This window comes from Diadema antillarum, unplaced genomic scaffold, assembly GCF_040938485.1.
Source record: "Diadema antillarum isolate AM-2024a unplaced genomic scaffold, OU_Dant_1.0 seq00000063_RagTag, whole genome shotgun sequence".
NCBI classification, from domain to species: domain Eukaryota; kingdom Metazoa; phylum Echinodermata; class Echinoidea; order Diadematoida; family Diadematidae; genus Diadema; species Diadema antillarum.
This window is the reverse complement of record NW_027271166.1, coordinates 511,136-583,224: the sequence shown is the minus strand read 5'-3', so window position 1 is coordinate 583,224 and position 72,089 is coordinate 511,136. Positions and strand designations below refer to the sequence as shown.

At 38.0% G+C, this 72,089-nt stretch overlaps 2 protein-coding genes across 2 annotated transcripts; one reads left to right on the top strand and one right to left on the bottom strand.

Annotated features, from left to right (window-relative positions):
* Positions 1-29,361: 29,361 nt before the first annotated feature.
* Positions 29,362-54,646, top strand: LOC139725853 (NLR family CARD domain-containing protein 4-like). The gene is made up of 4 exons (XM_071636931.1): positions 29,362-30,861; positions 31,352-31,513; positions 53,551-53,692; positions 54,345-54,646. The coding sequence occupies exons 1-4, from the start codon at positions 29,362-29,364 to the stop codon at positions 54,644-54,646; spliced, it is 2,106 nt and encodes a 701-aa protein (XP_071493032.1).
* Positions 54,647-63,574: 8,928 nt separating this feature from the next.
* LOC139725851 (uncharacterized) lies at positions 63,575-64,979 on the bottom strand. Its single transcript, XM_071636930.1, has one exon. It carries the CDS (start codon positions 64,977-64,979, stop codon positions 63,675-63,677), a length of 1,305 nt encoding a protein of 434 aa, XP_071493031.1. The 3' UTR covers positions 63,575-63,674.
* Between the last annotated feature and the right edge of the window lie 7,110 nt (positions 64,980-72,089).

Here is a 72,089-nt window from a genome sequence, read left to right as displayed (position 1 = left end):
CCCCACAAACACACACTTTTTGTGCACCATAAAAAGGAATACATAAAGTGTCATCACTTTGCCCCCCCCCCCCCCGCTCTTTTTTAACCCGGAAGTGCGTAAGTGGCACTAAAAAGAAATAGATAGAGATTGCTGATGACTCTAATTTATTTCTTTCTCATTCAGATCCTCATATTTTGGTGGATTTGTTAAATTCTGAATTAAAGAAATTGTTATGTTGGATAAGGTCAAATAAGTTGTCTATAAATCTTCTTAAAACTTAATGTATATTATTTAGTAATACTTTAAATAATCTTCCTAATAATATAAAAATAGATGATATAGTTATAGATGAAGTTGCATCAATGAAGTTCTTAGGTTTGGTCATTGACAATAAACTTTCATGGAAGTCACATATTGATAGTATTTGCCACACAATATCTCGAAATATTGGTGTTATTAATAGAGTTAAATATTATTTTCCTATTCCCATCCTTTTAATGTTATATTCAGCTTTGATTTTACCTTATTTGAATTATGGCATCATAGCTTGGGGGAACACACATCCAACATATCTCGACAGACTGTCCCGTCTCCAGAAAAAAGCTCTTCGAATAATTTGTCATGTTTCTTGGAGAGCCCACACCGATGTTTTATTTTCTGAAAACAAAATTTTAAAGATGACTGATATTTATTATTATTGTCTTGGCCAATTTATGTATAAACTTTCTAATAATTTGTTGCCGTCTGTCTTCACAAGCATGTCTGGACCTAAATATTGGAACAACCTTTCTAACAGTTTAAGGACATCTCCAAGTTTAAGTCCTTTAAGAGTAATCTGAAGAAAAATATATTGAATAGTTATAAGAATTGTTGATTCTTTATTGGTTGCAAAGAAGTGTAAAATCCAACCTTACATTCTGTTGAAATTACCGCTAAAGCCCCTTTTACACTTTCACGGATCGCATCACGGATGACCACGGATCGTCGGTCCGGGATCATCCGTACTATTTCCGGCATGACCGTGTTGAATCCGTGAAGTCATCCGGCATTATCCTTGATCATCCGGCATGTCCGCGGAAAAAAATTAAGCTTGCTTAATTTTTCATCCCGGACATCACGGATGAAAATCAGTCCGTACTCTTCCTTGTAGGCACCGTCTACTCCGTGTTGCCTCCGTATTCATTCCGCGATATTCCGTATTGACATCGGGAGGTCCGTACTGGCATCGGCTATATCCGGGGTAAGAATTATACATGTTTTGTCAATGCGAAGGAATATTTGGTCATTCATTGGCGTGTGACGGGTGCAGATAATATCATTTCGAAAATAGCAACAGACGTGTCAAGATGTCCGCAACCAGAAGTGGCAAGATTCGACGGCCACCGAGTCCATCTCCTCCCGTGAGTGAACATGAAGGAACGGAGGAGGAGGAACCTACTAAAGAGGTAACAGTGGAACAGCCACCTACAAACATGGCAAGTTCCCCTTGTAACCGGCGGAAAAAGACACCACCCCTCCACCTTTCCGAGGTGCAGGAGCAGGACATCGCTGACTGGTTCAGATCTAATGAGATGTTGTACAACAGGCGGATGAAGGAGTACAAACAGGTGGACGTGAAAAATAGATTGTATGAGGAGAAGGCTGCCTCCCTGGATCCTCCATGCACCTCAAAACAACTAAAAGTGTGGCTTAACTCAATGCGGACGCACCTGGGCAAATTGACAAAGAAAAAGTCTGGGCAAGGAACCAAAGACTACAAAGACAGAGAGAAATGGATTTTGGAGAACTTTGGTTTCCTCACAGATCACATCAAACGTATTGGAGCTGACAAACGGAAACAAGGCGGCCAGGTACGTACGGCATCAAGACCTTTCATCTATTGCATTGAATTTTGGGTGCTTTAAAAAGAAGACAAAAGACAGTCGGGGTTTTTTTTCATATGTCAATTTTTATTTCCAAAAATGTTTTTCTGCTATTTGATAACAAACTCACCATTTTTTCCCCTTTGTAATGTTAGATATTCTGAGAATGACTTTCAAACATTTTCCTCTAGAATAAATCTTTCTTTGGTAACATTTTACGAACCTGAAGCGATAAAAAAAAAAAAAGCTTGACTGGTCAATCTACTTTGTGTCACTTCTTTAAGTTTATGACGAATAAGGAAACAGAGCATATCTTTTTGAGAGATTGAAAAAAAAAAACCCGGAAGGAGATTAAGTAATATATGGGTAATATCACCATATACCAGCAGTTGCAATGCTTTCAGGCTACAATGTATTGGATGCATTCTAAACACTGTTTTACCTGTTCAAATTTCTTACAGTATATATAGCCCTACATGTTATCGTATTTGTGCCAACGTCTTCCATTTTCTATTTGTATTCTTTTTTAATCAAAGCTTGACGTTAATCTGCCTGGGCCAGGTACAGCACTCGAGGATTCTGATGACGAAATGGGGGATGACGTTGAGGATGAGTACGTAGAGGAGGACGAGTCCACTAAGTCCAGCAGGAGCACTGGAGCACTCGACAAAAATGCTACCAAGGGTGGGCCTTTGAAAAAGTCCAGAAAGACCATTGAAAGGGTATGGAGATTTTCGCTTGTAAAACCAAGAATACTTTGATATTTAAATACAAGCACACATTTCACCTCAAAATGCGAAAGAATCCAAGGGAATTATTTATTAAACTTCATGAAAGTATTCTTAACTGTATCTGCACGGTGGTTGACTTTTGCCAAATGGAAATACTGCATGGTGGAGTACAAGTAGATAGACTCACTAGATTTATGTCGATGCTATTTAATATAGCCATATCGTCCTCACTAACAAGTCATTATAATCAATATTCGATCAGTAATTTTTTGAGACTTTACATTCAAAAGTCAATCCATCTCGATATATGATCTCTGGCCGATATTCATCATACTGTAACAGGAAATGTGGGCATATTCCAGAGGGGAAAAGAAAAGAAATAAAAGGATCGTTGGTAAAACTGATAATAATAATAATCTTGTTTTGACCTGATATCTTTTTTTTAGATGTCGATTTTCCAGTTTCATTTCAAGGGAATATCTTGCCCAAAGTTGACAATAATACTTTTTAAGAAATCAGGATATCAAAACAACATTTATGACATTGTTTGTTGATAAGAAACCACGATGTAGCAGCTCCGATTTTCTATTTCTATTTCTGCTGGCCGCCAAAAGTCATAATAGTACACTGTACTAACATTCTTTGTTTATTTCAGATACTGGGAGAGGTTGACCAGATGTCCAAGGAAATCCAATCCAAAATTCAGCCCACGATGGACTCCGCTAGTCAGGGGAACCGTCACTTTGCGGAAATGATTTTCTACGAGACCATGCAAATGGATGAACAGACGTGGAGTGACTTCCAGATGCAAGTATTCCAGCTGATCACGCAGTGTAAGAAGAAGCGTCTGCGACCATGTCAGCCGCGGATCTATCCTGGAAATTCGACCTCGACTCAAGTCCCTGGAAGTCCTCACTTGTATACACTTCCTCCAGGTTCGCCTGCTTTGCAGTCCTACACGCCGATGGTGCCTATCCAGTCGTTCCCCACCCATACAGCTGCGAAGTGGTACTCTCCTACAACGACACAGTCAATTACACCTCCACACAGTCAGCCAACAGTAGAACCAGGTTGCCCTAGCACATTCAAGACCACGCCGTCGGAATTTTCCTTCCTGCAGACAATGATGTCTGAGGAAAGTCCCTGTCGTGCCCCCGCAACAGCAGATCAGTAGCCTGTAATAGACCACAGGATGGACATAAACATCATGCCAAAATATGTTGGACTGAGTTCGTTACTTTTGAAGTAGTTTTGAGGCTGTTTTAAGACAAAGGTTGTCGGATGTATCATTTTGTGTCTCGAAAAGTTTGAAATAGAATATTGATTTAGACTGCAAGTTGGCATCGCATTTTCTTCGTAATTTTTAGAACCGAATTAGATTCATAAACCATAAAAGAAAACAAGTTCTTCTAAGTTATTAGCTTATCAGTAACGTTTGCACACATATTGTCTTTATTGAATGACAACGCTTGCTTTAATAGGTATAAGAAAAATATCATTTAATCATGTTCTTCAATTGATGAACAACATTGTTCATGAAAAACTTGGCTAGCGAAACCAGTTTTATGTCAAACAAAGATAAATTTTGTGGGAGATCAGTGCTGCTTATTGCTATGAAATTGCTCTATGTTATAACTTTTTGTTTCCTACCGTCTCATTTTCACATTTTGGGATCAACGTAACTTCTATGAGGTATGCTTCTCTAGTAAAAGAGACGATTCTGTGTTTGAATTAAGTTTCAACATATGGTAAATCATACTTACCGTGTCATAACTTCTCCTATTCAGAGGACAATGGATTTGTCGATACTGTTTGCGTAAGAGTGCGTTTACTTCACCAAAAAAAAAACGTGATTGTGTGTTAAGTTAAACACACGGTATAAAACTATTCTAAAATAAAAAAAAGATAATGCTGCATCAAGTCAAATGATATAGCACCTATTCTGATAATTTTGTTTATGCGACGATGGAGTTATCGTATGTGAAAGTACTTGGTTTGTATAATATCATTTTCAAATATTCTATGAGACAGGTTTGTCTATCAAAATCGAAGATTGCTTGAAATCAAGTTTAAAACTTGAGGCAAATTATATCTTTATTTTGAGATCATTTCATTTTTGAACAATGGTTCTGCCGATTCTGTTTGTGACAAAGAGTGACTTCATGTATTTTTGTTTTCATATATATAGATTATTTATTCAAAAATAAAGCATCCGTTCTGGAACATGCAGTACACTCATATTTGTGACAGTGTACAACTGCTACGCTTTGCCAAAACACAGCACCATTTCTGTTTATTTTGTCTCTATGACATATCCTGATGACTATGTTGGAGTACTTTCCATGTTTGAATAAAGTTTCCATACTTACTGAATACTACATTTCTTGACCTTATATTTTTTCATTTTGCCATGGGACGCTTCCCGCCTCTGAGTTGACATACTGGACCAAATACTGCCGTTGTTCTTTAGCAGCTCTGTTGGTGTTTCCCCTGTAGACTTCTTCGATGTGAGGTAGGTGAGCATGATCCCTCCATGCACCGGGGATAATGCCAGGGGTTTCAGGGTTGTCCTGATCTACAAGATTGCATTCAATAGTGGGGTTCTTAATCAGTAAGTAATTGTGCAACACACAGCAAGCCATTGTGATGGTACAAACTCTCTCTGGGGTTTGGGGCATTGTGGTAAGAAGGCACCTGAACCTCGACGCTAGTAGTCCAAAGGTATTCTCGACAACCCTTCGAGCGCGAGACAGTCTGTAATTGAACACTCTCTCTTCAACCGACATGTTTCTCTGCGGCAAAGGTTTCATCAACCACGTCTTAAGGGCAAAAGCGTCATCTGCAACGATGAAATATGGCATTGGCCGATCGTCATGCGGTAGAGGATCAGGGTCTGGTAGCCCAATCGTCCCAGCTTCTAGAGCTTCCTTCAAGGTAGTCTCACTAAAAACTCCTGCGTCTGAGCCTGCACCACTGGCACCGATGTCAACATACAGAAATTTATACTCTGCATCCACTAATGCTAGCAACACGATCGAGTGAAACCCTTTGTAGTTAAAATATACCGAACCTGCTTTCCTGGGACATCTGATTGCCACATGCTTTCCGTCAATTGCCCCGACGCAATGAGGGAAGTTCCATTTTGTCTTGAAACCTTCAGACACCTTCTTCCAGGCTTCCGCGGTGACAGGGCAAACCATTACATCTGCTGAGAATGTGTCGACAATGGCTTGACAGACTTCAGTGATAAAAATGGAGATGGTACTGTGAGATACCCTGAAGCCAAACTGGAGAGACTTGTAGCTGTTACCAGTTGCCAGGTAACGCAGGGTTATTGCAAGTTTTAACCCTGGTTCAAGGGCCTTCCTGAAAAACGTATCCATCTTCTCAATCTTTGGCCCAACTCTAGAGAGGATTTCATGAAATGTATCAGGGTCAACTCTCATGAAGTTCTTGAAATTACGCGCATCTTCCCCCAACAATTCAGCCATTAGTTTCTCATATTGTCCGTAATGTGGCCGTCTGAGAAGCCAAGGCTTGACCCACTCACGACGTCTCCTTGAAGTTTTCTGTTTTTTGTGTGTATCCCCACCATCTTCTTCCTGCAAAACAAGAGCTTCAGCAACAAGCGATTTCATCTTAATGGTGTCCAAAAGCAAAAGCATGTCCTGCCGTTGTTCAGACGTGCTTGCCATTGCTCTGAAAGACACGTTGTCTCCCCAGAAAGTCAAATGATCAAATGAACGTCTGCGAGCACAATTCGTCCCTGCAGACTCCGTATACGTCCGTGTAGGGACCGTGTAGAGATCGTATAGGGACCTAGTTGTGTCCGTGCTCTTCCGTGATATCCGTATTAGCTCCGTATGCGAATCCGCCGTTGTCCGCGTTGCTTCCTTGTGTGACCGTGTAGATACCGTATGTGTCCGGGTAGACTCCGTAATTGTCCGTGTAGACACCCAGTTGGGATCGTATTCACACCGGCATTGAGAGAAAAATCGTGATGTTGCTTGCCGGATCACCACGGATGACGATCCGTGGTCATCCGTGAAGCAATCCGTGAAAGTGTAAAAGGGGCTTTAAGCGGCTCCATCCATCCACTACCTCTCGTGTCCTCCTATATTTTTTTTTTTGGTCTTTTATCTTCAATCCACGCATTAAGCTGCTTTCTCCCCCCCCCCCCTCTCTCTCTCTCTCTCTCATACACACACACACACACACACACACACACACACACTCATCCATTTTCAATGTTTATCAGTCAATCGATCATATAATTTCTTGTATTACGTGTGGGGGGAATGCAGCCTACAAGCTCAGCTTATTAGCATTCCTCCCCATTTCCAACATTTTCCTATACCTACAAATTTTCTGTAAATTTATCCTTTACTTTGTATGATGAAATTTATGCACTGTATTCAATTTTTGTAATATATTTATATGTTTTTGTTGGAAATGAAAAATAAATGAATGAATGAATGAATGAAGTGTGAGCGAGGTAGGGTTATGTTTTGCTCTGAAGAACCTTGTCAGTTGAAGAAACCCGGAAGTGAAAGGGAAGTGATGAGCTGAAGACCCCTTTTTGTCTCACCCACCGGAGGTGAAGGCGAGACTAAGGGATGCAAATGGCGTCCGTCCGTCGTCCGTCCGTCGTCCGTCGTCCGTCGTCCGTCGTCCGTCACAAATGTTAAAGTTTACCTGCAAGACTCTCTTATGATGCATAACTTGGCAACTGTTACAGCAATGGCAGCCACACTTGGGTGATAGAAGCACTAGGGGTATCTTCATGTTATGGTGTTGTCAGAGGTCATGTGATGATGTCAAAGGTCATTTGAGGTCATATATTAAAGAGTATGTGCAAGACTCTCTTTAATATGTTAAAGTTTACCTACAAGACTCTCTTTTGACAAATAACTTCACATGAATTGCTTGGATTACAACCTAACTTGGGTCATAGATGCACTGGGGGTACCTTCATGTTATGGTGCCGTTGGAGGTCACAGGATAAGGTCAAAGGTCATTTGAGGTCATACGTTAAAGTTTACTTGCAAGACTCTCTTATCACATGTAACTCGACACATGTTGCTACAATGGCAATCAAACTTGGGTGATGGATGCACTGGGGGTACCTTCATGTTATAGTGCCGTAAGAGGTCACATGATAAGGTCAAAGGTCATTTGAGGTCATACGTTAAAGTTTACTTGCAAGACTCTCTTATCACACGTAACTCAGCACATGTTGCTACAGTGGCAATCAAACTTGTGTGATGGTAGATGTCTCTTGGGAAGTTGAAGGTAACCACAAGGTCAAAGGTTACAGACAGGGGTCAACGAACTTTTAGGGCCCAATGTTATGTTTTTAGGGCGCATTTTGATTGTGGCTCATAACTTTTGATCCCTATGTCCGTTTGTGACCAAACTTGGACGGTAGATGTCCCTTGGGGATTTAAAGGTCATCACAAGGTCAAAGGTCACAGAAAGGGGTCAACAAATTTTTAGGGCCCAATATTAAGTTTTTATGGCGCGTTTCGATTATGGCTCATTACTTTTGATCCCTTTGTCCGTTTCTGACCAAACTTGAATGGAAGATGTCCCTTGGGGAGGTGAAGGTCGTCACAAGGTCAAAGGTCACAGACAGGGGTCAACAAACTTTTAGGGCCCAATGTTATGTTTTTAGGGCGCATTTTGATTGTGGCTCATAACTTTTGATCCCTATGTCCGTTTGTGACCAAACTTGGACGGTAGATGTCCCTTGGGGATTTAAAGGTCATCACAAGGTCAAAGGTCACAGAAAGGGGTCAACAAATTTTTAGGGCCCAATGTTAAGTTTTTATGGCGCATTTCGATTATGGCTCATTACTTTTGATCCCTTTGTCCGTTTGTGACCAAACTTGGATGGTAAATGTCCCTTAGGGTGTTGAAGGTCACCACAAGGTCAAAGGTCATAAGCAGGTCAATTAACTTCTGGGAGTTATAAAAAATATTAATTCCTTGTACGCGAATGGGCGAGACACAATTTGGCGTATTGCCTTGTTTATGCTTATTAGCTCATGAAACCCGGAAGTACCCCCCCCCTACACACACACACACACACACACACTTTTGAAAACGCTCCGCCGGCCCTAGAATACAAATATGGTAAAAGAAAGAGAAAACGCACACACATACACATGCGTATACAGAATAGTAACAATGCGAAGGATAGCAAAGTGCTCGGGAAGGAAACCAAGATACCACATCAGCAAACTAGCTATGAGTGACAGCAATATCCCGATTAAAGTATGTTCATGTTTATGTATCCGGATGTACGTACATAATCCTGAGCAAAAATTGATACCAAGAACTCTCCTGTGATATTGTGATTTGCTTGTCAATACTTTTCTGACGTTGTAGGAATCAGGGTTATTTCATTATGGACTCATCATTCTTTGTACTATATTGTGTATTCATATTTAAAAGAGATATTAGAATTAGTTTTGATTAGACAAATACGTTACGTCAAAAACGAAAAAAATTATTATGTCACAAAACCTCGCAGGAGATGTTGAAGAAAGAAAGCGTGACACAAGGATCTGTTATGCCCACTTCACACGGGAGCTTCGGCCCAGCGGTCGTTTGGGACATTGAAAGAAATGAGAATACACATGTCTCATCTTCTTACAGCAAATCAAACCTGACCCAAGTCCCTCATTCCTATACGGATTCACGTAGTTTGATAACTAGGATACATCATTCTTCATTCTCCTTGATCCCAGGCAGATATCTTGATCACTGTTGATAATGTGATGTGTTATAATATGATAATGCAAATATCACTCTGCGTCTTGTATAATTATATACCCTGAGAGGAATACAAAAAAGTTCTTTCAGCAAACTCCTGTATTTTCTCTTTATCTTGTCTTCAATGAAGAACTTTCACCGCAGTTTGATGTCCATGTATTAATCTCGATCTTGTTGTTGGTATAATATTGTACCTGTTGTATGAGGTTTTGTAATCAATAAGTCTTTTCGTTTCCTATATCTTGTCTGTACCAAAGGGTTGTCTGTGGAAGGCATGACTACGCACTAAACACATCTGTAATTCAGTGTTCGAACTGGTATATCAAAGTGGCCGTTAGAGGTAGTGATAGGTAACTGCAATGATGAGTAATCTCTATTTGCAACCGTCTTCCGGAAAAAAAAAAGTGATACGTATCTGTTATCATTAACAGAAGTGTTCCAAGGTTCAATGTGTTAATTTGATGTCATGTTTTAAGGTGAAAGTGTAAATAAATCAAATGAATCAATTAAATCTATGTGAATTGTTGCAGTTTATCTGACGATTATTACGTGACACTGCTGATCTCGAATGTGATAACCTGCCTACATAAGGATATGATCAACAACCATTGCTTCACATGCAGCAGAAAGTATCATCAGGTATTTATATATCATTATATATACAATATATATGCATATATATATATATATATATATATATGAATATATATATTTACTTCTATATATATATATATATATATATATATATATGAATAAATACAGACACGTGTATATATATATATATATATATGCCTACGTGTGTGTGTGTGTGTGTGTGTGTGTGCAACTATGCACATGGGTATACATGAGAGTAATGTAATCAGTTAAAAGCGGCAAGTTTCACAAAGTTCAACTGAAATAATTGCACGATCTCATGCTTATGGAATAATGCAATAAATTCACTCAAACTTCATTGCGTATTTACAATCTGTTTATAATACATGTATAATTTCTCCAGTAACGACTGATTGATAAGATATAAATGCAGGGATTTTATTAGCTATGCGGGAATCTAACGTAAGGTCACTACAAAATGTTATCTAGCTTTCTACACATTCTCGTATATGGGTTGACTATAGTACTGGTATATACACTATACAATCATTGAAAAGCAAGAACGTCAGGCCGTTAAGCAGTATCTTAAAGGGGAAGGCTAGTAACTGATCAGTGGGAATCAGTGGAAATGCTGGGAGATGATTGTTCCAATCCTTATGGGATTCATTCACGAGTTCATTGTATATCTATTGTTGTGTGAAAATGATTTGCTTCAGAACGGTCTCATATTTAAGTAATGTGCAGATTAATGCTCCGTCACTGACCAGGGACGCCAACCTGGAAGCATTAAACTGCACATTACTTGAATATGAGACCATTCTGAAGCAAATCATTTTCACACAACAATAGATATACAATGAACTCTTGAATGAATCCCATAAGGATTGGAACAATCATCTCCCAGCATTTCCATTGATTCCCACTGATCAGTTACTATAAGCCTTCCCCTTTAATTCCCAGTGCACTCGTCAACTCAAATTATGCCAAAATTATTTAATACACCAATATTCTTTTCAGGTCCGGTGTACCGTTATAATTATGATAATAGTAATAATTACAATAGTAAACACATTTAGAATGATAATAAAATCATAAAGTGTAATAATGATAATGATATAATAACAAAATAAATAAGACTACCACATTAAGGTACACGTGTATGAGACGAACAGAATTTGACATATTCATCCTTTATAATCGCTTGCACAATTTGTTTACGCTGAGTAAAATCAAAGATTTTTTTTTTTGAAGAAAAAAAAAACATGACTTGAAGAATACCGGTAATCTTGCGTTCCATTTCATGATCACCGGATTAAATAATTTGTGGGGAGTCATTGAAGCACACATTCTCGACAGGCAACTGACTACACTGTAAATATAGATATTTCGCTTGAAGTTACTTGTCTAAGAAACAAGCACCACCTTGACCTCACTTTATCAAGTATGACTTGCAGCATCATGTGATGAACGCTTGTAAAGTTTTAAGATAGAACAACTGCAGGACAAAAACTATCCGAGAATCCTTTTCTACGGAGCGACTGAGCTTTTCCCTAAAACATTTGTTGTTTTGTGTACAACAACATAAGGAACCACGTGTACGTACGTCGAATGCAAACTATTCTTTGTTTTCGGATTAGCAAAACATAAGCGACCATCGCTTTGTTCTCGTACGTCTTTCGATTACTTTATTATATTACGGTCAAGTGCAGTGAGGTTACTTTCAATTAAAAAGTAGAATTTGACAAATACACAAATGGATGCCCAAACGAAATGAAAAATATCTAAACATGACTGATTCTAGACATTACAGAAATCATGTAGAGCATACCCACTCGAAGGTGCCAGCAGTTATTTCTTCCTACACAAGCAATGAATATTGTGACTACTTTGCGCTAAAATTGCTGGCTGTTAGAAGCAGAGATGTATAAAACGAATACGGTCACATCGTAGGCAGCAACAGTTTTTATATGAACAAATAAGCGGTTGTCGTAAGTGATTTCAGGAGGCCATCTTAACATCCTTTTCCAAAATATAATCATCTTACCTCGATAGCTCGAACATTCATTGTATGGTAAACAAAGAGTTGTAAAGATTATTATGCAAGATGTTTCTGCAAATCGAGTGATTGTTCATGTCGCACTCTTTGACCGAAACACCTGCATTATTGAATTCGAAGCACACGTAAATGGATATCTCACTGTGATGGGAGACTCGGTGGCGACCTGGTTGTGACTCGAGTCTCGCTGGTCGCGGAGACATCTCAAAGACGTCTCCACAACGCCTCCTGCAGATTAGCAGGGTCTCCGGAGAGTTGCAGGAGAATGGAATATGTTCGATTTTTTTTTCGGAGACCTTTTTTCCAGTGTTTGTATTGTCTCAAAGACATCTCCGCGACGCCACCTACACGTTATTCGGAGACAGAGCTTTTCCGTGACGTCTCCAAGACGTCTCTACGACCTTGCGGAGACCCATCCCTTGTGTAGATATATCTCTGTGGATGTCGCCGTGAAGTCTCCTTTTTGGTGAGAGTGCAAGTGAGGTCTTTAGGAGTCTCACAAGCAGCCTGAACTGATCAGTCGTTACAATGTCTCCTCCAGTGAGATAGCCTCTTGGCTGATAAGACGATGCAGAGAGGTCTCCTTTCGATAAAGACATTTTCCGATTCACAGGGGGTCTCGAGAATAACTGAACGGCCTTAAACCAAACAGTGCTATGGTGTCCCGTGAAAAGGTCACTCTGAATATCATCACTGCTATGAGAAAAGGTGGCTGTAAAGTCTGTACAGGGGGGCAATAAAAGTGTTCAGAACTGCTGAACTGCGCATAAGGTGCTGGCTGCCCATTGCTTCAGTGGCTATTCTCTCGCTACCACTATCACAGTTGCTAAAAAAAAAAACAACAACAACAACAACACTTCTTACTGTGAACCCTGGCGGTGATATCGGAACATTTTCTTGTTGTTGTTGTTGTTGAAGCAAAACACTCCTTCAATCCTTTGTGTATTACATTCGACAGAACTCCAGTTTAGGTGAAAGTATAAGCCAATCTTTATTTTAGGACCACCAATAACTGCGGAGTGTGTAATACTACAGAGACTCAAGCTCACACCGTACACGCTCCTTGTACAGTAGCTAAAATTGAAAATGAAACATGTTCACCACAAAAGCATTAACAAGACCAAGATGATTTCAAACACTTTCCACAGAGTTTCCAAACTGTCTATACATTCATGACATTGAAGGAGATTGTGCCGCCCTTAATATGAACTCGGCTTTTCTAACAAGAATTTTTTTCGGTCTGAAAATGCTCGTCCGCGAGACCTTGGTCCAAATGACAAGGCAGAGTATAGCTGGGGCTCGCGGCGTCAAACGTATAGTCGCGTGTAGGAATAAGTTGTCACGTGGTGACTATGGGCGTGGTCGCGTTTAATAGGGAGCTTTAGATTTTAGATGCGCGGACGTTCAGAGGGAAAAAAAAAACATGTTCCGAGCGTGCGCAAAACGCCCGTCAAGTCGATCTGTTTTTAGCTTGCGTCGCGTGAGTGTTTTCATTACGCGCACTGGGCTATTTTTACGTTCGCCCAGTTTGTAACGTAGAGAACACTTAATGCACCGATCATATGGGGGGCGCGATTTTATTTTTTTTATACGTTGCGTTCCAGCTAACGTAGGCCCTAATCTAAAGCTACTTTTCAGCAGGACGCAGGGGAGAGGAGAACGTCAAGCGCACTCGTCGTCTCAAACGTCCGCGCGTCAAAATCTAAAGCTAAGAGGAACGCGCGAGGAAACTCAGTGTAGCAGCAGAAGCCTTGGAATTCCACACACATTGAGAGAAGAGCAAAGACAGATTCGAGGTAGCTTAGAATGCCGATAAGGGCGTCCATCACTTTTCTCGGCGACATGGAATCGGAAGTAAAAGCAAGATTACCACTGCACTGCAATTTTTTTTCTTAGTTTCTTAACACCTAGCTATACACTTTTCTGTGACAGTTTTAAAACAATGCGACGCCTTTATATATTACACGGGTTTAGAAGCTAAACACGTGCCGTGCTTATTTTCATCACGCCGAAGGTGTTTATCACACACACATGTTTATTTTGTAAACGGTTCTGATGTTTAAAACTAAACACCTGCTCTATGTTATAGGGGCGGATGCTGTTCGTTATTCCTATTCGCTATTCATGAGGTTCATTATTCCGAAGGTTCGTTAATCCGAAACACACAAATTCCCTATACCTAGAGGTTCGTTAATCCGAATCATTTTGTCACGTTATTCCCAAGGTTCATTATTCCGAGGATTTCTTAATCCCAAAATGGAATTCGGAATAACGAACCTTCGGAATATCGAATCTTCGGACTGAAGAGCATGCGGAAAAGCGAACCTTCGGAATAACGAGCTGTATAGGCTAAACACCAAACGTTTACACCATAATCACACACAGTGTTGAAATGATTAAATACAGTACAGTGTATTTGAAACCTCGTCTATAGAAATGCTACAAAATCCCATTTTGTGCTTGACTTTCGGCAGCATCTGAAACAGTTTCATTCTAAGATTAACTTGAATGGCACACATTAAGAAATTTACTACTGGGGCAACATGTACAAGTAATTTGTACTTAATGGATGTAGCTTGACATGCTATGGGAGTAGGAGTTGATTATCTTGTACAGCCATTGTTTCATCAGTCAACTGCATTGAAGTGGACCCTCCATTTGAGGCATATCATAGATTTTATATTAATACATTGAATAAATAAAAATAGTATTTGTGCCCGACAGCAATATGACACATAAATGATTAGCGTAGGCTGCAACGTCGCAATCGGGCTGTTTGTATACGACTATTGCTGGCAAGAACATCATGTAAAAACAGAATACCGTAGGTGATATGGTACAATCACCGTAGAAAACTTGAATGAAAGATGTCATCAAAATAGTGGTGTGGATATGTGGTATTACATTTTATTTCATCAATTGCCATGTCAAGTCTGTATTTCAGGGATACGACGAGTTTTTTTAGTGAATTTTGAGCCTCTTCTGATTAGTATGCATTTGTGTTATACAGAATAAGGAGAATAAGTAACATCGTCCAAGAATTTGAGGTAATAGTGCACAAAATGTGCAATATACATTTTACATGGCACGATATGGCGATCACAATGAATTCCAACAATCCAAGTATAACACCAATTCAGCTTATCAGAAATCCTATCATATTTTTCAATTCAATTCAGATTTTCCTTTTTTTTTTTCTTTCAGCAGAATATACAACGTATTGAGTGAAAGTAGACATGCATTGAATGGTACACAACACGCAAAAGTAACAGTCGCGTCTATTAACCTTTTCCGTGTCAACGAGTCAAATGTGCACAATTTTCACACACATACAAACGAACAAGAAATTAGTGTGGCATGCAGAGGGTTTGATAAACACACACATGAGATGAGTTCTCCCAATACGATAGTACTCTCTAGCTTGGATAAATTTACCATTATAAATAATTTTCGGGATCGGTAATAGGGTCCATACTATCAATTTTAGCAGAACTAAAATTATCAATGTAGATCATTATCAGGTTACTAATCCACAATGCTTTATCTACACTGAAGAGATTCAGAAAGTGAGGCAAATCTGATAGCAAACATATTGGTTATGTCAAGCAAGTAGTCGAATGAGAGCACTTTAAAGTGATTGCACCATATTGCCACAACGGAGCTTTATTTCAAACCCTTCGATCTAACTACAAGGTCGATGACTGAATAACACTTCACCTTGATTTGACGATCTGATAAGATTTGATTTGGCTTAATTTGATTCATACACAAAACGCATAAAAATGAATCATAATCTACATTAATAGTTATTAGGTATTCAACTTCAATATTGTTTTCTATTTCAACTGTTTTCACTGCACTCGTTGCCTATCGGTAGGCATAAGGTAAGTCCATATCTGGACGACACCACGTAACGTTAATCTTTGCTAATAGGGCTAGGGACTATGGATATTACAGGAACCTGTTGAAACTTAGATTATTTTTCTTGTATCTAAAAAAAATAATTGGTTTTCTTCTTAAATGTCATTACAATATTATCCGAAACTTAATGATCATTCTTATTATATCTCACAATAAGATACACTGTATTAGGTTTCTTCTTAAACGACACTACAATGTCATCAGAATTTTATTAATTCAGATCATGATGTTCATATCAATGTGGTATTCATCCTTCACTAGGGTATTATTATTTTCCGTTACGAATATTACTACCTAAACAGACACTTTCAAGTGAATTTGAATTACTGGTAACGTGTCAGTAGGAGCGTATAAGAATAATTATTTCCTTAGAAAATAGTCAAAAAGTACCCACAGACAAGGTTGACATATCTTATGTGGTATGCATGGGTGTATCATTTGAAGTTGAATAATGGTATTTATAAGCTAAAATGGTATGGAACTGAGGCTAAATGAGTGTGAGTATGATTGTGTTGAAGATATTGTTATTGCAAGCGGTTGATCTGGCGCGACATTATTGAAAAGAGAAATGCTCTCTTATGCAGCATTGTTATACACTACAGCACGCACGCTGAACTTGAATAGCACTCGTGCAATTACATTTCAGCACAGCTTTTGGCCGCGGCGGAAAATAGCAGCTTTTGGGTCAATAAAAATCGTAGTTCTGCACTTGATTCAAGATTGTTTTCCATGCATTATAACAAGCAAACGGTCAAATATATTGCTATAGTGAACCTTCAACTATGTCTACAGTGAAAAGACATTGTCAACGATACTGATGTTCCACTTTACATCATCAGCGACATTATAAGGAGACTTCGACAAACTAACCAGCAGACGGGTGCTTCGCGGGATATGGGTGCTTATTCTATACCTGTTCCTCTTTACAAATGGATCTCGTAACTCTCAAAAGGGTGCTTTGCATGGGGTGTGTCAGACTATAAAGCCCCCTTTGGAGAGCTAATACAATATGGCAACTTTGACCCGCTGACATGTTTGTCGGATCGAGCAAAACGTATACTCACGTTGTTTCATATACATCTCAGTCGTTGGGTACCTGTGATCATGATGATGGTAAGGGGATACGACCTCGTTCTGCTACCAATATTGATTGTTTCTGCGCTCCATGGACCCGCTACAGGAGGTAAGTGGAGTTCGGTATTATATACCCGCACTCATTTAACTTCAGCGTTTTCAGGTCTTTATCACTGAAAGTTGGATGTAAAACAACAATGCAATGAGAACATCATCAGATATCATCAATAACTACACATGTTATAATTATGCTTTGAGCTTTGAAGTGATCATTCCGACATTTCATTTAGGTTTTGATTAATATCACACACACACACGCACACACACACACACACACACACATACACACAAAATCAACGAACGCCAGCGTGCACTTGATGTGGGAAGCATAAATGAATGTTAATTGTGTGGTATACATTATATCAGTGCTAATTGTTCTCAATGTAATGGTATTTGAAATTTGTTTTCCACTGAAACGTATCAGCATAGGAAAATATGTAATATCAATTATAATTTAGAACACAATGGTTATTGTTTAAAAGATGAAATATGGGTCAATGTAATAAACAATGATAACAAAAACTATCAATAAAATGTTGGAAAACCAAATTGCTCAGTATGCATATACAGATGTGTATAAAGATTGATAAAAAACATGATTGTCTACATCATTCGTCATTCAAAACAAATACTATAACAAGAACTAATTTCTTTTCCTGAAAGATATTATGTAAACAAACGAATACCACACTCGGTAAACTTGGATAGAAGTACGTTTCCAAACACACGTATTTGGAAAAGAAAACATTTACATTACAAAAGACGACACTACCAAGCTGCGGTTTCACAACTATCTTGCAAAATGTAGACCACAAATTTCAAAATCAATATCAGAAACACCATGCTTATTTAACGATTCTTTCGCATCCGGAATTGTGCTCTCCTTTTTTTATACCAACTTCGGTTCACGAAATCATTTAAATAACTTATTTGTTACACATATCTAAAGCATTTGGACCAGATTATTATATTTCATTTTTAGCTAAACCTTGGTGTACTGAAATTGTATCATCCAGTTCTAGCTGTGAAAACAAAGAATCATAATAATCATTCCATTGTTTGAAAAAGATAATACTCAGTAGGTATATGTTTCATATCAAAGATCTATTGCAATCGTCTTTCTGTATTCACTAAGCACGTAGAGAAAAAAAAACACAACTAATATACCACAGCCATTATACCTTTCTGATAATTAAAACTGTATTGATTCCTGAACAGTGCGGATTCCAAACACACACACACACACACACACACACACACATACAAACAAATATGTATTTATTCTCTTTGAGTGCTCTTCCTTTTTTTCACGTCACATTTTGCACCGATTTCAAAAAGGGAACCTTTGTTATTCAGTCTCTATGGATCTCTCATAGGCGTTTCACACCATGTATCATCACATTTTATATTTGTGAAAATAATTATATATGATTATATAGGTATATGACTTATTGGGAAAGCAATTGCAATCATTAATAGCCCGTTAATAGCATGAGGTGGTCGATGGTGTTGAATCCAAATGTCTGAGTGCGAATAATGGTAAGCCATAAGGTGCATTTCTTGGGTCTCTTTTGTTTTGTGTTTTTTTTTTATTTGTGAATTACATCGTCATCTTTTCAAAGATCGTGCATTCATGATACAGTTGCATTTTACTCGCATTACTCGCATAAAGATATGTCTACACTTATTATCACAACGAATAATGAACTGCGAATGGTAGGACCTACAAGTGTAACAAAAACAAAAATAATATTTCATCCAAGATGTAGAAAACTATTGTTTCGTATGCATAAAAAATGATGATAATCATAATAAATTATATGATGGTTAATGTTCTTTTGATAGAACTGATGAGTCAATATCTATTTTAGGGTTTCAAATTCATGTCGATTTCCTTCACTTGAAGTGTTATTTCGAACACAGTTATTCTAAATAATTGTCAAGAAATGTTGGTGTTTTATCCAAACTCAAATACATTGTACCTTCTAGTAATATTCTTTTTGTACTGTTAAATGTCTATCATGCAACAATTTTACCCCATCTCAATTACTGTAATGAAATTGTGAGGAAAGCATACAGAGTAACAGATCATACACGCTCCAGAAACGAGCTTTTCGTGAAGTAAGTAATAATTACTTTACTTTTGCGGGTTCATCGCTATTGTTTTTGTTTACCTTTTATCCTGTTAAACTGTAAAACTGATTTAGTTAAAGCTCAATAATAATGTGTTGCCTGAAGTATTCAACAATATGTTCCAGACTAATTTCTGATTGCATTCACAATATCACCGGTGAGTGTTATAATCTTAGGAAAACTGCTGACACAGTCAACTTTGAGCTGGCAATTTATTCGTTTCACTGGCGCCATGGAATGAAATTATATGGTGGTCTCCACTTTAGTTCACACCACTCTTTCAAGATCCCAAGCTCTATAAACAGAGTGTATACAAACAAATAGCATCGACGAGTAACTAGTATGCGCAAGACTCTCCTTCTTTTTGCCTACTTCTAGTTTCTCCTTCCCTATATCCTTTTATATCACATTCGATGTGTGTGTGAGTTGTGTGCGTGTGTGTGTGTGCAAATAGGTTTATGTGCATTTTTTAACAAATGTATTATACATAATGGCAATTTGTCTGTTTCTCTGTGTTTCGATTACTGTTGTAAACGTAATCTTTAATCCGATCTAGAATAAGGGCTCCAATTATACTTTTTTAAATGTTATTTGCTCCTCTGTCAGAATTTAAGTATTGCTTTATATTTCCCAAATAAACGAGTCTAGGAGAAACGTAGCGGGTATGAAGTAACTTTCAGTCGGATCCTCGCTTTCGATTTAGTAGCGAAATGCGTGGAGAGCGTCCTTTATCTACAAACACACATGGAGATCGAGCTAGAGGAAAGCGAAAACCACTCAATATTTCATTTTTTGTAAGGTGGGGTTATGTCAATTCTCTTGCGATACGCGGGAGTTTACAAAGGGTATAATAAAGTGTAAAAGAATGTTAGCAGCCCCGACAGACGAATCAATTGTGTTATTCATATCACATGCTATTGCAATTGCCTCAATGTGTGCGTTTACCTCTGAGAGAAATCAGTCTGCGCTCTATACTGAGGCATTGACGGCTAGGTGTATTGAGCATTGTCGTGTCGTGTTCTCACATACTACTTATTAATGCATACAACAGTGGAACTGCATTCTCCTTACAAAGAATTGAACTTAGACTGTAGACAGTGGGAAATCCCGGGCGAACTCCGGGGACGAACTTTGAATCTTGCATGTCTTATACAGAGCATGCATTAACAATAGGTGGGTGCAGTATAACAATAACATTTTTTTTTTTTGGGGGGGGGGGGGAGTGATCATGCATGAAATACAATGTGGCTGTACAAACTCAAGCACAAACGGGAACATGCTGGAGATAAATGGTTTTCAGTCGTTAGCTAGGAAACTGTAATGTGTATAGACTTACTTTGATATTCATATGGCGAACATTTTACATAATAGTGGCTCAATGCGTCAACAAAGTAGTCATATATAATCTGATTAATTTGTAGGTTCAAATTTCTTTTACGTGGATACGAGTCATAACAAAATCATTGGCAAGTGTTTTGTTGAAGAGGAGGGAGATGAAAGTGAGGAGCAGTGGCTAGATAGTTTGTTTAACTTGTAAAGCCCTTGGTTATTTTGAATGTACCCCCCCCCCCACCATAATTGCTTTATCATTGTGATGTATTACTGTCATGTTTGGCATATGCTTAGAGCTCAGAGCGAATCAGTTAGCATGCAAACTAAAAGGATGATAACTATTTATATAATATTGGATGGCCTTGAGATTAATACAAGGAAATATTGGACGAGCTATGCACAAATATTGGACGAGTCGAAGACGAGTCCAATATTTTGCTTAGCGAGTCCTATATTTCCTTGTATTAATCGAAAATAGGACATCTAATATTATCATTATTATCCTACAGAGGATTTTAGCAAAGAATATTTTCACTTACCCTTTCTGTTTCAGAGTGCTGTATGGTCTCCTACTTAGCTACTTTACTTGATCCTGACATGGGGTATGGTACACTCTTCAGTGTTAGTTAATCTACTTCATTCCCTGATAAAACAGTGATCTATGTATCCATGGTAGCAGTCATGTTACTGTTAGGCCGAGATCTAGCTAATTTACACCAGAATTAGATGTTCTTGTATCCGAGATGTGAGACACAATTCACGCCACATCTTCCGTAGATCGTGAAAGATCGAATTACTCGTACACTGTACTGTAGTCCTATGGCCTACTGTACTTAGTATACACATAACGTAACATGCATGCAAATGCAAGCGGCGGTGGCCGGCTACATGTATTTGTATATCGCGCGCGGGCTATCTAGCAGTAGCGCTGAGCTGATCAATCGTCGCCTTTGTTTTCATCAAACCTAAATTTAATTTCCTGGTATGAAAGTGAAATTTTTGAAAAATTGTATTCAAAACAATTTCAACTAATTGATCTATGAAATTTGTTTGTATAAACACAGAATTTTAGAAAAAAAACGATGTTTTAGTTAACTCGTGATTGACCAATCACAGACGTTTTTACTTCATATTTCGTGTCATCTCGTATATATTATCTCAGCCAATCACGGTGCAGTTTTTAAAAAACTGTGGGGAATCCCCCTCTTGCCGTCCAATATTTTAAATATTGGTCGCCTCGGCAAAAAAAAAAAAAAATATTGGTCGAGTTCAACCAACTTTCTAAGTGGGTCGGAAGTTATGATGTTCGTCGACAAAATAACACTTGTATTTGGGCTCTAAAAATCCTCTGTATGGATAATAATCTATGATAGCTGTAGGCCTATATTTATGCATGCATTAATGACACAACCGTAGAAGATACTTTGCTCAAATTTCCATCATGTAGCCTCAGTGGTAGACACTGCCCCCAACGTTCGGGGATGGAAAGGAGAAGACATCCGGCTGCGGTGTGACGTTCAAGAGGAACCTATTACTGTTTTATGGGTCATGGAGAGCATGTCGCGGGAGCAACAGAAGACGACGAAGGCTGGGTTCTTCGATGGAAACTTTGAAAGCGTGGACGAACGGTTCAACATCGACAAAAACTTCAGTCTACTCATCACCGACCTAATGGTAGTCGATGAGGGTCGCTACTACTGCCAGGTGGTGCTTCAGAGTCATGAGAACTTTGAAAATTCCACCTCCTTAACGATTAGCTGTAAGTAATATTTTTCCTCGATTTTATAGTTTCAATATCCCATCCGGTTTTGTAATCACAACATCGTATCCTTTACACTAAAACCAGTCTACTAGTCAGCATTCATCATGAGGTGTATTTGCAATTATGCTGGTACATAATATTATGTTATGTAGTATAATATATATGAATTATATCAGAAGATACTCGTATCGTAGCTGTAGCAGAAATAAAAAACGTTCAAGTATGCCGAAGACAAACTGAGTACCTTTGGTAATCATGGCAAGAGACATAGAATTGTAAGTGTGCCATACATATTATGCTTTACATTTTGTTAACACTAGTCAGTTTATCATTGTCTGAGCATATTTCACGCCTAAGTCTCATTACTTTGTAATAAAACAAACTACATCGTAAAAGCCTAACCGTCTTAATTTTTGCGAAAGGGATTAGAATAATTCTTGAAAACTGGTTTATTCATTCGCTGGGTAGAGATTCGAATTCGGATACAAAGTAATTATCATTTTGTGCATAATTTTCCACTTTCCCAGCGATGGCATCAAAACATGTCATTGAGGAATGCGTTGGTCAGAGTCAGCCAAGTCAAAGCCGGTGTACATACCAAACTCCCTCCAACACCATTTCTTTAAATCTCACGTGCGTCGTCAGTGGATTCAGACCTAACGTTTCCATGGTGTGGACCGAGGAGTCGGGAAAGAGACTGAATTCTGTGATTTCGCAACAGACAACACTTTCTGACGACACATATGAGAGAGTCGAGACAATCACTGTTTCAGTCACACACAGGACGGAGCAAACTTTCAGATGCATCGCTACCGGAGAAGCGTTGAATGGAACGTCAACGGCAGAAATTACCATGATGCCCGTAACACGAGGTTTCTTGAAATATTGCAATTTTGGCCCGAATTCACGAAGATGGTACAAATGAAACCATGGTTTAAACCATGGACAAAAACCATGGAGAGTCAAGTGTCGCATGTGATATTTCGTTAAGAAATCAGTCATTCGTCGATGAAATGATTATTTTGTAACGAAGTGACAATATTTTGTAACTTAATGAACATATCGTCCACGAAATGATGATACGTTAACGAAACGGTCATTTTGCTTCAAACCATGGTTTCATTTGTGCCGTAAATTTGGGCCTTTGTGTTTCTGAGTATATAAAAAACAGTGACCCAAAAGTAAAACAAAAAGAAATAAATCTTTAGCGAATGAATGTTAACTGATATTTGTCACAGGGAACTTTGATTTAAATAGGTACTTTAAGGTTAACAATTTTCCACATAATTGCAGACAAATATACCTTTAAAGCATATGCATGTATACAGAAAAAAAAAGTATACACCTTTAATTTCGCCACGAGAAGAGAAGACATAAAATTTTTAACCATTTACAGTGCTTACCTGAATAATGTTATTTTGTCAACATACTCTCTAAAAAAATCGAGTGAAAATATTCACTCTTAAAAGAGTGAATACAAAAAAGAGTGAATTTAGAGTGAAATTGGAGTGAATTTTGAGTGAAAATGTTCATTTTCACTCATTTTGGAGTGACCTCAGGGATCACTCGAAGATTTTGGAGTGATCCCTGAGGTCACTCTAAAACGAGTGAAAATGAACGTTTTCACTCAAAGTTCACTCCAATTTCACTCTAAATTCACTCTTTTTTTGTATTCACTCTTTTAGGAGTGAATATTTTCACTCGATTTTTTTTTAGAGAGTATGCATACAAATTAATCATCCATTTTGTGGGCACTTATACAAAATGTATGAACGTTGAAAAGATAGCAAGGTATCTATTTACATAATATATACTCAAGTAACTGTCTTTTAAATCTAGAAATGAAAGGAAAACCTGTTTCGATTGTCTTAATCTTAAATTCCAGGAAGCCGTGGTAGTTTGGGTCTCATCATTGGACTAGTCATCGGTGTACTAGCCCTTATAGCCATCATATTTCTCCTCGTTGGAAAGTTTCTGCAAAGATACCACCCGGAATACCTACCGCAGAAAGGTTTCATTTTTTCCTCATTGTCTATCAAACTCATTTTTTTTTTTGTCTCTCTGCGTTGAGGAGGCGAGTCATTTGCGTCACTAATCCGTGGTCGGCGTTGTCGTTGTCGGCAGCGGCGGCTGCGTCGCAAAACTATTTGGTGTACTTCCCGTAGCTTTGAGCTATAACCGGTAAACCCACTCCACAGGTGTATCATCTAAAGTGCTGGTCAAGTTTAAATCTTGGAGAAGTCCGCCAAGGTCAAAGTTTAAAAGTTAATAAAATTTACCTGATAAGCACTGTACTCCTAGCATCGGGGTTAACTATATATAACCTTCCACAGCTTTGACCTATAACCACCAATGATATACACGTGAGGTAGCCCTACATCACCCAAGGGTATAACGACAAGGTAAAAGGTCAAAGTCAAAGGTCAATGAACTTTTAGCTTCTTCAGATCTTTAGGACATTTCTTTGAAGCTGTGCCAGGTTACCAAACCATAGACAAATTGCGATATGCAGGCACAAGCAAGACATTGCTTGGCGTTTGCCAGGTTTGCTCGTTTGTTTATTTATTTATTTGTTTGTTTGTTCGTTTTGTTTTGTTTTAATGTGATTGCTGACCGTATCGATCTACATTACAATAAAACCAATGAAAAGGAATGGGCTTGGATGACTGTGAAATAGCACTTCGAACATATCGAGCGGTCGTAATGATACTATTGATATTGTGCGCATTGACCAGTTCTGCATATTTTTTTTTCATAATTTGATATTTTACTTTAAATATGTCGTAATGATAGATGAGCGCTTATCTATATATATATATATATATATATATATATATATATATATCATATACATCATGCTAATTATAGAAGTGTACCTTGGGGAAAAAATCATTCGCATGATTTGTATCGCAATGATGTTATTTTTTTTACAGGATGTGACTGGAATCCCTGCTGGCGGAGACCACATCAACCAAGGCGATTAGATGAGGAGTTCATTCTAGGTATGAGAAACATTAAAATCATCATGATTAAAAGTGACTCAATATTCTGAACATTTTCTATTTCATAAGAATTACGGGAATTTGTTTTTGTGGAGAAGTGTAGTTGTAAAGGTATTCTCTTTTTTTATTTCTTCTGCTGTTACTCTCCGCGAATGTGATCACATGCTCTATTTGTATTATTATGAAACACAAAGTATAAAGAAAAGGAACTAGCTTGGGATTTTACCCTTGTTACGTAGGGGAACCCGGGTGAAGTGGACCAAAAATATTGGACCAGCCAAAACGGGATTTCAAGGCAGAGTAAAGCAAGATTTTTATTTATTTTGTTACCTTAGGACTACCGCTAACAAATGAGAGTAAAAATTTGTTGTCAAATTATCAGTAATATCAATTACTGTGAACGTGAAAAAAGTACGGAAATTCAATTTTGCCCCTGACTATTTGGATAAAGTGGAATACGAAACGGGGGAAAGTGAAACACATCTCCTAGAGGTTGTCTTCTATTTGAAAAACCCATATACCTCCTGTTAAATTGTTCTACTATGGCCTGTTATACATTCTTGTATAGTTGTGAATGTCCCTTACCAGTTGCTTACCTAAAGACCTACTTACACAGCTTTGAATTTATAGAGTATCTAGGCCCTGTATAAAAGACTTTTTGTATTCGTGGTAATTTTCCACCAAAGAATGTTAGGCGTTTTTTAACACATTTTGTAATATATTTCGAGGAATTGTGTGGAATTTTCTTGAACTGTTCTGTCACGTGACCAACCTCAGAATAGTGATTAATGACATGTAAGCATGAAGTCGAGATCAGATTATTATTGCGATTCAATCTAGCAACGATAGGAGAGCATAGCTGCAGCAAGGCATGCGGGCCGTGACTCTGCTGCGTGACATCGAGCGTGGAAACGTACTAAATCTCATTTTACCCACAAGCCCATTATTATATACTTATGTATTCCACCCTACTCCATCCGCTTTGCCCCAACTATGTATATTTTTTTCCCGACATGCCGACATGCATCACTGTGACGTCGGGCAATATTTCCTAGCTCTGATATCATGATTTATTGAAGCTTACACCCATTCATTTTTACCAGTTATTTCAGTTCATTTTTTTCTTCAGTTTCAATAAGCTTTATTTCTCCGCTTTTACGTAACAGAAGATAAGTATGACAATATCGAACATATTATTCACAAGTCATGAAAATATAAACAAAATGTCGCATTACAAATATATAATCATGTGAAATTATACATAGATATCATTTCAGATCTGTAAGTGTACTGGCGGGGGAGACCGTTATCAATAAGCAAAACGCTTGACTTGGACAACGGCCTCTGAACATAACATGCCTTATAACAATCTTTATTTCACCAACGGAAGGAACGGAACAATTGTACACACGTAGAACAAATAATGTAAATCTATAAAGTATTTTAAATGTTATTTAACGAAAAAGGACAACACAAGGCGGAATGCATAAAGACGAAAGAAGGACAAAACAAAACAAAACTAAACAAAACAAAGCCAGAGAATAACGTACCCGAGTAGGAAGAGTATAGAGGAAAGAGAGAAGAGAAGAAAAGCGATGAGATACAGTGTTCAGGAGTAACAGTATAACAAAAGCGTAATTTCTAATTCGAGTACATTGCGAGAAGAACATTTTTATAAGATGAATTAAAACATTGTGAAGAAGAACTGCGTTTAAGATCATCATTCAATGAGTTCCATACATCTGGACCATGATGTCTTATGGAATTTTGAGCTGCAATGAGTTAAAGGTTTCCCAAATGATAATCTCTTGCATGACGGGTAGGATATGAATGAATACTTTAATTTGATATATATCTTTAAACAAATCAGGGAGCTGATTGTTAGTATACGTATACATAAATATTTCTGTTTGCCATGTACGTTTATCAGAAATTCTACGAGTCTTTACATCATAAAACAAAGATTCAGTGTGTGCTAAGTAGTGTGAACCGGTAATAAGTCTACAGCACGTTTTATCGACTTTATTTTGTTAACACCGCAATTCCCCCACACAATATTACAGTAGATGATATGGGGTTATGTGAATGCATTATTAAGAATATGAAGGGTTTGGTAAGATATTATCTTACTTTCCTGAGGATCCCGATATTTTTTGATATTGTTGAATAAATTCGGTAAATATGATCGGACCATGTTAGGTGTGAATCAATAGATACCCCCAAGAATTTTATACAAGACTTTTGATCCAATTGCTTGCTATCAATACAACATCGTCCATTGGTGTATGGCTATTTCTAAAGAAAACATAATTCGTTTTTGTCAATATTCAATGAATATTTATTGCACTTAAACCACGTTGAAACCTTTAATAATTCTAATTTGAACTAATCTCCAGGTTGAAACCTTTAATAATTCTATTTGAGATGAGCATGATAATTTCACGTAAATATATATAATCATCAATTATTGGTTTTGAGGTATGAAAAACACACATACAATGACTAATTTGCCTTGCTCTGATATATAAAAAAAAAAATGCATCCTCCCTAAAGGTTCCTTGGTGCATGAGATTTAGAAATAAGACTGAATATACATAGGTTTGAATTGGGGTGTTTCACTTTGCCCGGTGTTCCTCTTTGCCCCGGGTTCCCCTGCGGCACTATCATCTATAACTAAGGCCAGATCACGGCAGGAAGATGTTGTTTGAACAAATCTCCAACATAAAAGTAACAGTGCAAAAAGAAAATTTCTACAACTTCTATCTCTTTTTTAAGGAATTGCTTGACTTTTTTGAAAGTGTAAGAATCGTTTGGATTTTTAAATCACGTTGACTATAGAAACTCATCAACAGCTGTAATTCTATATCGTGAAGTTTTACTTTTTCTACAAACTTTTGATGTTATTTGGATCGATCTATCTATCAATCTCTCTATCTATTTTCCTTCCCTTCTCTTCCTTTCTCTTTCTCTGTATATATATATATATATATATATATATATACTCAGCAAAAGAGAAAGAAAGTAAACAGTCTTTAAAATTCATAATTCTCATAGAATATATGGCGACATGTTAATGTATTATATACCATATGAAATGTAATTTAATTGGCTATCAACTTGGTAAAGAAGAAAACTTTACGCATGAGTGAACACCTTTTTTCTCTTTCAAGGCACAAAATCAAAAATTTCAACAAAATAAGAAACATGAATACAGTTGCAAAAATATACCTGTGATGTTTATAATATCTGTGAAGCCCAAAAGATCAATAAAGGCTAAAAATAATGGAGGAATATGAAGAATTTTCTGTCAAATGCAAATTCAAGTGAAGTGAAAGAAGAAGCAATATTAACGAAAATGGTATGATGTGGAATTGATTTATCAAATTAGGAAAATTGTAAATTATATTTGGTACTTAAATTTGTCTGATAAATTACTAAATTAAATAAATCAAATAACGATTATGTGTTCATTCAATAATGTCTCCTTCCTTACTCCCTATGCCTATGAATATTCCCATTTCCTCCTTAAATATTCCATTTGATTTTGTTTGTGAGGTTGTAAAGAGATAACGAGAACGAAAACTTATATTCGCTATTTCATTCATTTTCCTCATTGTGTTAAACTGGTCTTTTGTTATCATTGTTATCTTAAATGGCACTTGCAATAATGACAGACAATACATTTTGTCAATTTTTACCATTTTTACTTCTGTGCCGTGGAGGAAAAAAAATGTGTTAACTCATGCGTAAAATTTCGCTTTATTTTGACCTCCTAGGGTGATAGCCAATTATATTACCTTTAATATGACATATAATACATCGATTTTCATCACAATCTTCTATGAAACTCGAAAAAGTGTTAATTTCTTTTTTTTCTGAGTGTTTATACAATTATGCATATATACATATATATATATATATATATATATATATATATATATATTTGTTACACATTGATAATTTCCTCTCTTTCTTCAAAGAACAATCATCCAGCTCGCTATCGCTTACAAAGAAACAAGTACAGCAATGCAAAGAAGAGCTTAAAGCGTACTACCGTTTGTCAAGACGCAAGGTCATGGTGGATCCACTCAACCTTATGGAACGTGTTGAATTAGATGAAATCTATACCAATTTGAGTCTATTAGACAAAAGCAGCATGCGTAGCACGCCACTAACATACGACGATCTTTTGTGCAGCGATGAGAATGGAAAACTTTCCAAGCGCCTTCTAGTCCAGGGTGAAGGGGGTGCCGGCAAAACAACACTGTGCGCTAAGATCGCCTGGGACTGGTGCCAGGGCCGGATTCTCCAGGGTCTGGACATGGTGCTGGTAATTCCTCTTCGAGATGTCACAGACGTCAAAAGCATCGGTGACGTTGTAAAGGAATATCTCTCTGATTCAAATACAGCGATGACGAACCAGATAGACGACTACATTTCAAAAAATCTAAATAAGACTCTTCTTATATTTGATGGGTTTGACGAGTTCAACGGGAAATTAAGTAAAAAGAACAGCAGTGAGATCATTCGGATACTGGGATGCGAGCAATACAAATCATGCAAAGTTATAGTTACCACACGACCGTGGAGAACAAATGAATTCAAAATGAAAAAGAGTCTTAACGATGCTTACACTTTTATTACCGTTGAAGGTTTCAACAAGGAGAATCTATCAACTTATATTAGAAGGTACTTTCGGACAAGAGAAAATGACGCTCTTGGAGAAAGCTTGATCAGTTTTATGGAGGAAAATGATGTCATCCGGTCGAACATGGCCCCTTTCCCCATTTACTGTGCAATGCTTTGTCTCATGTGGAATGACCTAAGTGAAGAGAGACGAGAAGAAATGCAAAAACTTAAAACTTTCTCAAAAATATTTGGAGAAATGATCAGTTTTCTAAAAGAACATTACGCATCGAAAATATGCGAAAATTCAAATATTTCTAATGCTGATGCCCATGTGAAAGAAGCTAACAGGGCAATTCAAGACATAAGTGAGATAGCGCTGAACGGTTTATTTGATAGGAATCTATCATTTCCTGAAGAACAATTCAGCGAGTGTCGGGATGCCATGGAAACGTGCTGCAGAGTCGGAATTTTGACAATTGAGCAAGATGTGATGAGTAGGAAGCGTCGGCGAGATGTCAACGTTCCATCCTTCGTAGTGTCTACGGTTTCGTTTCCTCACAAATTGTTCCAAGAATATGTTGCAGGATTATGTATGGCAGATTTACACGCCAATGATATTGCCAAGTACGACCGGCTGAAAGACAAACTTCTTCCTCGTTTTGAGGAGTTCCGCTACCTTTTCTACTTCTCCTCAGCTTCAGGGAATGAGCTTGGTCTTGATATCATCAAAGGCTTGATAAACTGTGCTACCAAAAACTTTACATCTCTTTCCGTCCGTAACGGAGAGCATAATAAACGTGATTTCTGCGTTGATGTTGCGTTTGAATGTCACACTGAGGAGGCCATCAGAACAGTTGGAAAACAGTGGGGAGAATACGAACTGTCATTAAGTATGTCAGAACATACGAGGGCAGGGGTTGTGTTTATGATGTACTGTAACCAAGTGGTGAGTGATACAGCTTGGATGTCGATTTGTCCAGACGCAGAAATATTATATTTTGTGTGTGTGTGTGTGTGCGTGTGTGTGTGTGTGTGTGTGTGTGTGTGTGTGTGTGTAGAATATCTTGTAGTGAAGGCGTCTCTCTTTCTCTGTGTGAGTTGAGTGCAAACTCGTCAATCTTCTTCGTTATACGGATTATATTTCGAGTCGTTTTAAAGCTTCACGCCAATTCTGGTAAATTGTTTTGAGATGCGAAATAGGGTAAAAGTTTAACAGACTTTTACAAATAATTTTTGTTATGGTCTGAATGTATTCCTCCCTTCAAAAACCTTTATTAATGAAATATGATATGAATTAAATACATAAAATTCATTAATTTGCTTTAATTGATCAGCTGTAAAACAACTGTTTGTACACTTTGCAACCGTCACTACGCAGTGGATTATCAAATATCAGATAATCAGGATAATCATTTGATAATTTTCGTTCCCATTAGCTATCGTTATCTACATCCGATGTGAACTGCGGGAGAACTATGTCACGTGACTTGGCGGAGGGTATGTGTTCCAGCAGTGTGCTGCGCGAGGTATCAATAACGTCCTCACGATTTCACACAGACTTCTTCAAGATCCTCGGTGAAAAAGCTTCGAATTGTCAGGTAATTCCTTCCATACATAGAATACAAACTTGACAATAATTCTTGTACTATGTGTGTTTGTGAAAAGTAACGAATTCATGAAGCTGTTTCAAGCCATGTTCGCGGATTTTACATTTGCATACACTCTTAAAATATTGGGTATATTTAGTTAGGTAATTGTTGATAAGTAAAAAAAAATCATCATTCTGGGCAATTATCACCCAATTGAGCTTTTAGGTGATTAAACCAACATTAAGCAATTATTTTACTTAAATATCGGGTGAATATTTACCAACAGAATTGGTAATGGAGAGTTGGGTACTTTTTGCCCCGCTGTTGTGTAAGTGACGCATTCCCTTTGCGAGTTGGGTAATTTTTGTTGGTTAACTGATCCCAACACAATGCACACCGCACTGCACCGCACGTCCTTCGCACAATTACTTCCCACTCAGTGAGAGGCAAGATTTTCTTTATGTATCTCTTTATTGTGCCCTTCGCACAATTACCCCCCACTCAGTGAGTGGCGAGATTTTCTTTATGTATCTCTTTACCTGGGGCCATCTTCCTCGTCAAGCTTAGCTTATGATGATGGTCCCCTGCATTTCATTTTTATCATTTCCTGTTGCTTCCTTTCATATATGATATTCGTTCTTGAAAAAAAAAGAAAATGTATGTAAGATCCAAACGTTACGAATATTAGCTGTGTAAATGACTATGTAAGTATTTTGTTGATTTGTATTGATTTTGAAATGCAGAAATAAAAACTGAACTGAACTGAGCTGATGCTTGGGTAGAAATTCGACTTATAAAAATTAACAACATTATTTTGCACTTTAAGCCTGGATATTTTTTACCAGTCAAATGAGTAATTTTGTTTCGCTCCTTTTTAAAGTTGGTATTCTTTTATGGACAAGTAAAGAAGTCTGTGCGTGTACTACGTATGGAAGGATGGCCGAACTTTACGATTTTGTAGGGGGTACCAAGAATTACTATAGGGTGTTCTGCGTTTTAGGAATGGGAGGGGGGACAACACACACACACATACACACACAGAGAGACACGATATTGTCTACATATACAGTATATAGCTAATAAGAAAGAGCTACATTGTGGGCGTATTTTGACATAATTTCCTTACGATTCCCTTTATTCCGTCAACACCGGAGGGGGTAAATAATCAACATTGTGGGAGTATCTGTCTGTGGGAGCAAACTACAGGATACTCGTACAATATTGCTAGTTTGTGGTTTGTGTGTGTTTGTGTGTGTGTGTGCGTACGTGCGTGTGTGTGTCGGTTTGTGTGCAAATAGTTAGATGACACAATTTGAAACCCATATACCTAACTGGACTTGCTTACCACTTCATTCCAGATTAAAACCCAGTAACTAAAACATTGACATATTGAAACCAATTGATACCAGTTGGTTTCTATTGGTTTCTACTGTATTTTTTTGGGGTTTTTTTTGCTCATGTAAGCTATTCAAATTTTCTTCCTGAAAAAAAGACAAAATATTGTTAAATTTAATGTTTTTATGATTTCAATAAACTCTGAAATGTCTGAAATGTATTATTATTGCCGTGATATACATAATTTCAACTTGTACATTTGATGAGGTATTTTCATGTTTTTATAATAAAAGTGTAATCTACATGTTAACCATGTCTTAAAGCATTACAACTAAATGGCCCTATATATGTTAATGAAATACCCCTGGTACTAACTAGGTCTAGGATGTAAGCCTAGGTATACTTGCAGGTATAGGCTTTACAACTAGCTGTAGGATTATGATAGGTTAGATATGAACAATGTCTTGACCTACACATGTTCTGGTAAACAACCATACATGAAATATTTCAACACAAAATTTTTGTTTAACCAAAATTCAATTTAAGAAACGGTTTGACAAATGGAAGTTTGGCAATAGCTAATTGGGTAAAATTGGTTTGGCAAATGATTACATAATTCAAAATATAACCAACGGTTGGGAAATTGCAAAGTAGGGTAAAGTCTGATTGGTCAACAGGTGATGGGCAATTTAATTTGCCCAACCACATAGCAAACTCATTACCCTATATCAGCTGGGTAGATTTTAACCAATAGTTGTGTGGACAGTATGTTGCCCAGTGTTGGTTAAAAGTTGGACATTTTTTTGCCCAACTATTTTAAGAGTGTGATAATTGGTATTTTATATATTGATGGCAAACACGTATTCTTTTCAAATGCTGACTGATTGACTGATTGAGACCAGTATAAAGCCATTTATTCCGCAAAATTAAACACACAAACATTGTGGCTTTTACAATAACATCCAGGCATCCTTGAAAGCAACTTGTGCTTGCATTAGGATGCCTATGCACATGAAGATACTATATTAGACTTTGCAATGGAGACATATATTACAAATCATTCTCTGTGAAGTCAAGCAAATATTAAAGCAAAACACCATCACATTGATGCGTACATGTATATACACTCATACATACATCACACCAACGGCGTAAATCCGTGCTGAGGAGTGGGGGGGGGGGGGGGGTGATCGCCAGTAGTCACCATCACCACGATTACATAAGCCCATAACCGGACGTGGGTCAAGACATGGGGGGGGGCACCTCGTGGAAAAGTAATTTTGAGGGTGTGTATGCTTGTGCGTGCGTGCGTGTGTATATGTGTGTGTGCGTAAGTGCGTGTGCTGTCAATCTGCAAACTTATAGCGGGGCCTCAATACATTACGGAATGTGATACATTACACAGCGCAGTCACTGAGCAACATTGTAGACTTTCCTTATGGATTATGGAATGACGGTGTAAAACGACAAATTCCTAGCAGGTAGAATATGCAAATGCAGTGACCCCGAATGAGAATAGCGCTGGCTCAATGGGTCAGCGAACAAAACGCTAGGCTACAAGAGAGCTCTCTGTGATAATCTCCTAACCCAAAACGGCTGTCCAAGCGAGCCACGAGAGCTTCCGAATGGACGCACACTCTCAGTACGCATGCGCATAAAGAGAGGCCAAAAGAGCCACGCGTCTTCTGGCCACGCACACACACACACACACACACACACACACGTCTTCTGGCCTCCTCCAATCACCGCAGCTCGCGGTGACAATGTTTGTGTATGATGCATACACACACACACGCACACACACACACGTGTCTCAGTGGCAGCATTGTTCCACACGTTTATGGATATAGCACCGAGTCTGGCATTGCGGAATTGCATGCACAAAATTCGGTCGTTCGGAGTTTACGTACCATTAGGGATGACGATCGGCTGCCTTTAAATGCGAGTGAGCGAAGCGAGAGAGCTTGAAAGTTTTGACATTTGAGAGTCCCAAAACTGTAGCTACGCGTTGTTTTTTCGCTTTGGAAATTAAGGGGGCGCACCGGGCGCAACTGCTGGCAATACTGGCAGCAAGATCAGGAGAATGGCATCACGATTAAATGCGAGCGAGCTTGATAATTTTGACATTTGACAGTCCAAAAACTGCCGTTTGTAGCTATATCTTTTCACTTTGAAAAATTAAGGGGGGAGGTGGATCCGCCACTGGTAGTCAAGGGTGTCGGTTTATATTCATGATTTGGGGAGGTGTATGACCAGCGAGGGGGCGTCGAAGTGACCAAGTTGGGGAAGGATATCCAAAATCTGCACTTAAGAACATCCCCTAATATTATTGTGTGTGTGTGTCTGTGTGTGTGTGTGTGTGTGTGTGTTATGATAAACATAAAAAAGGTAGGAAATAGCCCAGGTCAAGTCTTATTATTGGCAATGCAAGGCATTTTAATAAACTAGTATGTAAAGCAACACTGTAAAATCATTAATGATCTAGCTTATATATAACAAAGGTGTACATTCTACATCACATTGCGCAACATTGCAGCGACTCTTTTTGCCTTTCGGATGTTCTGAGTACACTGCGGACATCCTGCTTATATTCAGAATACCAACAAGGAAGCACGCTGAATCACAATATCTTTTGAACGATGTTTCGCAGTATATACCTCTTTCACTATGGTTTAAAGATATCTTAGAAAAATATCTTATTTCTTGATCACCCTTTTATGTCGATTTCAAAAGCAGTTTACGAACCCTTGAATTACCATTTTGGTAAGTTTTTTTCTCTTTTTTTTAACCAGTGGATTGGGGGAGGGGATTCATCCCCCATCCCCCGGGATTTACGCCCTTGTTGGGTATGCCCATAGATGAATCAGAGTAATCACCGTTTCAGGAATAATTCCTAAATTATACAAGTAATAAAGTAATAATGAAATATAAGTCGAAAATGTTAGCATTTCCCAGGTGTTTAAGGCAGTGAAGACACATAATGAAATTCAAAGTAGGTAAAAATTCCAAGCAGTCCCAGTTGGCTATAAATACCTGTGTCAGTGAGCAGCAAGCATCTTTTCAAAGAGAAAGCGGCTTTAGACAGACCAGCAACACCAGTATTGGGTGGAATGCAGACAATTAGCTCACTGGTCTTTCTGATCATACAAACAAGCAATAAATAAAGCACAATCATTGCTGTTCCAATGGTAGGATCATTCTTATACATATGGACATCATGTCAAGTAGGGCCCAGCAGTTTTGACTTCTGTACAGTGTTGGAAAGGGAGGGTTCAGAACTGAATTCTGTGTGGGAACCTCTTCGACTTATACTTCATTATTATTAATAGAATTCTAATTATACTTCTTATTACTTGTATAATTTAGGCATTCTATTACGTAACACTCGTATAAGTCTTCAGAGGTTAGCATGTTCAAATTTCAGTACAGAAGTCAGTCTAGTGAGGACAAGAGGACAAGAAAGGATGATGGACAGTTGTTTTCACAACAAGGTTGAAACTTTAATCATGACACCTCATGCATAGAGAGTGTGTAACGATGGTGACACACATCGTCGCAAACATGGAGAAGAACTCGAGCAAAGTTTGCTTGAGAACCTATAAGGTGCAAGGCATAGGTTTTGAGTATGATATCATTTTGATACCTTGCGTGCTTTAACTGGAGCAGGATTAAGCATGATAACGCACAGACAAATCAAATACAATGGACCTCTTGTACCGATTTCCCAATCAAGACATAATCATTGTTCCTTATTCATGTATACGTACATTTAATGGAAGAATTAGATATTAACCAGTTCATAGTTGGCAGAGTAATATTGCAGCAAGCATAATTAGAGGCAACTCTGTTGCCATTTTGGGTTGATATTGGAGTTTAAATTCATCAGTTTGGTGAACCGAATCTCCCCTACGATTGCCCAAGTTATGTGTCGCCAATTTCCGATGCACAACGTAATATAATGGTCTTGTGTCTTATCTGACTCGTATTAGGACATTGTTCTTAATTTAGAAACTGATATACAGGTATACACATACCATCACAATTTACATGTCCCTTTCTAACTCAGCAGAACTGAGAATTGTTGAGCTAATGTGGAATCAATTGTTAGAAGGTAGAAGGTTCAAAATGTACCAGCGTTCGTCCAGTCAGTTGTGGACAAGATTTTAAGACTTTTATACTCCATGCGCGACGCTTTAATTAGAAGTTGCGGCACTTCCGTAGCTATGAGCTGAGAATGTAATACCCCTTTCATAATGGCATCCTTGGATGTCTTACCAGACCAGAGTCTGGGATGAACACGGGGTGATAAAGACTGTGCTCCCAAATCCTTATGTATGTGAACACGAGGTACGTCCCGTGGTACCCTTTCATACTGATCTTGAAGACAGTACAAACTCGGTACACCATAGCAGCAACACATACATACGTATTTGTATGCAGCAGTCAGTACAGTGTACAGGGATGTATACGTATAGCCATTGACAGTATATTAATCATATTAGTAAGAGTGTTTACTGTATACCGATGCAGCTGCGAGGTACTGGCTTTCAGCCTCCGCTCCAAGATGCTTGTCGTCACCGATTAGTTGGGATGTTTCGAAGAAATCATGAGATTGCTTTCTGAACTTGCTCGTTGAAGATGTTCTGTGCATTATATACTCGTGAAGAGTTGATAGAACACAGAGTTTAGGATTGGAGGTGAAAGAAGGCACTTTATTACCTGGTTAGAAATACCTTTCATATCTCTAATGTGAAACGTGGCCTCATCTTCCGGTAATGTCGTAAGAACTAAATGCCTCAGCATTTGTTCACGTTGGGCCAAAACGAGTGCAAGCAAGGAAAACAGTTTTGGCTCAAGGCAGGAAGGAATCTATAGTTCATAGTTATTTTGGAAACGATAAAAAGTGATTCAAAACAACTGAAACATCCCAAGTCTTGTTGTATTTAGGCTTGCGAGGGTCAGAGTTAAATACGCTCTTCATATGTTTGAAAAGATTTTATTTTCTGCATTTCATATTTTCTTTCAGAATACAAAAATAACAAAGGCAGGTTCAATTACACAAATACAATTCTGAAAATTATTGACATATTACATAGTAAGTCATATTTTGTATATAAAGACAAATGAAACGTTAAATAACATACAAAATGTTTATATGGCCAATAATGACTTGATTCACAGTACAATATATAATATATACATATAATGCAGAGGGCCGCCGTTATAAGCCGTGCTTGAACAGACGGACAGCCAGAGTTAAATTACCATTTTTTATTGTAGTACTTGAACACTAATACGGATGGGCCATGTTAAAATGCATGTAAATCCAGTTTTATACAATTACTTGGTAAACAGGAGTGGTGCCTGTGAGTGCGTGTGCAGGTGATGAAGCGCGAAAGTGTTGATGGTCAGCACTTCTAAGAAAATGATTGAATATGTTATAATATGGGCGAAGGGTCAAGCAGCAAAGTAAAAGAAAGGGAAAAGGGGGTGGACCAAAATATTGCCTTGTTGTTGAGTATAAGAGGTACATGTTTAATGATTACTGTACCGTATGATATTGTGCCAAGAAATATTTCTTTGTATTTGCCTTAAAGGAATAAAGAGATGTGTACTGTTTTATGTGGAGAGGGAGTGAATTCCAAATATCAGGCCCGTTATGCCGAATTGATTTTTGAGCTAATAGGAGTTTAGGGTTATTCAAATGGAAATCATTACGATGGCGCGTGGGGTAAGCATGGACATCCCTGTTAAGGGAAAATGCGTTGTGGAAGAGTGGGAGTAGATTTTGCGTGTATTTGAACATGAATATTGCTGTTTGAAATTTGTGTATATCGTCAACTTTAAGAACTTTTAGTCTAAGGAATAATGGATCAGTATGTTCTAAATAATGTGAGTTAGTACATATTAGTACATATTAGTACATGTTAGTACATATGTCTGACTATAGGGGCTGTTTGCCTATGTCATATAGCTCTCAGTTTTGGGTAGTATGAAAGACAGAGCAGATCTATGAGTTAATCGTGGAGTGGGCTTTGTTCAAAAGCTATGCTTTAGGCTAAGGGCGGACGTCCACTTGGGCGCGGACAAGCCCCGGAAGGGTTGCGGAAGTTCGGCATCCTGTCCGCGACAGACGCGGAATAACTTTGTGAATCGGCTTGTCCTGGGACATTCCTAGAACTGCGGACATTCCTAGGAATCACTCCGGAAGAGCGCGAAATACCTCGGAATATGCTAATCGTAGCCGGGCAGCGCGGAAACATCTAGGATTACACCAGGAATGAAAGCGGACAATCAGGATGCCTTCCGGACAACACAAGTTAGGCATGCGGACAAACTGCGGACAGTACCAGGAAAATGGAAAGGTAAATTTGGCGCTGACTTTTCCTCATTTGACTGCTAGCCGTCATTGATGCTCCTTGTTGTGCTTCCGCGGTAGCTGTTGATATTATATTGATATGATTGGTCAATATCATTTTATAAATTTGACCACCAAAAGTCGAAGAATAGGATTGTCTGCATGTCGGCTGACGAATCATTTTTTTTTTTGATTTGTCTCATCTGGGAGAACAATCTTTTCTCTGCCTACAGTCACATGGATGATATTCGCAAACTTTTTGAAGCGTATATATATATATATATATATATACATAAAAATGTAAATGTATAAACATATATATATGTATATATATTCTCTCTCTCTCTCTCTCTCTATATATATATATATATATATATATATATACATATATATATATAAGGTATTCCACGTGTTGGCAAGATAAAAAGATAAGTAACAAAACTGCAACAAAGTTCATGCTGTATTCACCAACGGTTTATTTCTTCACAAGAAATAAACCGTTGGTGAATACAGCATGAACTTTATTGCAGTTTTGTTACTTATACATATATTCTTTATTCCCCTTTTTTAGACCTGTGCTTTACCCATCGTGAAGTATATACATGTTTTGTCTGATACCTCTGCAGAGCATGCCAAAATGATCCTAATCATTAAATTTGTTTTTCTTTCTCTCATTTTTACCCTTGTGCATCTCTAACTCTCTCTTATTTTGATCACTTTTGAACATTTTGCAATGATTCAAGTCCGAGAAGTTTTTTTTTTCATGCTTAGAGCTTGTTAGTCTATTGTCAATGAAGTGTAAAAATGGGGAAACATTTTTAACTTACTTTAATTTACTTTTTTTTTGGGGGGGGGGTTCAGCTGGGCTGTCAAATTGGACAATCAAGTTTATTTGCAACTAAAACAAAAGGAGAAGATAAAATTATCAGGTTATAACAACTACGAAAGTCATTCAGGTAAAAAATATTTCTGAAATGATTTGTGATGCTTAATGGGTACTTAAATATATACACTCAGCAAAAAAAAAAAAAAAAGACAGACAGAAATTTAACACTTTTTCGAGTTCATAATTTATTGCTTTTTCTCTCATTTCACTTGAATTTTGAATTGACAGAAAAATTTTCATTTTCCTCCATTATCTTTAGCTTTCATTGTTATTTTGGGCTTCAAAGATATTACATTGTAATGAGACCACAGGTATATCTTTGCGATTGAATTCATGCTTTTTAGTGTGATGAATTTGTCTTTTGTTCTAATATGTTGTATCATTAGAAAGCATTTACGTATGAATAACAACTTGTTCATGTTTATATAATACATTAATATTTAGCCAAAAATTCTATGCTTTTTTTTTTCTGAGTGTACTTCCACCTACTTTTTTTATTTTTCAGCTGGGCTGTCACATGGGACAACCTAGTTTGTTTGCAAATAAAATACGAAAACAACATAAAGGAAAATGTACCATAGTAAGTAATAGGAACCAGGAAAGTCACTCAGATGAAAAATAATTTCTGAAAAGATCAAATCAACATAAACTTACTAGGAAGTTAGGGGCCGATTTCACTTCTTTCTGGTTGCTTTGGCACAGTCTCTACTACCTTCTTCTTTGCCTTCTGCATGTTCTGGGACCGGAAATTCCTTAGATTTACCTGTTCTTCATCACTAGACGAAAGGTGTACCTGTGATGGGGATATTTGCATGGGGGCCTCGCCTCCCTTCTTGCTCATTTTGCGTTTCATTGGCATGACGCTCGCTGAAAGTGTCGACATTTTCGTGTCTGGATCACAAAACTTCCGCATCGGTTCCGGACACTTGCATATATAGATCCGCATCGGCTCCGCGCTGTCCTAAAACATTCCTGGTGTCTTCCGCTTTCATTCGCGAAGATTCCCCACACCGCGGGATTCTTTCCGGAGCGTGTGCGGAAGGAGCGGAAGGGTTCCGGACAAGCGGGACATCCTCAGAACATCGTCAGGACAAGTCGCCGAAGGTGTCTGGAAGTTCATTTCCGCGTGCAAATTTTGGTCTCGATCAAAATTTGGACGCGGAAATTTTTTTCTCTCCCGAAGGTGCGGAAACGCCCGAACATGTTTAGGACAGTGAACAGACACGTTCAGGAACGTGCGGACAGCTTCCCGAAGGAGTGCGGAATACCAAATTTGCATTCCGGGTCTTTTCCGCGTCTTGTCCGCGCCCTAGTGGACGCCCGGTCATAGAAAGTTGACAACGCGTTCTGTAGATGGGTTAAAAAGGATCACAAGATTGTTCAGAACACGCCGCAGACAATGCTATTGTCTTCAAGCACCCTCATAATAATTATGTTTTGTTTATTGGTATTGTCTCGCCATGATGATGAAAGGAGCTTTGCAGCGTGCTGCGATGTGTCTGTCGCTTGTCTTCGCTAGCAGAGAGCACCCATGCAGGCGACTAACCGTAGGCTCGTCGGTGGGTGAGGGTGTGGGGCAAGATTTTTCTCGCGGAGTAATAGAGGTAGGGCTATTCGCATTTCGAGCAATAATGAGAACCGTGGCTGCCGCCGCCATTGGGGCAGTGAGGATTGCTCTGTCCACCTTGTCCAGTTGAAGCTTGTGGAGGAGTGAAAACGTTCCAGGGTAAGGGAAAAGGCATCAAAAGCCAGGGCAATAAAATTTGGCTTCAATTGACATAAGGAGCGAACTGGTGGTTGAACCGAGATGCAAATTAAAGTCAACATTAGGGTCACTGATATGTAGAGTTTGTGGATTATGTCATGGAAAAAGATGTAAAACAGTATTTATTTGTTCATGTCTCTGCGAGACAAGCAGTAAGCTTCAGAATTGTCTACACCTGTTAAATGTGAAGCCGATATCCAATGGCTGTGAATTCGTTCGGGTCAGGTATGCAACCACCTCTTTGTTTACGTATGAAACAGCTGTAGAGATGTCTGACCGAATTATTGATATGCACATTTTTTATTTTTATTTCTTTTGTACACGAGCCACACAGGGCTTTAAGACCGTTCTGAATTGTAAGAGGTTCAAGCACATTAGGCGTTTTCACATCAGCCCGATGTTTCGAAATAGCGCGCTATTTTTCTGATTAGACGTTTTCACATCAGCCCGATGTTTCGAAACAGCGCGCTATTTTCTGACTTGGGAAATTGGAAAATATCTCGAGCTTGGATTTTTATCGGGCTGATGTGAAAACGCCTATTTGGGACATTAAAAAGTATCTCGAGCTTGAATTTTTATCGGGCTGATGTGAAAACGCCTGTTGATATGCGGGGAATTCTGTTTGGCACTCCAGACTCCCTGAGCAAAGGAATTGTCATAGTTCAGAATTAACTACTCCCCATACTGAGATGCTAGCATCGCTTGAAATTATCATGCTAATGGAGGTGGAAAATAATTCTTTGTCTCGCTAAACAGCCACCATCAAAGAATATTTTGTATCGCATGACTAGATAACGTAACTGAAGTGTCGAAGTCATCTTCTCACATGCTTTACGCAGAGCATTAGTTTATTTATTTTTCTTGTTCCAAGTGACAAGAATGTAATTTTCTTTGTGGAAAGCGTTAAATTCCCGAAATTTGAATTCGTTGCTATACAAGATTGAATTTCCAAGAGTAGTAACCTTGTCAATCTTGTTCTGAGGATTAATATGAGAACCAAGGAAGGTCTCAACGTACTTAGGGTATATAAACTGGATTTGTCGAAATCCTTACTGAAACTCTTAAGGATGACAACAAGTTGATCATAAAATTGGTTTTGTCAAGACACTCTTCTCTGGTGTGAAAAAGAATATGGATATCATTGAGATAGGTGACTGTTCTAATGCCACTACTCCTCACCGAGGCAAAGACAGGTTTCATAACTTTAATGAAAATCTGAGGGGCCGAACTAAGGCCAGATAGAAGGCACTGAAGGCATGCAGAAAAAATACTATTCCCATTCGAAAGTCTGTGCTTGATGAACAAGGTGAACGCATACAGATAAATATGCACCCTTTGGAAGGGCAAAATTAAAGCCTTAATCAAGCGAACTGTTCCATTCTGAAGTGTTCGTATCTCACAAATTTGTTCGAGATTTTCAAATTTATGATTGGACATAAACCGCCAGTCTTTGGTAGAATAGAATCGATGCTCCAAATGAGGAATCTCTCTAATAGCTTGCTTTGAGAGAATCTTCAGAGACAATTCTTCATGGGTTGCCTTTTCCTCCTCGGTAGAATGTACACTTTGTAGAGGAAAAATTTATTGGTATGGAATTGAAATGAAATTGGTTTCGTAGCCAAATATTGTGGCCAATATCCAGGATTGGAAGTTATTTTGACCAGTCATTTTTGAAGAGCTTGAGATTTCCAGCAATGAAAGGTTTTGGACAGTGCTTTTTTTTTTTTGCTGGCATGGGTAGATACATTCTGACCCATGTTGTATGCTTATGTGACACTTGTCAATTTTTCTCAGATGTCTTTCTGAACAATTTTCTATCAAGAGGAATCGACTTGCTGCACAAGTGTTGTTGAGATGGGTTTAGAAGGGGTCTCAAGCTACCTCGATGATGCATGCTCAGATCATACGATAAGCAAAGGCCGAGAGTGTCAGGTCATCGATAGTCACGTGAGTTGTTTAATTCTTGTTGTGTCAATTGCATGGATGAATTATCCGTGCATAATCTGTGAATTTCAGAAAGGATTTATCCATGTGGTAGAAGTTCCTTCACTACATTTTGTTGTAGAAGTTGGGAGCTCACAACAAGACCCAAAACCTTGTGAAGGAGGGTAGCCCAAATTTTGCTCTCGATTTAATGGAGACTTTCCTTCTGACGTGGCAGTGCGACTGCCTTCATTAGCAAATCAGCCAATTCGTCGGCGTTTTCACGAACCGACGCTATTTCGTTTTTGAGCGAAAATGCAGTTCTGAGAAAATCGCGTTTAAAGATCTCACAAGTTTTAGACAACGTTTTCAATGACTTTTCCTGTCTTGTGTGTGAAAATTTTGACAGGGTGATGAGAGTGGAAGTTGTTCTTCCTATCCATAGTGTAATTTTAGTGTGAATTCAAAAAATTTACGATATTTCTGTCTTCAAACTCACTGCGTCGGTTCGTAAATCCATCGTTTCTTGCGCGCACCATAGGTTATGTACTTAAGCGCGGGTCTCACGAACCGACGTAAGTTGTATTACGCCGGTTCGTGAGACCCGCGCTGTAGGGCCTGTACAATAGGTAACGTGCAATACGCGTGTATTTACGAACCGTCGCTATTTCATTTTCGTATGTGTTTACATACAAATACTATTAGGGCTATACCTGCTTATCAACAATAACCTTATTAATTGAAATTAATTGTCATGTAATGATTGTTGTGATGATTACAATACATTTAGTGATAATCAAGATGATAATACAAACCAGTTTCTCTTAATTGTTCTAAAAAGAGTGTTGTCATTGTTTTCATCTTCATTTAGTACACGCATGTATTGTTATTATAGCTGTGGTTGATCGTTCCAAAGATTTCTTTGCCCCCCCCCCCCCTTTTTTGTGGATATATTATTATTTAACACTTTTGCATTTGGACATCTATCATTTGGTAATACATGTATTCGGTATACTGTGTTTCATATTTTTTACTTTTTACTGTTTTTTTTTACTTAATTAACTTACTTTTTCATTTTTTCACATTATTTTTAATTCAAATTCAGTTCACTTCTTTCATAATAATTATGAATGTTTGTTCTAAGATGAAGGATACCGCTAAATCTTGGGAAAAAGACGTGCCAGTCAATAATAATTACTTGTATTTACTCATCTTTCATACTCATGCATGCACTCTGTTATTTCTTTCTCTGAAATAATATATTAATTTCTTTATTTCTTATTATTCCACATATTTGTGACATTTACTTTGTCACAATTTTTATCAGTGTCATTATTGTCATTTGGCTCGCATGCGAATTCACTCATAATTCATTCCTCATTTTCCATCTTTCTCTTTCCTGCTCAACAGATTCTATGATAGCTGCACCTGATCATATAAAAACATAAACTCATCCTGCATGCACTCTTCGAAACTGATAAACTCCTAAAAATACATGAATATCGACACTATCAGAATTTCAAGCTTCATTTTAAATATATAATAATGGTCATGTTTTATTATGCCTTTTGCAGCAATATATTGAAGGGGTACATTATGTAATCGAAGAAACATAGGTCCTCAATAGAATATCAAATTTGAATTATTCAGAGATGAGTAATGACAATGGGAAGGATAACAATTGTGGAAGAGCTCCATAAATCAATACATATCTAATGGCAAATGGAGATGGAATCAAGATTCAAGAATATGTGTAATTCAAGTTCATTATTATATCAGTTCTTGTGTGTTCACAAAAAGAGGAACACAGTTCGAACATGCACACCAAATCTTACATCGTACATTTACATCTATAGAGTGCGGACGGAACATATACAAGAGAAAGAATAACATTCTCAAATTAATATATCAAGCATAACTACATGTATGTATATGACCACACAAAGATGTTGCTGCATATGCATGAAGCTTGAGAGTGCTGCAACACCCATATGCTCAGATAAAAACTTGATGTGTATCATACAAAAGAGAAGAGGTACTGCATGTACATGTAGTTACACTATTCACAGGACAGTAGAGAAAAAGCACGAGAGAGAGAGGGAAATGGGTGTCTAAAATAGGTCGATGTAAGGAGTGCCAAGCCAATTAAGTCTCTAATAGAAGTCATACATATATAAGGAAACAAATTAATCACAACATAAATGATCATGCTCATGTTAACCAATAATTAGCATCTAAAAATGTGTGTAGAAAGCCCATAATATCAGCCTTTCGCCCCGAAGGCTTGTTACATATGAGAAAAGAGAAATTTTGGCCGACCCCCCCCCCTCCCTGTGAATCCTTAATCCACCAGTACTATAAACACATTCTGAGAATGTGTTTTAGTACATGTACTAGCAAATTCACAAGAGGGTTGGGGAAATTCAGCCAAAATTGTGTGTGGCTAAAATAATTAAAAAGAAAGGTCATCAGCAAAACTACGGGGTGGATGCAGACGAATTTTCATGTGATGACTAAAAAATATGCAGCTAAAGGAAAAAAAAAAAAGACGGCGGAGAGGGGCCAAGGCTAATTTGACTCCCCCCCCCCCCCACCAAAAAACAAACAAACAAACAAACACCACTGTTTTACAGCACCTTTAAAGGACTCTTAATTTTTTGTTTGTTAAAAACAAACGTCTCGAAGTAAAGAATTCCATATTGTAGGCGAAATGTAGACCAATACAGTGTAAAAAGTGTACATCCCAAGCTATTAAAGAAAAAAAAAACAGATTATGAATATCATTTAAAGTAAGAATTTCAGTGTGTTTAATCATCTTTAGTTGAGTTGCAAATGACATGTACATATTTAATAAGAGCAGTAAACTTCGAAGCGCCCCCAAGCCCTTCTATACTTAATTATTCATGTGTAAAGGTAGCGCCAGGGCACTCCGGTGGTCTAGTGGTTATGACGCTGGTCCAGTAATCCAGAGGTCGTGGTTCGAATCCTGCTTGGGCTGCCTGTGATTTTTTTTTTCACAGCAGCCTACAAACTGCACACTGCAGTTGCGTGCGTTACTACGGATGGAGACCAGTGAATAATCTATTATTTTAATATACGATGTTTGACATCCTTATTGCAATCACTTTCTTTAATTGTAAATTTAGAGACATAATGAATTATTATTAAAAGAAATCAAATTTCTGTATTTTGTTGTGAGTTTGCATGGGAACATACACGTATCATAATTTACAATTTTAGTTAGATAAAGAACATCTTATAACAGAACTGTCTAGTGATGGTTGAATAATTATGTCAATTTGTTATAGGTCCTATCATTTACATGGAGTGCATGTTCCCATGTTTATAAGAATCATACGTGACACATTCAAAGTGGGTTGAAGACAACAAAATAATAAATAAAAGAATAAAGGAGAACAGAACTTAATCTGATTACAGCATCATCTAAATATTGCCAATGTGCACTTAGAAATCTATCAAGATTTATCACAAGGTTATGATTACCACACAAAACCTTCAAGATTTATTATCATGAAATACATACCAATGAACACTTTAAAAAATCTAACATTCCATATCCACATGAAGCTTTCCTTGATATAAATGTCTCTCTGTAGTGTTATTAAAGTGTAGCAAAATTGTAATTACGACATCACAGAATGGAATGCCTTGTTTTCACCTTCAATCTTAGGATCTCCTTTCATGTTTCCACTTTACAATCACATTTCACTGACATAGATATACCGTCCTTATGTTGTCGCCCTTCATCCCAATTTCTCCCTTCTATCCTATCTGTAGATTGTCTTCTTTCCTAAGCCATTGTATTCACATTCCTTGATGATCAGCACGATGCTGTACTTTTTTCTTCTTCTCTGAAACAGTCCAGCTCTTCGCTACTGCATGGCATCAGTCATCTGAAAGAAAAGACAGAAATTAAGAACTTTCAATTAAAATCAAACATCATGATACAAGATACAACTTTCATTTTGAGAAAAAGAAATCAGCCAACTAAACTGTAGTTGAAATTATTTTGCTCTATTTATATTAAACATAAAACAAAACGGTATACAGGATCAAAGAATGTCAAACAAATACTGCTGTTTTTGATGCATATTCAAATTGTCTCGCCTTTTACATATTTTAATGATGCAAGATCTTATGTCTAGCACTTAGTAAGTCTCATGTAGAATTTAAATTATTATTCACATGAATAAATCTGCATGTCCTTGTAAACAAGGCATTGCTTTGAAAAAGCTGAATATTACTAATTGCATTTGGGAAAGAGTCTACGACAATCAAACTTGTTTATTATCAGAGACTTTAACATCTTAATTAGACCTAGACTCTACATTACCATTGTATTGACATCCGTTGGTGATGTACACGACCCTGTACTTTTCCTTTTCTTTTCTGAGACAGTCCAGTTCTTCGCTACTACATGGCACCAGTCATCTGAAAGAAAAGAAAGAAATTAAGAACTTTTGATTAAAATCAAACATCATGGCACAAGATACAACTTTAATTTTGAGAAGAAAAAAAATCAGCCAACAAAACTGAAGTTGAAATTATTTTGCTCTATTTATATTAAACATAAAACAAAATGGTAGGCCTATGCAGGATCAAAGAATGTCAAAAAATGCTGCTGTTCGTATTTGATGCATATTCAAATTGTCTCTTCATTTACACATTTTACTGATGCAAGATATTATGTTTAGCACTTGGTATGTCTCATGTAGAAATTGAATTATCATTCACATGAATATAAATCTACATGTATTTGTTAACAAGGCATTGCATTGAAATAGCTGAATATTACTACATGTACCTGCATTTGGGAAACAGTCTATGACAATCAAACCTGTTTCTTATCAGAGACTGTAACATCTTAATTAGACCTAGACTCTACATTATCATTCAGCTTTTAAAGGTATTAACCATTCACCTATAAAACACTGGCATTGTCATGTGCATCATATTTCTTTGATACTGCACATATTTTCATGAAGTCTGCACAAGAATGCAAATGAAACACGTCTGCTGTTTGGTATTTATGAGAAAAAAAAATCACTAACCCGGAAGTCCTTGGCCTTAGGAATAACACGTGTCGAGTTAGTAGGAATTGACGTTAAAATAGAATAAGAATAGATCTACTAAATAGGCCTTTGCCTCATGAATGTCTGGTCTAATTATAGACTAAGTGAAGTCTAGACCTTTCACTTTTAAGTTACCAGTGGTTCACAAAATTTATATTATAGATCTAGACTACATCTAGATCTAGACATCTAATACTATTAGATCTTGGCAACTTTTGTCTTTGTGACACGAAATTAACACGTCACGGATGATATTGCGGCGATATCCAACAGGATGACAGTACCACTATTACTGACTCAGTAAGTTGACATAGATAACTAACATCAACTTGTTAACGTACGTTAGAGATGGCACCATATACAATAACCGGTGACACTGACACTGACAGATCTAACGACTACGTTTAGACTAACGTTAAAGAGTTAGACTCGCCATCTCAGTAAGTCGGCCAAAGACAAAGTCAATACAGGGCTAAGTCAGTGTTACTGTTATGTTAGGCCTAACAAATGTTAACGGTTACTCGGTTAGGTTAGGTTTACCAGAACTCAAGAGTCCTGGCTAAATCAGTCGAGGGACATTTCTTAGAAGTCCTTCGATTCCAAGAATAAAAAGGGTGAAAGAACAAAGGGAAAAAAGGAAAGAAGAAAGGACAAAAGATTATGTATGGATGCTGTGGAAATCGACAGCGCTACTGTATCACTATCAATCACGCGTGAATATGTAAACGCCATTTGGTTGGGCCGCATTCACAAGTTTTAGGGAAAAAAAGCCCCACCGCTGTGCTTCAAAGGTACTCCACTCAAACTAACGTTAGACATAATGTCACATATCTACACACAGTACGGTACTAGGGCTGAATTCACAAGTATACTTTAACACTGCACTGTACAGGAAAGCCACCTAACCTGTAGAGTACTACTCGTAGTGTTTAGGTAGTATCACTAAACCACATACTGTCATAGATGACATCTACGCCAACGCTGCACACTGGCACTGGTCCGACGGTCCCTGACCAGGAAAAATCACTGTTGGACACTGACCAGTAACTTTTTCAGGAATGGACAAGTAAAAATTGGGGGAAAAAATGGGTGGACTCTACCTACTATTACCACTAGTCTAGATGTAGATCTAGAGCTAGACTATAGACTCTGTGTTAATTTGACTTGGTGTTAGACTTCAGCTGATCTTAGTTTTAGTAACTGGCATTACAAGTAAAGTCTTAACTTAGACTTAATAGTTAAACTTGAAAGTTAAAGTCTAACATGTCTAACTTTATTCTTTACTCTTCCTTTGAGTTTTACTTTTAGACTTTTTACTTTTTTTTTAGTTTAGTAGGCCTACTTTGTCAATCTCATGATTTCATTTTCAACTCAAGTCAAGGCATAGCCATGAGTGTCTTCGAGACTTTGACATCTTGCATGTCTTGCACACAGACGTTACGACTACAGTACTCAGTAGTCTCAAAAGTAACGACATAAGTTGAAAAGAAACTATAAATAATATGATTTGGGATCTAATTTGAAATTGGATGGCGTTTACAGACTAGGCTTCATAAGCATCACGCGATTGAATACATGGGACTACACTCTACCGCAATTAATGGTTATGGTAGTCCAACTGAAACTGTTATTTTGAGCATGATTTTAATAGGATTATAGCTTACCATTCACTTCACTCGTGGACAGTGGGCTGGCTTAGGTCGTCATTCATCTTTCAGATGGTTTGGTTCTCACTCTGAGATCTGGATTAGGGCCAAAACCTAATTCTAGGCCAGTAAGTTGAACAAAGCTCAAAATAATGCAACTGCGACGGTTCGTAAAACCCGCATTGCTCTTCACCCTAGCAATTCGGGTTTTACGAACCGGCGTATCTTTACTGCGTCGGTTCGTGAAACCCCTTTTTCTCAATTTCTCGATATTTCGAGTACCGTCGTTTTTTTCTTTCTTTGATAAAATTAAGAATAATTAATTTTGTGATCTAAAATTTTGGGATTTGGTAGAGTTTTGAAAGCACTTTCATTTGGTACCAATATCTCGATTTTGAAAATTTTGACCAAAATCGAAATAGCGTCGGTTCGTGAAAACGCCGACGAATTTTTCAATTTGGCCCAAACAAGATCAGAATTTGAGTCATATATTATATGTCGTTGTTAAAATCAAATCAAGCTCATGAAAGAGTTTGGCTGTAAGGGCAAGGCATCCGGATCAATTCGGTTGTCACAATAACCATAACCACGAGGGCAGAGTCAAGGCCACCCATACAGGGAAAGGCAATCAGATTTGCCGGGAAAGAGGCTGACATGAGAATATCGTCGTCCGATGAGCTGCCGATGGGGTTGGCTATATAATAACTCACTGAAGTCTTCGATGGGTGGGGCAGCGCCCCCGACCCCGCGGACATGGCTCGCATGTCCGGACAAATTGCCGGGAGGAGGAGCTCTCCTGCATCGGCTGGCATGGCGTCCATGCCGTTTGTTAGCACCACGGTGTGTCTCCGCCCTATCCATGAAGCGGGAGAGTGTCTCGGATAGATTACAGGTCTCTCTAGTTGGGCTTCAAGGCGGCCTTTCATGCCCTGATCTCCCCGCGGGGAGGGGGCTGAGAGGTAGCGTCGTCTTCCCGATCACTAAACATTGGAGTTTGAGATGTATATTCACTGCCGTCACACTTGAAAAAGATGCTTGCTGCTCACTGACAGGTATTTATAGCCAACTGGGACTGCTTGGAATTTTTACCTACTTTGAATTTCATTATGTGTCTTCACTGCCTTAAACACCTGGGAAATGCTAACCTCTGAAGACTTATACGAGTGTTACGTAATAGAATTCGGGAAATGGAGGAGTGTTCAATTATGCCTATGGGGTATAGTTTTTGTTATTTTTATTTGTTTTCGTACATAATTTGCAGATGGTCAAGAGTTGCTCGCGTCATAGCATGTACTGTTTAGCTCTGTTACCTGTCTGAAGGCTGGCGTACGAACGTCATGCAATATACCAAAATTGATACAATCACATTTCTGCTTCCTCCATTTCTTTTTCTCCGATTTCAAGGGGATGATTGTACAGGCCACCCCCCCCCCCCCCCTCCTCCGTTTCGGAGGGGGGGGGGGGATATATCCCCCGATCCACCCGGGATTTACGTCCCTGCATCACACACTAAAGCACACATGCAATATACATAAGGATAGAAGACAGGATAGATGCGAAGAACATTGTTCACTCAGTCATAGCTAATTGATAGAGTTGTGCTACATTAAAAGCGATACTTATTGAATTCCATTCATTTACACTGGTAAACCTAAAAGAGTGGGATCTAACAGTCAAACATAAGTGTCAGGACAGTCAAAATCCGTTTGATTTAATCCTCTGCTTGTTTGATAGTTCGGTTGATTTTTTTTATTTGCTACAGATCCATTGTCTCAAGTTGACTGTCGATATCTGGGTTTACGATTGTCAGCACCAATTCCCGTTGGGAGCAGACTTGGCCCAGTGGACGTGTACTATGCCAAGTATTTCGACTTTCATTGTAAATTGTTATTACTTGACCGATGATTTCTGCTCAACAGCCTTCGACCTGGCGGGGTCCTCTCGAGTAAGTGACCTCTCACTAAGCATGATTCTATTCTGACTATGAAAAAGTACGATAATTAATGATTCTGCTTTCTGTGATGGGCATCGTCTCAAAGAGATGTGTTTTGTCGTGTGAAATATCGACCTCGATGCTTTACGAGCACTGAGTGCACGGATCCAGGAGGAGCGCACCGGGTGCGCCCCCTTCATTTTTTGTTAAAACGAAAGAAATAAAAATAAATTGAGGGGCGCTTGCGACCCCCCCCCCCCCTTTACGAAACTCCTGGATCCGCCCCTGTAAGCACTAAATTCTTTGCAGTTAAAAGTGATGAACTTTCACCTTTTGAAAATGTAACATTGTATTTACTTTAACAGACGGTCCATGGGAATAACGGTTATCATATCGGTAGCATGGACAACGACAATATTTATTTCTCAAATCAAATATGTCTTGAACCATCAATAAAGGGATTCTTGCCTAACAGAGGGCGTTGTATTCCTGCTGCCACCTAGCAAAGTTTGCTCCCTGAATGTCATCCCATTTGTGTCATTTCCATAATAGAGTTTTGTATTTTACATTTACCAGTGCTAGCGTACAGTGCAGTGATCCTCCAGGACAAGTTTCAGCATTTTTTTATCATTCTACCAGCATGGATTTTAGTAGCAAGATTTTGACCTGGTTTACCTTGTCAATGCTCTGTATGTCTGTATGTTCTAGCACAGGCCTATGGACACTCAGTGGAAGCCAGATTACATGGAACATTATCATGCAAATGGAGGGTAGTGATCTGCAGTCAATAGACTGCTGCAACAATGAAGCTATTCAGCCAAGACTTTCTACCTCTTTCAAGTACAATAGATCACAGCTGTTTTCTCTATGAGGTCATGCAAGCAGAACGATTCCTGTAGAAGTTACAATGTCTTGAAAGAAAATGGCATATTCCATGCCAGGGGCAAGTGGGCTGGCTGTCACATGCATAGACTTGAATTCAAACATGTCAGCCCATCCAGTCAAGCTAGTAAAACTGTTGATGTAGATATTCTCAACGTAGAATATTGGAATGCTTATTCTGTTTGTAATAATAGTCACTTTGTGTGTGACTTTGTTCTTGAGAAGGACATAGATGTGCTGTTTCTCACTGAGACGTGGCTCCCTGCCGAGGATACAGTCGTCGCAGGAGAATTGACCCCACCTGGGTACACTTTCATCAATGTATCTCGTTCAGCAACCATCGATCCAGGCCATCATGGTGGTATCGGTATCGTTGCAAAGAAGGAACTCAAACTTGTACACAATAAGGATGTTTTACATACACTTAATGTTTCTACGTTTGAATATGCTATTGTGTCTAACATTTCCCGAACATTGCACTATGTGATCATTTACAGGCATCCACTATCAGCAAAGAATGGATTTAAGACTTCCACATTCATTGCAGTTTGAGGATTTTGTCCAGGAACTGAATCTTCTTCCAGGAAAGTTGGTAATAGGTGGGGATCTAAATGTTCATTTTGATCGTCCAAGTCAGGCTGACGTGAGTAGAATCAACTCTGCTTTGGAGTCGTGTGATCTTGTCCAGCACATTAGTCAACCCACTCATAGACTCAGTCACACTTTGGACCCCTTGATCACCAGATCGGATGAGTCAATTCTGAATGATATTGAGGTCTGCAACAACCACGAATCTGATCACTATGTTATTTGTCTTCATCTAAACATACCAAAGCCCCGGGTATCTTGTCAAACTCTCACTTTCAGAGAGTACAAGGATATAAACCATGATAATGTTTCAAATGATCTTGGTACATTGCTCGATGAGGGTGCTTCCCTTGATTACTGTAGAGATGTTGATAAACTTGTTGACTTCTTTAAGTCTGCTGTGACGATTGTGCTTGATCATCATGCTCCAGTTACAGTGCGGACATTCAGACACAGACGTCATCCTCAGTGGTACAATGAGGATATATCCTCTGCCCGTCGGGAACGTCGTAGGGAGGAAAGGAGAAGGCGCAAAGTGAAATCCCCCGAGAACTTCAAGTCTTACCACGACGCAAAGGACAGGGTCCAGAAGGCTCTCCTCACTGCCAAATCTGAATACTTTAAGGAAAAGCTTTCAGGCTGTACTCCTATTAAGTCTGCTTTTGGAATCATTAATTCTCTCCTTAACCGCAAGGACACTGTTTTACCAGCTCATGATTCACCAGAAGAGTGAGCAACCAGTTTGCATCCTTCTTTGCTGATAAGGTCAAAGATATTAGCTGTGACCTGAGTAACCAGTGCAGCAACTCGGTCTTGAACCCCATGTACACACTAAGAAAAAAAGGTTCAATAAGGGAGCTACAAGGGTTCGAAGTCGCGGAAATGGGTGCAAATTACACGATTTGCGAAAATGGTGGAACTTTGGTTCTTATATGGTTCGTTTGGGGTTCGATCTTGCCACGGTCATTGACGGTGCAATATTGCGCCCCAAACTAGTCTCAAAACAAAGGCCATCCTATGGTGTTGCTCGACCCTAAAATGCAATATTACATATCCTTGTCCTGATATTATGAACATATATTTTTTTATATTAGGAAACTTAATTTTCTTTCATATCGAATAATCATTCATCGAGAGTATATTTTCAAATTAACTTGAGTCCATGATGAAAGGGGTCTACTAAAAAAAAACTAACGTGGAATACCTGATTGCTTGTCTAGTATTGACCAATCACAGTGTACACATAACCTAGGAGGTTCAACAGATGAAATTCCAACTGGCTGTAATTATTCAAATAGTCCTCAGATTTCTATTGCTGTACAAAACAATTCCACAGGTGCATTTGTGCCTTCGCTGATCGGGATTCGATGCCGCCGTCTCGCTGAGCAATCTGAAGATTCATTTTGGACGTTAACATAATTTTGGCTATATTTTGCTTGTTTATCTATTAAATTAAATGAAATCATATACTTTAAGATGAAAACATATAAAGCAAAAGTCAATTCTGAACAGAAATATTATTGTGCAAAAGAGTTAATCAGAGCTGTTTCATGTGAAAGTGTTTAAACTGTACCCTGTGGATAGCCGGTTTATTTCATCACTTTTCCTCATGATTCTGACAAAGCAAACTGATATGAATCTTTGAATAGAATTCTTCATTAATAAATACATCAGATTACTGCCCAGGCATGCCTATTAGAATAATGTTCGTTTTATTTCATTTTTTTTTTTGCGCAATTTCTATTCGAGTATCCCCGTGTCTTTAACATTCACCTAACCTATCTCTTATTGGTTGGGATGTCGAAACGTAATTACCATTACAAAGACATACCTTCCTGTTTGTGGTTCATTCTTGCTAAGGTACAATATTGAGCCCATAACTAGTCTCAAAGAAAGACCTATATGGTGTTGATCGACACTTGAATACAATATTGCATACCGTCGTGGTGCTACTATGTACATGTTCTTTTTTAAGACATCATAAAACTTGATGTTCTCCCATAATTTCATAATCATTCATCGGAGCATTTTTAAATGAAGTTGAGTCTTTGATGAAACGGCCTGCGAACAAACTAACGAAGAATACCTGACTGCTCGTCTGGTATTGACCAATCAAAATGGAATATGTCACAGCATTCCCTGCATGCTTACTGTGCGATGATGGAGTCAAACCCTACTACACGCTAAAGATTTTCGTTGCGACTCAATCTCGGGACAGAAAAAAAAAAGTCAATATTTTTTCAAGGCCCTCAAATCTGGAATTCCATCCACTCTGATGTGAAATGTAAGAAAACGGTACAAAGTTTTAAGAAAGCTTTCAAGCGTTCTTTACTTGAAAGGTTTTCCGGAAGTTACCAATATCATTTTACGAATTTATGAGAGACTAGCAAGATAGGGTGTGTTTGTGAAAATGACATCTTGCGTATTGTTAATGTGCGCTGGTCCATGTTTTTGTCTGTGTATGCATGTGTGTATATGTGTGAGTGTGTCTGTGCGTGTGTACCAATGTTTTTCTCTGTATATACAATGTATTTACTTTTCCGGGATTACTTTTAAATAAGGCCAATTGCCTTCTCACTCACCCCTTCACTTGATATCTTTTGCTGTTTGTTTGCTTTGTTTGTTTGTTTGTCACATTGTCATTTTATTCATACCATTGTCACATTTTATGTATGCATATTTTATTAAGTGAACGTAAAGGAAATGATAAAATAAATTCATTTAGAGAGCAAAATCGCGGATATATAAGGGTGCAAACTACACGATTTATTTTGATTTTGATTTTTTCCCCTTTTTTCATGGATTCATGCACGGTAAAGCCTAAGGGTAAAATGCATGCACATGAAAAATGTAAGTACATGTTTCCATGTGCTTGCAAACACCACATTTTAGAATGAATGAAGACTAGCTGTGGTAGTGGAATTTCTCATGAATAAATAATAAAGCATTCAAACCCTGGCCATTGTTCAACACCATTGTCAGGGTGTTAACCACATACTCCCATACACACCCATTGAAAAAATCTGTAACCTAACTGTGAAATTGATCATGGATTTCATGAAACTGATTTATGTTTTAAACCACCTCCAACAAAATTGTACACTATACAACTATCACCCATATCAATGACAGTGTTATCTGATATATAGTTACTAAATTATTAAGTAAGTGGAAAATGCTTTTTTTTAACGCCTATTAATCCATAGAATACATTCGATGCAAAATAATGACATGGATGTTTCCTAAAGTGTCAATTCACGGACCCAGTCGTTTGGTCACCTGGTGTGGGCATGTTCATTCTTTTCTTAAACATGATTTATGAATTCAATGAATTGTTGAGTCGTGCGAACTTATGTGCACATAAGTTGACTCCCAGATGGCTCATTGTACAGTTCGTGCATGCGCGTTTGAGCTGAGCATCTAGCGCAAATTCCATTTCCACAGCAGATCAGCTCTTCTGAGGCTTTTCGTAGCGGCTTACTGCAACTCTGACTTCAACATTATTTTGTCCACTTCATAATATCAAGACCCCGCAGATTCCTACCACGTGGAAAATGGTGAGTTAAAACATCATCGTAAAGCATGATTTGAAATATCCACAATGTTCTCGACCAAGGCCTTACTCTCGATATTACCCTTCATCAAATTTCTTGTATCTGTTATGTTTTTGGTTGTATAGCCATGTCTTATAATGTAGGCTTGTAGGCAGTAATATTAAAATGTTCATTTTAGAGTTCTGTTAAAATTGGCTAGTTTTATGCGTGCTGTTTTCTGTTTATTTTGTTTTGTTTCGTAACCATTCTGTGGAATAAGATGAGCTTTAACGATAAAATGTCTTGCTAAAGACGTCATGGCATTTCGATTTCAGATTTCAGGTTAATTCATTGTTCATTTACGAAATTCTTTTTGTTGGTATATGGGCGTGCACATAGGAATATCTAAATACATGCATAAACTTACATATTATATTCATGTACATATACACATTATAAATGATACAATTTTCACTACATACACAATTATACAAGCATGATTTATACTCACAATACAGTGAACACATACATCATCACAAATTTCAAATAATTCTTATATTTACCGATCAACAACAAAACAAAATAGTTAAGAAAACGTGGAATCGGATATTCCTATATGTATCCTTTACATAACCTTTTCGCCCCCTCCCCCCACCCCACATTCCCAAGGATGATACATCGCGTCGTGCCATACCACATTTGATTAATAACGAATAAAAGGAACGGAAGTTGATGAATAATTGTTGATAAACTTATGGATAAATAGACCAGTGTACTAACTAAACTTATAATGGCAAACATTGCACGCTTATTTTTATGCTGGGATAATTCTCTGTAGTCAGGTAGTGTTAGTGGTGGACTGAAGTACACCCTGTATGCAGCAAGGCAGTGCATAAGAATTGAACTATACATTAAGCTGCCATGGAGTTATGTAGTCACATTTACATATGTCAGCTCTTCTGCAAAATTATTACACACGCATGAGCAGTGGCCTTGAACTCATGACAATTTTCCTTTTCAGGTATTCAAGCAAGATACAATATGATGAAGTTGCGCGCATTCTCCTGATCACGTAAACGTATATGCAATTCTGAAGGACAGAGTGATTCCTCAACAGAATATGTAAGTTTCATTGATAGATTGATCCGCAATATATGTATTTTCAGGTTATTGATTCATCTAGATTTTCAGCATGTGATATCCGCGAAGTATATTATATTAAAGCTTATTATTACACATGAACGCAGTTTTATCAGTTACTATAACGTAGCCACCGTTTAGTGGGTTGCGGAAAATTTGATACGACTATAGAGCAATTTTTAATACCATCTATAATCGAGAGATATGTTACTCAAGTGGACCATTGCGATCATTCATTCTTGCCTTTTCCGTTCTACGTCTTCTCAGTTTTTTGGATTTTTTCCTGAAAACTCCATGATGGATTGTCACTCATACAGGCAGCATCTCTACCCCGCAAGAATCTTCAAATGCCCTGAATAGCCTCTTTTTTTTTTCTTTTCTTTTTTTTCTTTTTTTTTTTTGGGGGGGGGGGGTAATCTTCTTTTCTGTAACCAGTATTATAAAAGTAAATCAAATTAATGTTATGAATAAGTAGAGGGGGCTATATTTTCACTTTTTTGTGTGTGGTAACAGGATTAGAGGTGTCAACCATAATGGGCATCATTACAACCATTGCCATGGCCAGCACCCGGACCATCATCTGTGGCAAGCTCAGCAACGGCTGAATGGCTGAGGTCTATAAGTCTTACTCCTTTCCTATCTGTGTAAAATATACAGCAAACTGATGTTAGTTGGCATGTAATATGATGTTGTCTTACTTTGTTATTTTATGTTATGAAGACTTTGAGTTGGTCAGGAAAAATGTGGGAATATTTGAATATGCCCTATGTCATAAATGTATGCAGGCCTACATAAAAGGTATGTATTTTCATCTCAGTCCAAATTCGCCATATTTTTTTTTCAACATGACTTTACTCAGGCTATTCCACATCTATTCTTTTTTTTTTCAGCTCTAACTTAGTGATGTCTGCATGCTGTCTCCTAATTCCCCGTCTGCCTGGAGAGGACATGCTGTATGTCTGTGACAAAGTAAGTGCTGCATTTCTTTTTATGGGAGACGGGAATTCCATCTGCTTTGTGACTAGAAATATAAGAGGAATATTTCTTTGCTACATTATTATGTTTTACTTATATGACAAAGAGCTGAAATAAATCTATCCGACCGGATTTGTTCAGAAACCAATATCAAAGCTTAAAGGGATGGTATAGTATTGGTTGAGGTGAGGATTTGGGCTTTTAACTTTTTGTGATATACCAAGAACCTACATGAAATAATAGAGAGTATGCCATTCTAAGAGGTATTCTAAAGATTATTTAATGAAAATTGGTTTTGAAATGGATGAGGCATCCAAAAACAAAGTAAAACGCAGCGATCGTGATAAAAAGTGGGTCCTACATTATATTATTATTACTCTGTTTTGGATATCGCAGCCATTTCAAAACCATTTCTCATTATCTCAGCAAAAGATGTTAGAAACCTGAAGTAGATCTCAACAAAAACTATACCAGTATACAATCAATTTAATTTTCCATTTTCTGGTCAATGGTCATAGTTGCAACCTGTTAGTTTATGTAAGCAACAAAACTGCGTAGTGTAAACGACCTATTTCCTTCGAAAATTTATTCAGTCATTATCTATTCATGCCAAAATCTCTTTCAGAACCTGGCAGGACTAAATCCCACAATCTTCACTGTGAATGCTGCGCACTAGTGACATCACTATTTGGCTGGATGGTTGTGAAATCTGCCCGAATTCCTGTATACAATCGTGTCTTCCTTCGCTACAATGTTTGCGGCCTTCTGTGCTCTGTGGCTTTGAGTATCCCAGACAAGGCAGAAACACTCGATGCATTCTTCAGCAGTACATCATACATTGCAAGCCTTCATCTGAACAGGCAACTATCACGAAAAAAACCTACGGCATTTCATTAACAATATTGTTCAATAATTGTCTTGATATAGTTTACCAGCCTAAAGTTTTCATGGTGTATACTTTTACAAGGAATTGTCACCAGAGAAATGATGTTGTTCAGGTTGTCCCTCCGTTCTTACATCAGTCTGTAATCGATTATGGCAACGTTGTATCACGAAGGGAAATGAAACTAAAAGTACAAGTGGACAAGTTAATGCAGGGAGATTACTTTAGCAGTTGAACACATCGTGACAAATTGAAGAATATCGGAAAATCCGTTGAAGAGCTATATATACACATATATTTAGAGTTTCAGTGCCGCCATTACGAGATGAGAAAGCTACATCTTTGACGTCAACCATGGAGAATTATATAAAGAAATGAAAAAAATAGGCATAGTTTCACGTTTCTAGCATTACAAAAGGAGCACTTGACTTACTTCTTCCAGAAAGGGGGGGGGGGGGTAATATTACCCTTGATATTATGGCAACGACAAATAAGTGGAGGCAACAATGTACTTTTCATTTAGAATCAGATTTTATGGAATTCCCTTGATGTTTTCTTCATATTAGTTTCCATACATGAAAGTGACACTGAAACTTTAAAAAATGCATAACTTCCACTGGATCATACGATTTTCAATTTTTACGATTTTTACAATGTCATTTCGTGCTCTTTCTTTGTATCTCACCTGGGAAGCACTGTCGACATAGTGCTGTGGTGTTCATTTAATAACTTTCCACACTTTTGAGCTATATGACCACCAAATTCACTCCTCAGATCATCTAAAGATGGCTGTCAAGTGTTGATAATGGTGAAGTCCGACTCCGTCAACAGTCAAAAAGTCAATGAGCTTACATTTGAAAATCAGTGTAATCACAAATTCGATATGTGGGCAAGACATCACTTCGCTTTTACCTTGTTAGATGGTGAATATTTGTGAAGCTTCCGTTTCTAATTCATACAGCATCAGCATACCTCATGTCTGAGAAATTGGTAAAGAAGATTAGAGACTTTGGCAACAGCGTGTAAAATTCGCAAGATGTGTCTTATTTGCTGAACAAACGTCGTAGGAGTACTACAACCTGTTAGGCAATATAGCGGAACAATAACTCTATTATTAGCGTTATAGAATAAATGACAATGATGTAGTTCTGAAGCATACTTTTCATTAGATACTTTTGCAATGACTCCATGTATACTTTTAATCGAACTAGGTATATAATCATCAATGACTTGTACTTGAATAACGACAGAATGATTCGGTGAGGAAAGTTTTCTGTCACGTCATTAAGGAAGAAGGGAACGTGTCAATATTATGCAATTTGTTGCATAGTTATTTCTGAAGTGGTTAAATGTATTTTCCTATGCCAAAACATTTTTCATTTTATATATAGCTACGTTGCATCCAGATGCCTATTCGTTGAAAAATGTGGGCAATGTATTTAAAGGTCAAAGATCATACGTTAATGGGCCTAGGGTATACAACGTTTCACTAGTTGTTGTTGTTGTTTTGTTTTGGTTTTTTTTCGGGGGGGGGGGGGACACGGTTCAAAGTGTCCTGAAACCTTGTATAATACATGTATTTAGTTCTGTATGATGTCAAACTGTTCCCGCTCATACAAATGCAGCCGTTTCAAGGAAATAACATAAGATTATTCTCATACTCCATGATTTGGTAATGCTTAAGTGGTTCATAAGAGTCCATTGAAACCGTGTATAGAACAAAAAGTGGATTTGACAATGGTATACGATATCCGCAATTTACTCTTTGACGGGGTCTATCATCCGATTAATATGTATAAGCGCGGTAGTCCCCTATTCGGAAACTACAAGTTAGATAAGCTGCATTCATTTTGCACGCGACCATGGCGTTATAGCCAAAGGTGATCTGCAAATTCCTGTGTGCCTACAGAGGATTGGAAAACGTAACAACTTTCTGTGTATAGAACAACGAAACAGAAACTGGTGCATGTATTATTCTCAGTCACTTTGTTAGTCATAATGATGATTTGCTCATTGCAGTTCCGGAATCTCAGCTCGAGGGACTCGAATTGATCCCAAATCAGTCGGAATGCGTGTATCACACAAAACAAAATCTGAATACATAACTGCGATTCTGCCTAGTCTCAATTGGTAGCCCATAAGGGCTAGTATCAAGTTCGATTTTCATATGATGATTATACCTTGTATTCAGATGTTTTCATCGAAATGCCCGTATACCTGTATACGGTATGCGTAAGTATCTAAACCATAATAAATTGTAGTCGCAATAAAGTGCCAAGAATCTCATGAATTAAATAAGTGTGAACCCCAAGACATGTCGTGATAAGGACTTTAAGACAATTGGCATCGTCATTATAAAATAAACTCCTAATTGTAAGACATGTTTTAGATTTAAGATAAATTCATGTCTATGCTGGAAACGTATCTTGTTGATGATTCATGATGACGTCACTGTTACATGAATATTGTACGCATGGAAATATAGGCTTAATCGTTTAAATGCATACAAACAACTTGGTAAATCCTCTTACATCTTTTTTTTATAGATATGGTGCATACTTTAGAAATGTAAGTAGCTTGCTCTTGTTTTTGAGGCTTTGTGTACTGGTAAGAAGCATATCTTATTCTTTAAGAATCTATAATATAGATTATGTGAATAAGTACGTATTCAAGTACGTTTTGAATAAAACGTATCCAGACAAATGCATATATATTTTTACCTCTTCCTTCATGCAGATGTATACTCTTGCCTAGAGGGTTTGTTTGATAGTATATATATAGTGTATGAGGCTGAATGCACTATAACAATATATAAGCACCGACAAATTCTGAATTTGTCCCGAAGGCCAGTTATATTCAATGAGGCCGCAGGCCGAATTGAATATAACTGCCTGAGGGCAAATTCAGAATTTGGAGGTGCTTGTATTGTTATAGTGCAAGAAGAACTCATGCACTATGTGTTATATAAAATAGCATACATACCCAGGTGAATTACAACAATAGGTAGAAATAGGGAAGTCCAGATCACTTACCAATACCAGTTTCTTTCTGAAAAGCTGTGTAGACAAAATCCGGAAGTAACAGTAGAAACTCTTAACAGTCAACAGTTAACACGTAATTAACGCTCTGGAACACCGAACACAAGATCCAAACGTGAAATTCCATAATGGCATAGTTCTAGGCCTATAACATGAGACCATGCCCATCACATCGTCATTGAGTTTGTTCGTTTACTTCTGATAATAAATTTTGACTTTGCATCCATGAAAATGAAGTTGCTGGTGAGTACTTATGTTGGAACTGATGTTGATAGGAGAAGTGTGGGGTGACGCGAGTCCAGTCGTAACGTTAGGACTAGATGTAGGCGTAGATCTGCGAGCGACAGAGCTAACGTTAGTAGTACTAGTAGTAGGAGTAGGACCAGGTCTAGGCGCAACCGGATTCAAGCACGTGCTTGTGGCAGGCATTGTAGGCGTCGACTGGACCCGAGAAATGGTCAAACTCATTCGTCGCTTTTGCTCTTCCTCAACTCGAGAATAATGCTTTATGCTTGTCTCAGATTTGTGTCCGGAGATTGCCATTATATGGCGTGCTTCGAATCCAGCATTATCGAGTTTGTGAATTGAAGTTGCCCGAAGGCAGTGGTTGGTATACACTTTAGAACAATGCGCTTCAGCAGTAATCGACGACATTTTGTTCGCAAGAGTATTCACACCTACGTGAGAATTGTCGTACCATGGATGGCCAGGCCTTGTGGTTGCTTTTGGTCGTTGCCACAATGCATCACAGTGTGGATGTAGGTGTGAGACATATTTCACGAAAGATTCAACGGGGCAGTCATCCTTATGGGTCTCATACATACGACCTTGTTGACTTTGTTCGTCATCAAGCCCTTCCCCACGGTGATTCTTGGTTTTCATGTCTCTAGCCAGATACACATACCTTTGATTCGAAGAGTCAGTTGTGACAGCAAAATCTCCCTTGTTCATGTTGCGGAGATTTTCTCTTCCCCTGTTGCAGAAATGCAACATTAGATCTAAGAAAACCTTATTCTGGAGACCCCTTGGTGTCGTAGGTGAGACGGCAGGTGAAGATTTGATTTTTGACATATCTTCGTCGGTGATAGGGTCCTTATGCCGTACGGATCCTTTCCCAGCCTCTTTCACTTTGTGTAGCACAGCTTTAAACATATCATTTGCACCTTTGAAGTCACCATCGCTACAAATGTTTACGTCAAGCGTTTGTTGAAAGTGTCGCTGAAGACCATAACGAAGTGTGATCAGAGAGCGCTTAGCGTATAGTTCCCCATTTCCCCTACGCACCTCCGCGTAAAATGTACGCAGAAAGCGGCACAAGTCCTGGGCTGACTTGCTTTCAACATCCGTCAGGCTGATTCCTTTTTCCGAGCAGTACGATTCCAAAATTCGAAGCGCGTATTTTATGACATCTTTAGTTTTCTTTGCGTCCTTATTGTCCAAGATGTCGCTTAGATCAGTCTCTGTTAGAGTAGCGAACCTGTTGTTTTCAGCTTCCATGTTTAAATCTACCGCCGAAATAGTCGAGTCCCCCACTACAGTAGTACTACATGAGTTGCTGGCGGCGATATGGATCAAACTTCGATAATAACGATAGTATCGAAAAAAGGTATCGTGATTGTGGCGCAATCGCGTCGATAAGGTGCGGGATTCAGTACTTGATGATTGAAATGAGGGAGCAAAAACCGATAACAAATCGATAGTGGGTTATCGTTGGCAATCGTTATATTTTACGTGCACTATAACTTTTGTCGTGCACTGCCGGCCTGTATCATAAGTATGTATGCTATTTTATATATAGTGATAGTGCTCACCTTATTGGAAAGGTAATTGGGTAAATATGGTTTTAGTATGTCATTCAAACACAACTATAAGTTAACTTCTACATTGACATTTCTAAACTCACAAATTCTACACACACATTTCATGATTCACAGGATCCAAATTACACCAATCCTATTTACTTTGCAGAGTGCAACAACAGCATAAGTTTGATATACTGAGCAAACAGGCTTGCATTAGTTCGCACTATTCAAGGTTTAAAGTAGTTAAGTAACCAAATTGTATACCCGGTAATGTGATGCTAAGTATATACCTTATAGGTATAATGTTGCACCTATGTGGTGCTTATTTGATCCATGACTGCTGCAAAATTGCTTCTTTAAAGGAGCCAATCAGTGTCACTTCCCGTTCCTCTAGAGACGCAATATTACCCAGTAATCTCAAGGTGCACTTGAGGTTACTGGGCAACATTGTGCCTCTAAAGGCGTAGACAGTGACACTGACTGGCTCCTTTAAAGAAGCAATTTTGCAGCAGTCATGGATCAAATAAGCACCACATAGGTGCAACATTATACCTATATATATGGCACAAAATCGCACCCTCAAGAGAGGCTACAATCTTGGAACTTTGGGTGCTTCTTTGCATCCTCACGAAAGGTGTAAAGTTGCACCAAAAGTAGAGGCAAGAAAGGGTGCAAAGTTGCGCCGAAAATCAAAGGGAGAAAGATCGCACCCTCAAGAAAGGTGCAGCTCGGCACCAATTAGTGTGGGTGGAAAGATGCACCCTCAAGAAAAGGGTGAAACTTAGCACCACTTAGTGTGTGTGGAAATATGCACCCAAGGGAAGAACTTCGCACCCTCAATAAAGGGTGCAATGTTGCATCCTCTATGGAGGTGCAAAGGTGCGCCCACAGGGTGCAAAATTATACCATTGCACCATGGTGCAACTTTTGCACCAATTTCTTGAGGGTGCAAGATAACACCCATAGGGAGCCACCAGTGTGACATCAGTTTGCACCCTTAAAGGTGCAAGAGTGAACCATTTTTTCTTAGTGTGTACGCAGATCAGCAAAGTCAACATGAATTTGATTTTTCTGAGGTAACTGCTACTGAACTTACACGGATAATCATGAAGAGTCCTTCTAAGACTTGCTGTCTTGATCCTTTACCTACATGGTTGCTGAAGAAGCATCTTCCGATTCTTGCTCCTTCGCTCACTGCTTTGGTAAATGTCTCTCTATCAACAGGAACCTTCCCAAACTCACTGAAGCAAGCTATTGTAATTCCAGTAATAAAGAAATCCTCGTGTGACAAGTACATTCTCAAGAACTACAGACCAGTTTCCAATATCGAGTTCAGGTCCAAGATCATTGAACATGTAGTCACATCTCACCTTGTTCACTACATGGACGAGTCTCATCTCTCCGAGTCCTTTCAGTCGGCCTATAAGAGTAACCATATAGCTGCGAGACAGCCCTCCTCAAAGTCCAAGATGATATCCTTCGCAGCATTGACAAAAGGAAAGGGGTTATGCTAGTAATGCTTGACCTGTCTGCTGCGTTCGATACAATCGTTCATGAAATTCTGCTAGATTGCTTACACAACACCTTTGGTATCAAAGGTTCAGCTCTACAGTGGATGGCTTCTTACCTCACAAATCGAATGAGTCGTCTCTGCGTGTCTGGCCACTTGTCTAGGGAGTGTACTTCAGTGGTTGGCATTCCACAGGGATCTGTAATTGGGCCCCTATTGTTCACCATGTATACCAGTCCTCTTGGAAATCTTCTTCGTGCTGAAAATGTTAAGTATCTTATGTATGCAGATGACGTGCAAATCTATCTCGAGTTTGACCCCAGTGACCCTTCCAGTGTTGAACTCACTCTGAACGCACTGTCCAGATATGTGGGTAAAGTGCAGGAATGGATGACTCTGAACAAGCTGAAACTCAATGAAGATAAAACAGAGTTTCTTGTTCTTGCCTCCCATTGCCATCTTAAGCTTGTACAGGACATCAAACTTGCTCTTGGTACAACTCTCATCTCTCCATCTGATCATGTGTGCAATCTTGGAGTTATCTTTTCCTCTGATGCAAAGATGGGTAAGCATGTTTCACAGATCTGTAAGTTAGTTAACTACTACATCAGAAATCTGTGGAGGATCAGAAAATTTATTGATGTTTCTACTTGTCACACAGCAGTCCGTGCATTGGTCTTATCGCGACTCGACTACTGTAATGCTCTTCTTGGCGGAATCAGTCAGGCTGATGTGGATCGCTTACAGAGAGTTCAGAATGCTGCCTCTAGACTAGTGTACCATGTTCGTTCACGTTCTCATGCCACACCTCTTGTACGTCAACTCCACTGGCTGCCAGCTAAAGCAAGAATATCCTTCAAGCTTCTCCTACTGGTCTACAAAGTAGTCAACAATAGAGCTCCAGAGTACATTGGGGAGTGTCTGGTAGGACACTCTCACTCTAGGCGCACTCGTCTTTCATCATCCGTTACCTTTACACAACCACACACGAAAAAACTAGCTGGCGATGCAGCTTTCTCTTCTGCTCCTCGGCTGTGGAATAAGCTCCCTCCTCTTCTCAAATCATCACCAACACTTGATCATTTCAAACAAAATTAAGAAAAGAATTATTCATTTTGATGTCCCTATATGTGTACAGCACTTATACTGTCGCTGCCTTGTGATTTGTATATATTTTATCTCCAATGGCGACCAGGGATGACATGTCATAGCGCTTTGTATCCAGTGGAAAAGGCGCTCTATAAATGTCTATTATTATTATTATAATTATTATTATTAATGCGTTTTGCATTACAGGTGATAACATTGGACTGCAGAAGTTGCTGAGAAGTGTAGAGAAGTGTAAACTTTATACATTTTTATATCTTACATTTAGATATCTTACTGCGAGGAAACATTTACTAGTAGTCCTGAACTTTTGTAAGAGAATTTTATGGCATGTGCATGGTTCTTGTTTTTACATTGGTATTACGTAATTATTCATAAACAACCTTGCATTCTTCCACGTTCGCTTGATTCAATTATGTTTTGAAGAGTAATTTTGACTATTTCTTTGTTGTTGTAAGGGTTTTCTTTTCTTTTCTTTTCTTTTGTTTTTGAGATTCAGAATCTGAAGTTGTTGAGCAACATTTTACAACAGCACTCTTTTATGGGAGAAGCCCTGGCCCGATGGGTGCACACCTTGCCAAGTCTCTCGAGCTTCAGTGTGGAATGCAGCAGCTTCCCCGATGATTTCTTCTCAACAGCCACCGCCTTGGCGCCGTCCTGCAAGGTTAGTTTACTTTGACTATGCACGAGTCTCATCGTCTGCTAATGAACTGATTAGTGATTTCATATCATAGATATGCCTGTTGGTTCTCTCTCTCTCTCTCTCCCTCTCTCTCTCTCTTTCTCTCATTGACAAGAAATTTAAAAAAAGGCAAGAGAGACTCGTCTTGGTATGCAAGGAATCGCCGCTCTTGTTGTTTTCAACTCTTGTCGAGGATCGTCACTGTTGATATACATTTTTGAGAGAGCGCTGGTTTTTGTGTGTGTGTGTGTGTTTTGTGGGATTTTATGAGGGGACCATACGTATCTGTGTTTTTGTTTTTGTTTTTTCGTTTACGCTGGAAAACAATGACTACTCGTTTGATGTGTCTTAGCACGTAGTGACGAAACATTATTTTCATGAAAACAAGAGGAAAAAAGATTGACCCTCAAACAACTACGATTGACTTTTTATCTTCTGCAGATCCGTGAACTTCATGTGCAGTCTTACAACAGTTGGGTTTCTAAGTCAGCATCAGCGGTAAACTTTGCTAAATATATCGGTTGTTTGCCCCATCTTGAACGATGTGACATCAAATGTGATGGCCTGCCTGAGGTATTCTTCACGACAATTGCTTCACAGGCCACGCACTGTAAAGTAAGTAAACAAGTATTGCGCTTCATGTATCATCAGTTTATAAGTATATTAGAGCAAGTACTTCTCATACATCACCATTCATGTCTACCATATATTCAAAATGCTGCATAGAATCGTCTTTCTCCCATAAGACTTTTTTTTTCCACACATGTATAATATCATACATCGCTCTCAGCGTGGTTCCCGTTAAAGGTACTGTTTACCATTGTAACCAGCGATGTAAAAAAAAAAAAATCGGGTTATCACATTTGATGCATATAACGGTATATGTAAGTCAGTTGTATTACAACACATCCCAACATATATAAATTTTGCAATAAAGCCTGAAATATAAGGAGATATCGCTACTTTTCTCAATTAATCAAAACTGTAGACGGTTTATTCCCGAAACATTTTTTTTTTACATTTCATTCACATTTTGTGTATTTGACAATACCTCACATTGATTATATTGATAAATATTTTTACATTGGTTGTTTCTATTCGTAACTCACATTTTAGAACTATTTTGATGCACTAAAGCTTGGTTTTTGTTTCATCTGCAAATGGTAAATAATGCCTTTAAATGAAAAAAAAAATACTTCACTGATTAAGCAATTTAAGATTTGCATGATAGAATGACCTTCGCCATCGATACAAAGCAAAACATTGTAGACTTGGTCAACTCATTCGACAGCCTTGACCATACCATCCTTGTCCACAAACTTGAACATTATGGCGTAAAGGGGGAAAATCTCTTGTGTTTTAAGGATTATGATTATCTAGCAAATCAGAAACAATGCGCTGAAAACGAACTCCAGAACGTCCAATACCCTTAACCTGCAATGATTTCCTCTGAAAGAAGTACGATGTAAAAAAGCTGATATTAATCCATGGTTTACTTAGGAATTAAGAAAGATGTGTAAAAAAATATATATCTTGTATCGAAAGTATATAAAGAACCATACTGATTATAGAAGATGTGTTTATACGCAATATAGAAATATAGTATCTAGTGCAATACGTCGAGAAAAACAACATTATTACCACAGTCGAGGATCATGGCATGTTATAAATGATATTCTAAATAAAACAATGGATAAAGTGCAATATTTTGATCTCAAACACAATACTGTTGATATAACAGATCCACAGGAAGTTGTTGATTTTTGTTAGGATTATTTCAGGTTAGTTTGCTCTGACATTGTAGATAACTTGCCTCCAGCTGAATATTCTTTTCGTGATTTTTTACCCAGGAGAACTTGCTTAGATTCTTTTTTTCCTAAGACCCATACAACAAAGTGAAATTCTTAAGACAGCTACTGAGTTCAAACCAAACAAAAGTACTGGTTATGATGATATTGATTCTGAAGTGATAAAGAAATCTATCCAATATCTCTCCACTCCTCTGTGTAGTAGTATTAATCTTTCACTCGAACAAGGTGTCTTCCCACGTTCGTTGAAGATTGCCAAAGTTGTTCCTGTCTATATAAGTGGTGACACTTCTATCCCATCAAACTATAGGCCTATTTCTATCTTATCTGTATTTTCTAAGTTATTTGAAAAACTTGTTCACAAGCGATTGGTGTTATACCTATGTTGTAAAAATATATCATATACAAAACAATTTGGATTCAGACCAGGGTATTCAACATAATTATATGGCATTACTTGATTTTTGTGACAAAGTTGCGCATGCATTTGAGAGACAGGAATACGTAATAGGTATGTTTTTAGACCTCTCAAAGGTGTTTGATTTTATCAGTCACAACATACTTTCAGAGAAATTCCAGTACTATGGCATCAGAGGGATAACCTTAGACTGGTTCAAGAGCTATCTTCAGAATCGTATGCAGTATGTTGGTGTAAATGGACATTCCTCTTCTTTACAGTCTATCAATGTTGGTGTACCTCGGGGATCTGTTGTAGGCCCTTTGCTTTTTATATTGTGCATTAATGGTTTGCAACATGCTAGTAACATTTTAGAAGTCATTTTATATGCTGATGATAGCAATTTATTTATTTCTGGTAAAGATATCAGGGACACATGTGCAATATTAAACACTGAATTGAATAAAGTAAACCAATGGTTTTTAGCTATAAACAAGCTGAAATTGAATGTAGATAAGACCGTATGTATGATTTTTAGAACCAAAAATAGAATTTTCATACGAAACATAGTAATAAATATGTATTGCAGGCACAAATATTCCCATTGTACACTCATCTAGATTCTTAGGAGTAATACTAGATGATCATTTGACTTGGAAGAATCACGTAGATGAAGTCTGTTGTAAGATATCTAGAGCTGTTGTTGCAATCAACAGAATAAGTGGAATAGTACCTTAAAATATTCTTTTAAATTTGTATTATACTATGATTTCACCTCATATTTTGTACTGTAACATCATTAGGGGAAATTGTGCCAATTGTTTACATAGACGTATTTATGTTCTTCAAAAACGTGCAATCAGAATTATCACAAAATCTCAACCCTTAACTCATGCACAGCCCATTTTTAAGAAATTTAGGTTATTAACACTTTATGATATTAACAAATATGCTGTTTGTATTTTTATGTACTCTTATCTTATTAGTATTTTTTCCAGATTTCTCGGTAATAACATTTAACTTTTACTCAGGTTAGAAATACATGTCACACTCGGCAATTTTCTAATTTGTATATTCCAAATTATAGATATAATAACTCCAGACGAACAGTATGTTATGCTGGTCCTTCTTTATGGAACGCCTTGTCAAATGTCTTAAAGTGTACCAACACTGAATTTGTTCAAGAAAAGATATAAAATACATTTATTAAGTCAATAATTTGTCTGCTTTGTATGATTTTTTATTAGATTATTATTATGTATAAGGATTAACATTTTATGCTAACTTGCCTTGTTGTTTTG

What these genes read in the sequence shown, in the direction of transcription:
- LOC139725851 (XM_071636930.1), bottom strand. Translation starts at nt 64,979, where the DNA reads ATGGAAGCTGAAAACAACAGGTTCGCTACTCTAACAGAGACTGATCTA.
- LOC139725853 (XM_071636931.1), top strand. Translation starts at nt 29,362, where the DNA reads ATGGTGGATCCACTCAACCTTATGGAACGTGTTGAATTAGATGAAATC. An exon ending in TGATGTACTGTAACCAAGTG is followed by an intron (nt 30,862 to 31,351) that starts GTGAGTGATACA and finishes CGTTCCCATTAG; the next exon opens with CTATCGTTATCTACATCCGA. An exon ending in AAAAAGCTTCGAATTGTCAG is followed by an intron (nt 31,514 to 53,550) that starts GTAATTCCTTCC and finishes GTTCTTGAGAAG; the next exon opens with GACATAGATGTGCTGTTTCT.